Source organism: Bufo bufo, chromosome 1 (assembly GCF_905171765.1).
Source record: "Bufo bufo chromosome 1, aBufBuf1.1, whole genome shotgun sequence".
Lineage (NCBI taxonomy): Eukaryota > Metazoa > Chordata > Amphibia > Anura > Bufonidae > Bufo > Bufo bufo.
In genome coordinates, this window is record NC_053389.1 from 688501833 (window position 1) to 688573921 (window position 72089).

Consider the following 72089-nt stretch of genomic DNA (forward strand, 5'->3'; position numbering starts at 1 on the left):
TCCGCCAATGGACTAGAATTCTTAAAGAAAAGACTTATGCTCACCTTGAGGATTTGATGATCCATGACCAACTCCTTGCGATATGCTCTACAGATGTGAGACAGTTTGTGCTGGAGCGCAAGCCCCAGTCTGTGAAAGAAGCTGCTGAGCTGGCAGACATGTTTGTCGCAACCCGGGTACCGGACATTCGCAAACCTGTGATGACGGACATCCGCAGGCCGGTGGTATCAGACATCCGCAAACCCCTGGTACCTGACAGCCGCAAAACTCCAGTACCCAACCAGGACAGAGCCATGTCCCAGAACTGGAGAGAAGGCAGGCCCGCTGGCCCTGTGAACCGTGAGACAACCAGGCCCTGGTGTGAGCTGTGTCGCAGGCCCGGTCACACCAAGCAAACCTGTTACGCAGGGAAGCCGGCCCAACCTCCTAGCACCACGACGACGCCAAGCCCTAAGGGGGCCAACGCTTCCACACCTACCTCGTCTGCTGTATTGCTGGTCGGAGGACCCGAGGTGCACAGCAGATCCCAGAATCACCAGCCTGTCACTGTGAACGGCCAGACTGTCATCGGATTCCGTGATACCGATGCAGATGTCACCTTGGTCCGTTCACATCTTGTTACGGAGAAGGATATCCTTCCAGGAAAGTACCTCGCTCTGACCGGAGTTGGGGGCACTCGCACTCATGTGGCCCAAGCCCAAGTCACCATTGATTGGGGAATGGGACGGCAAAAGCGGGTTGTTGGGGTCCTGGATGATATTCCCGTTGCCACAGTGATTGGCACTGATTTGGGCACCCTTGTTTCCCATTACGAATACCCTGCAAGCGCGCAGGAGGCCCAAGCAGGACTCCCTGACCAAAACCAGGTACTGTACCGCCCTTTGGGGAAACAGGGAGACGGGGACACTTTGCCTGCTATTTTTACTGTCCCTAACGCACCTAGAGAGGTATCAGATTTAAATGTACAAGCAACCGAATGTCATTTGCCTACTTCTGCACCTGTCATTGTTGATCCGAATGCGTGTGTTAGTGGTAGCAATGGTGATATAAATGATGCTGTACCTGTTCTGGCCATTACACGTTCCATGGCCAGCCGCCTGAACTCAGAACCGACCGAAGGGACCCCCTCGGGCGATTCTGACCCTCAGGCGGATGACAATGCGAGAATGACCATTTCATATGATGATTGTGTCACTGCGCTGGTAGACGCTTCCAGTGTCGCCAGTAACCTGGGCTCAGATGGGGCTGCGGGGACAGAACCAGCCGTCCCTCCACCCACCTCTGACCCCAGCATTGAAGGTAACTCTCCACAGCTGACTTCATATGTCACTGGTCAGCTGGAGGAGACCGGTGGCGCTGCATTCGTGCAGGCCTTGAAGGGTGACCCTAGTCTGGAGGCCCTTAGGGCCCGAGCCGGCCAGCCTCCAGGTGAGGGCACTCCATATAAAATCTATTGGGAGAACAACCGACTGTACTGTGAAGCTGTGCAGCCTACAAAAGGTGGCGCAGGTGAGAACACGAGACAGCTGGTAGTCCCTAGGGCATTTCGGGCACAGGTGCTCAAAGCAGCCCACGACATTCCACTTGCAGGACATTTGGGAATCAGAAAGACCCACAAACGTGTTCAGAACCATTTTTACTGGCCCACTATGGGAACGGACATAACTAAGTACTGCCGATCGTGTACCACTTGCCAGAGGGTTAAGAAGGCTGGAGGACCCCGCAAAGCTCCTTTGCAGCCACTGCCCGTGATCACAGAGCCCTTCCAGAGAGTGGCAGTGGATATAATTGGTCCCCTTCCCATTCCTAGCAGTTCTGGCAAGCGCTACATCTTAACGGTCGTGGACTATGCCACCCGTTATCCAGAGGCGGTAGCACTGTCTTCCCTTAGGTCGGCCACGGTGGCGGACGCCTTGATCGGGATTTTCTCGCGTGTAGGTTTCCCCGCCGAGATGATCTCTGATCAGGGCTCTTGCTTCATGTCGGAGTTAATGGAAGCCCTCTGTGAGAGGATGCAAATCAAGCACACCACTTCCAGTGCGTATCACCCGCAAACCAACGGCCTTTGCGAACGTTTCAACGGAACGTTAAAGCAAATGCTGGCCACGTTCGTGGAATCGCAGGGGAAGGACTGGGAGCGGCACCTGCCTCATTTGCTGTTCGCTTACAGAGAAGTGCCACAGGAGTCCACTGGGTTCTCACCCTTTGAACTCCTATATGGACGAGACATCCGAGGGCCCTTAAAACTGATTCGGGAGACCTGGGAGGGAAAAGGTGACCCCTCAGAAGTCTCTGTGGTTGAATATGTCCTAAAATTTCGGGACAAGATGGAGTCCCTCATGACCATAATAACGGAAAACCTTGCAAAGGCACAGGCCAAACAGAAGGCTTGGTATGATCAGCATGCCAGAGAGCGGTCATACCAAGCAGGTCAGAAGGTATACGCCCTACTCCCTGTCAGGCAGAACAAATTGCAGGCTGCCTGGGACGGGCCATACGCTATTCTGAAACAGGTGAACCCAGTCACTTACCTAGTGAGTCTCGGGGGTAAGCGACAGAAACTGTTCCACGTGAACATGTTAAAAGCACACGAGGAAAGAGAGCAGTATGTATTAGCAGTGTGTAGCCAGCTAGAACCCGAAGAGCCAGATCCACTGATAGACTTGCTAGCCGAGCTACGAGACGTGGCAGATGATTGGAACATCAACCCCCACCTCTCGTACCCACAGAAGCTTCAGCTCACCACTCTCCTGAGTGCGCACAGCGCCACATTCTCAGGCATCCCTGGCCAAACCAACCTAGCAGCTCACCGAGTTGACACAGGGACCCACCAGCCCTTACGGCAGGGCCCCTATCGCACCTCACCCGAAGTGCAGGCTGAGATCAAACGAGAGATTGATGAGATGCTACAGTTAATGGTCATCCAGAAATCCTCTAGTCCATGGGCCGCCCCGGTTGTTTTAGTCCCCAAAAAGGACAAGACAACCCGGTTCTGTGTCGACTATCGGAGACTGAATGACATCACCATAACCGATGCGTATCCCATGCCTCGAATTGATGAATTGCTGGATCAGCTGGCGTCCGCCAGCTATCTAACAATCATGGACTTGAGCCGTGGATACTGGCAGATTCCGCTTGCGCCAGAGGCGAGAGCGAAATCCGCATTCATCACCCCTTTTGGCCTCTATGAGTTTACTCGTATGCCCTTTGGGATGAAGAATGCGCCCGCCACATTTCAGCGGGCCATGAATGAACTGTTGGAAGGAATGCAAGGTTATGCCCTAGCATATCTGGACGATATAGCCATATATAGTCCAACCTGGGAAGATTACCTTGACCATCTGTCACAGGTATTGGGAAGACTGTCCGCTGCCAATCTGACCGTTAAGCCCAACAAATGTCAGATTGCCATGACAGAGGTTCAGTACCTTGGACACAGAGTAGGCAGCCAGACCCTGAAACCTCAGATAGGGAAGGTCGATGCCATTGTAGCATGGCCACGACCTAACACCAAAAAACAAATACAGGCATTTTTGGGAACGGCAGGGTACTATAGGAAGTTTGTTCCATCCTATAGTACTCTGGCTAAACCACTGACCGATGCCACGGGCAAAAAACAACCCAACACGGTCACATGGAACTCGGAACTAGAACAGGCATTTCGGGCCCTGAAGGAAGCGCTAGCTAGCGCTCCTGTCCTTCAAGCTCCCGACTTCTCCCGTCAGTTCCTAGTACAAACTGACGCCTCAGACCACGGTCTGGGAGCCGTCCTTAGTCAGGTGGACGCAACCGGGAATGAGCACCCTGTATTCTACCTGAGCCGAAAACTACTTCCGCGTGAAACCGCATACTGCACCACTGAGAAAGAGTGCCTAGCGATCGTATGGGCCCTACAGAAACTACAATCGTACCTATATGGACGATCCTTCATGGTCATCACAGATCACAACCCTCTCAGCTGGCTGAAACGTACTTCTTGTACCAACGGAAAACTTCTCCGCTGGAGCTTAGCGCTCCAACAGTACGATTTCACGATTCAGCACAAACCGGGAAGTCGCCATCAGAATGCTGACGGACTTTCCCGCTGTAACGAGCTCAAATAGGGAGTTGGGATTGCTTCAGTCCCAGTCTTGCTGACCACTCCTTCCCCAATCTTCCAAAGGGGGGAGGTGTGACGCTTTGCGATCCACAGCGATACTAGGAAATCGCAAATGCGCCATATTTCGCAATCACAGAGACACCAGAGCCTTTACTAAAAATCTTCTCTTTTCACTAAAGGAGTAATTCACAGAGCAGAGGTGCCATTATCACCACCTTGTGACAAACCTTTCCTACCCAGGCCAAGTTGAGTAGCCATCAATCTAGTTCTCTTATGACAGAACCTCATAAACCTGGTCTTTCTGCAGCCATAGTGTCTCCAATACCAGCAGGGGTCTCACACCTTTAGCCTGGGCAGCGAGCTTCAGAAGAAAAGGACAGATCCTTATCACACAGCTGGTTGGTACAGGAAGGAAGATGACCTGAAAGTCCCCTTCAATCCATAAGCTTCATATTTTTCCCATATTTTCCTAATATTTCATGGGTTATGGAAATGTGAAAGGAACCATCTTTTCAGAGATGGTTTTGGTTCTTCTAACCCACCTTCTAGGAAACCCGCGGGCAAATCAGAGATTCCCGCTCTGAGATATAAAGGTTCTAAGGCACCCTGTATTATCTTCTAGTCGTATTTGTTATCAGATGATGCGTAAAATTGTACTGATTATCAATATCAACTATATTTCTTGATTGGACTTACGGGATATGGAGAAATGGGCAAAGCAAAGATTCTGCCAGATTTTCTCCCTATGGGGCAAAGGACTGCCCCTGTTCCAATTACACAAGGCTGGACCTGAACGTGTCATAACCACTCCCCGCTTCAGAGTGGGTAAAAACAGTGACACACTCAGGCCCTGCGTCCTTCTTCTACCATCTGACGTCGACTAACATCACGACCGCCCGCTGGACACGGGCACACCCCACCATCTTGGATTATTATACAAAGACTTTGCCTTTTACGGGACACTACCACGGTAATTCTGAACTTACAGACATTCTATTCCCTTCCACCTCTTACCTATTTCTATCCAAACCAATCTGTTCAACTGGCCGGTATATTTATCTGTCAGCTTTAATATATATATTTTTGTGTATAGTTTTAGAATAAAAAAACTAATGATTTCATCATTCCAGTTTTGCCCTTGTTACTTGATGAACTGATCTATGCTAAGAACTCTGTCCTCAGAAGACATACTACCAAATTGTTTTATTTTTATAAATTGTTAATTTACTAGCTAGGTTGCAAATAACCGTTTCGTCCCTTTAGGATTAGCTAGCCGGGGTCTATTCGCCCTGATTCAATACGAAGAGTGGTGGCAGCAAATTAATTTTATTTCCAGCGTGAAATCAGTCATTTAATTTTTACCGATTGTACATACAATCGTGATTGTATCATGTATGGGCCCACCAACCAATCTTAAACGTCTTCTGTGCTCACAGTGGATTCGCCTCCAGAAGTCTCTAGTGGAGACCTGTATGGCAACTGTGGCATAGGACGACGGGATTGGCGGGTGGTTGTCACAGGGGGTCTGCCCCCTCCTGCCTGGCAGCACGCGATCTCTTACAGGGGGCTATGATAGCACAATTAACCCCTCAGGTGCAGCACCTATGGGGTTAATTGTGCGGATCACAGCCCCCTGTAAGAGATCGGGTGCTGCCAGGCAGCAGGGGGCAGTCATGTACAAAGTTCTTAGTATATTCTAACTTGAAGCGTCCCCATCACTATGGGAACGCCTCTGTGTTAGAATATACTGTCGGATATGAGTTTTCACGATCTAACTCAAATCCGATGGTATATTCTAACATAGAGGCGTTCCCATGGTGATGGGGACGCTTCAAGTTAAAATATACCATTGGATTGGAGAAAACTCCGATCCTATGGTATATTAACTCCTGACTTTACATTGAAAGTCAATGGGGGACGGATCCGTTTGCAATTGCACCATATTTGTGTCAATGTCAAGCGGATCTTTCCCCATTGACTTGCATTGTAAGTCAGGACGGATCCGTTTGGCTCCGCACGGCCAGGCGGACACCAAAATGACATTTTTTTCATGTCCGTAGATCCTCCAAAAATCAAGGAAGACCCACGGAAGAAAAAACGGTCACGGATCACTGAACAACGGAAATCCGTTTTGCGGACCGCAAAAAAAAACGTCCGTGTGCATGAGGCCTTATGCAAGCCATTCTGAGATTGTTTTCTCGTCACATATTATACTTCATGACAGTGGTAAAAAAATTTCATTTTTATTTATAAAAAAAATACCAAATTTACCAACATTTTTTAAAAATTAGCAAATTTCCAAATGAAAATTTCTCTACTTTTATAATAGATAGTAATACCTCCAAAAATAGTTATTACTTTACATTCCCCATATGTCTACTTCATGTTTGGATCATTTTGTGAATGACATTTTATTTTTTGGGGATGTTAGAAGGCTTAGAAGTTTAGAAGCAAATCTTGAAATTTTTCCGAAAATTTCCAAAACCCACCTTTTAAAGGGAACCTGTCACCTCCGAAAACCATCCCAAGCCGCCAGCAGTACCTGCGTGTAGCCAGCAGTGTGTTTCTGATGATGCCGTTCTTCCTGAAGGCCGATGCAGCTAAAGTACTGAAAACTTTGTTTTATCCCCTGCCCGGCGCGCTTCTCCACACATGCTTGAAGTCAAGGAGGCAGCGGCCTCCTTGCTTCAAGTCAAGATAACCATGCCCTCTTCCCTGCCCCTTCGCTGTGACTGACAGCGTTTATGCAGAGAGATCGACAAAGGCAGCCGAACTGACGGCTGTCAGTCACAGCGAAGGGGCAGGGAATGGGGCGTGGTTATCTTGACTTGAAGCAAGGAGGCCGCTGCCTCCTTGACTTCAAGCATGTGTGGAGAAGCGCGCCGGGCAGGGGATAAAACAACGTTTTCAGTACTTTAGCCGCATCGGCCTTCAGGAAGAAAGACATCATCAGAAACACACTGCTGGCTACACGCAGGTACTGCTGGCGGCTTGGGATGGTTTTCGGAGTTGACAGGTTCCCTTTCAGGACCAGTTCAGGTCTGAAGTCACTTTGTGAGGCTTGCATAATAGAAACGACCCAAAAATTACCCCATTTTAGAAACTAAACCCCTCAAGGTATTCAAAACAGATTTTACAAACTTTGTTAACCCTTTAGGTGTTCCACAAGAATCAAAGGAAAATGGAGATGAAATTTCAGAATTTCACTTTTTTGGCAGATTTTCCATTTTTATCCAAGGGTTAACAGCCAAACAAAACTCTATATTTATTACCCTGATTGTACGGGCACACGGAAGGGCGCAGAAGGAAAGGAATGCCATATGGTTTTTGGAGGGTTTTTGACGACCCCTGATGCACCCCTAGAGTAGATGCTCTAAAAAATTACCCCATTTTGGAAACTACGGGATAAGGTGGCAGTTTTGTTGGTACTATTTTAGGGTACATATGATTTTTAGTTGCTCTATACACTTTTTTTGCTTACACTTTTTGTTAGGCAAGGTAACAAAAAATAGCTGTTTTTGGCACAGGTTTTATTTTTTGTTATTTACAGTATTCATCTGACAGGTTAGATCATGTGGTATTTTTATAGAGCAGGTTTTTACAGACGCGACAATACCAAATATGACTTCTTTTTTTGGTTGTTTGTTTCAGTTTTACATAATAAAGCATTTTTGAAAAAAAAAAAATCTTTTCAAAAATGCTTTATTATGTAAAACTGAAACAAACAACCAAAAAAAGAAGTCATATTTGGTATTGTCGCGTCTGTAAAAACCTGCTCTATAAAAATACCATGTCTTTTTTTACACCATTTTTTTTTTTACAGTGTTCACCTGAGGGGTTAAATCAAGTGATATTTTTATAGAGCAGGTCATTACAGAAGTGGAAATACCTAATATGACAACTTTTTTTTATTTATTAAAGTTTTATACACTAATATTTTTGAAACAAAAAAAAATCATGTTTTAGTGTCTCCATAGTATGAAAGCAATAGTTTTTTTGGACGATTATTTTAGGTAGGAGCTCATTTTTTGCGGGATGAGAATTTGGTTAGATTGGTACTATTTTGGGGGGCATACACCTTTTTTTATCGCTTGGTGTTGCACTTTTAGTGATGTAAGGTGACAAAAAAAGATTTTTTTTCAGCACAGTTTTTATTTAACTTTTTTGACAGTGTTTAGCTGAGGGGTTAGGTCATGTGATATTTTTATAGAGCTGGTCTATACGGATGCGGCAATATGTAATATGGCTACTTTTCATTTTTTTTCAATTTTTTACAAATTTTTATTTACTTTATTTTGGAAAAAGGACGCTTTTCTTAATACTTTTATTATAAATAAAAAACTATTTTTTTCACTTTATTACACTTTTCATATTTGTCCCACTGTGGGACTTCATCTTTTCAGGGTTTGATCCCTGTTTCAATTCAGTGCAATACATTCTGTATTGTACTGAATTGAACTGTCAGCGTCTCACACAGTGAGACGCTGACAGTTGCCTAGGAGACCCAGCGCTCAGGCTGGATCTCTTAGGCTTCCGTAGGCTGGCAGCTCCGATGCTTGTGTAAGGCATCGGGGCTGCCATGGCAACCATCGACTCCCTGCCAGCGCAGCGTGGGGGGCGATGGAGTCAGAGGGAGCCCCCTCCCTCTGTATACCCCGCACATGCCGCGGTCAGCAGGGGCCCCTGCACACACCGATATATACCCCCGATATATATACCCCCGATATATACCCCTGCACACACCGATGCCGTCGGATGCAGCAGGGGCCCGGCTATCAGTAACGGCTGGGCCCGTGCTGCAGATTGGGCGGGTGCAGATACTGCATCCGCCCGATCCCATCACGTACATGCACGTGAGGATGCGGCAAGGAGCCATATTTGCTCACGTACATGTACGTGATAATGCGGGAAGGGGTTAACAAGTGAAATGCATGCTCTATTGGGTTCAGATCAGGTGACTGACTTGGCCATTCAAGAATATTTCCCTTCTTTGCTTTAATAAACTCCTGGGTTGCTTTGGCTTTATGTTTTTCGTCATTGTCCATCTGTATTATGAAACACTGACCAATCAGTTTGGCTGCATTTGGCTGGATTTGATTATATCCTGGAGAGTGTTGTTCACTTGGTTGGCTGTTGTGAAGGGGTTTCTCTTCCCCATGGTAATTATTCTGCGATCATCCACTACTGTTGTCTTCTGTGGGCGTCCAGGTCTTTTTGCATTGCTGAGGTCACCAGTGCTTTTTTTTCTCAAGATGTACCAAACTGTAGATTTTGCCACTCCTAATAGTGTAGCAGTTTCTCGGATGTTTTTTTTTTTTGTTTTCGCAGAAGGATGGCTTGTTTCACCTGCATGGAGAGCTCCTTTAACCGCATGTTTACTTCTCAGCAAAATCTTTAAAATGCAAGCACCACACCTCAAATCAACTCCAGGCCTTTTATGTGCTTATCTGAGAATGAAATAATGAAGGAATTGCCCACACCTGCCCATGAAACAGCCTTTGAGTCAATTGTCCAATTACTTTTGGTCCCTTTAAAAAGAGGGTGCCACATGTAAAGGAGCTGAAATTCCTAAACCCTTCATCCAATTTTAATGTGGATACCCTCAAATGAAAGCTAAAAGTCTGGACTTTTCTCCTGCTGTTGTGCACACTGCAGTGTGTCAAAAGTTCCTGCATGATGAAGGCATTGATACTATGGACTGGCCTGCCCATTCCCCAGACCTGAATCCAATCAAGCAGATCTGGGACATCATGTTTCGTTCCACCAACGCCACGTTGCACCACAGACTGTCCAGGAGTTGACAGATTTTTTAATCCAGGTCTGGGAGAAGATCCCTCAGGAGAATATCCGCCGCCTCATCAGGAGCATCATTGATCATTTCTATGTTTTATTGCTCTCAAAACATTCCACTATATAATCAATAAAGATTTACAAGTGGAATATATATATACTAGACATATATATACTAGACATTAAGCCCGTTATAATAACGGGCGCTAGAACAGTAGTGTATAAACATTAGTAGAAACAGTCTATATTAAATAGTAAGATAATTTAACCACATTGTATTTCTTGTTTTATTTTCTTTTGTCAAAAATATTTTGGAAAGAAGTCAAAAGTAAATTAATAATAAAAATAAAATGGAAACGTATATATCACGATACAGTAAGTATAGTTTGCAACAATCTGCAATATACAATACCTGAATCAGATATTCAGGAAAAAGGTATTTTTTAACCTCTTGAAATTCTTCTATAAAATACACAACATTTCTTGTAAATATTCTATTCAGGACCATCTACAACCTTTACAACCACATCTGAAAAAGTTCTAACGCTAGATAATGCAACATATAACTGACCGTGGCAGAATACTGGTTCTGGCAAGTAAATGCCAACTTTTTCTAAGGTTTGCCCCTGAGCTGTATTAATTGTCATGGCAAAGGCTAATGCAACTGGAAATTGTCGTCTTCTTAAGGTAAATGGCAAATTAGTAGAGGATAGAGCTAAATCAATAATAAAGACCATGTCCCCTTCCGCTGAACCTGCTATTACTTGAGCAATAATGAGGTTTCTTTTCAAGTCTTTAACTTTTGAGCTAAGGAATGTCACAGTATCTCCTTCCAAAATGTTTAGCACCTCTTCATTTATGCTATCAACATCAGAGTTCTTTGGGCAAAGAATAATTTTTTTTGTTATCTTTGAGACATCAGCAACTAAAATTCTTTCTCCAAAAAAGTTGTTGACAATATTTCCTGTACATAAAATTTTTGAAGGGATTTCAATTATGTCTTCAGGCAAACCGTCAATGTGTGGTGTATCACCATTGCCAACTTGGATCAACCAATTGCTGAATTCAGTATCAACTGAATGGATATTGTTTGTAAGGTTAAGTATTTGGAAGTTTTGCCACAGTTTATTATACTTTATACATGCTTCAACAATTTTTGTCTGGTCAACATGAGGGACCACTGGAAGTGTTTGCCGAAAAATCTCCACCAAGTAATAAAAGTTTTCCTCCAAAGGGTTTCTGGTTATCCAGTATTTCTTTTAGCAGTTTGTCAACCACTGTAAGAGCAATAGACGGGGCCATTGTACACTCATCCCAAATGAGCACTGTAGATGATCTCAAATTTTCAGCATCAGCAGAATTGAGACGCATATTTGTTATTGAGTTCTCAACTATCGGAACAGGTAATTTGAACTGAGAGTGGTATGTTCTTCCATCCTCAAGAAGATTGGCTGCTATACCTGTTTGAGGCTACAGGGAGTGCAATGTTACCTTCTCCACGAACTGTGCTGAGAAGGGTTTTGTAAAGATACGTTTTACCACTACCTCCTGGACCATCCAAGAAAAAACAACGGTTGCAAAGGTTGTCATTTTTGCTTGCAGGCAATATTTTTTCTGAAGCTCTTTTTTGTTCTCTGTTTAATGTTTTCTCCATTTCTTCAGCTCTGTATTTTTGTAATTCCTTATCATACATATTCCAAAGTTGATCAGTATTTGGCATTGTGGAAGGCAATCCAAAATCTTCACCGTTTTTGCCATGTAGTACCAGAATGTTGGCTATTTCTTTAAGTGCGATCTTACGACAAATTGTACAATCATTGTGTTGTTTATGTTTGTGAACTAAATCTTCAAAGAGATATTGCTCATATTTTAGAAAAAGTGCATTCATATTTTGTAATGATGCAAAAACGCAGACATATGCAAATAATTCCCTAAGTTGTTTAGGCATTGTAAAGTGGACAGCATCTTGCAGAGTGTTCTCCCACACATCGTCATCATTAATAAGTCCTTTTGCTTTTGCAGCCTCTTGGAAAGTGGGATAGACATTACCATGTACTGTCCTCAGATCTTCAAAGGATACTGCACCAGCCACATGCAGCAATAGTAGACGCAGACAGTAACGCTCTGCATCTGATATTAAGTTGACAGAATACATTCGTCCAATAGTTTTTTCTGCACCACGTTGACGCAATTTCCAACAACAATTTTGAGAGTCAAACACATAATGCAAAGGAATGTCAGAATATAATATATTCTTTGCTTCCTCTTTTTGTTGATTCAATTTGAACCAAGCTGTCAATTGAGTATCACGGTTTAAAGCTCTCTGTACCGCTGTGGTAATGTCATTTGGGTTGAAAAAAACTGATTGTTCTTCAGGCAGATGCACTGCTAATCTATGGATGGTATGGGATTGATAATGCATTTCAAACCCATGCAAACGCCATGCTGCTTCTGGAGCACTGACATACCTAGAATTAATAAAGGTGTTTATTTCATCATGATTCAAAGTACCTTGTTCTTGAATGACAACATTTGCACAATCATGACCTTTGTACACATATTTAAAAAGGTATTTGACACTTTTCACTGATGCACAAACTTCCACATTAATGTGGCAATTGTACTTCAACGCTAAGTAAGGATTATATGGTACAACCCAAGAATTATCTATATTCTTTCCGTTAAGAATTATAGTTTGGCCTGTATTTCTTCTCTTGTACTTTGGATAGCCATTGCTATTAGCAATAGTTTTTTGTTGGAATTCCTTCGGAAAATCCTTACAGCATTTGTCATTTGTCATACATGGAGAATTAGGATTGAGTGCTCCACATGGTCCATGAATCATATGCTTTGTTACAATTGCATGTAAGCGAGGAGTGATTTCTATGTTAGGGATTTCAGCAGAGACAATTTTATCTATCAGTTCTTCATTTTTTGGTTTACAGCTTTCTTTAAGAATAAAAAAGTATGGGAGCATGTGGTAAACTTCTCTTTTGAAATTCTATCACGTAGACCATTGCTTTTGGGACTCCAAAAATATGTTTTTTACTGATGTCATCAATTAGAGCTTTGAGTTTTAGGTGAAATACTCTTGCAACTAAATGTGGTTGTCTACCAACAGTTTGTCCATGTTGTAAGTTATGTACAATCTCGTCCCATTTGGGATTGCATGTCATTGTAATAAAAATATCTGGTTTTCCATATTATCTGACAATTGCCATAGCATCTTGATAATTTTGTTGCATGTTTCTGGGGCTCCCTGCAAATGAAGAAGGCAAAATATAAATTTTTCCAGGACTCAGGCCTGCTTCATTGGCTTCATTAAACAAATGATCATTAATCCAGAGTATTTTTCAACACGCAATTTAGGCTGATTTTGACGTATATAAGTGAGTCTGTTGGCTTCTGTTTTTACATATGCATCAACCATATATTGCTGTGTAAGGCGGCCTGCATTTAAAAAGGGATTAAAATCCTCTCTAATGGAAAGACGGTAACCGTAGTATTGCATTTGAGTGACTCTAACTCTAGGATTGTGTGACTGGTTTGGTAAATTTAATAAAGCTTGTGGTCTGTTTTGCAATGGAATGTCAATTCCCCAGCTTTGATCCCCATAGGGGAATAACAATGGATAAACCATGGGTTCCAAATTAGGATCAAGGACACTAATTCTTTGTGTTTTTTTTTTATTTGTATAATCTTCACTTGGTTTGCAGTGTATAAGAAGATCTCTTTCAAGTGGTGGTTCTCCATCATCATTTTGAAAAATAAAAGCAACCTCATTATATTTTGGTGCGTTATAGCGCCGTTGGTCATTTTTGCGATCTTGTACTATTGTCATGGACACTTCCTTAATAACATTGTCATTTTTGGCGGCATTCTCTTCATATTCTTTTTCAACTTGGTACAACATTTTGCAGGCCTCGGCAAAAGGATTGAATTGTGCCATAAATGTACTTAATGTTTGCATAAGCTCTGCATTTATTCCTGAGTTGGCAGAAATTTGCATTCTTTGCTCTGCAGCTTCAGAGGGATCTAAAATGTATAATTGTGCAAACTGTCTGTTTTCACCCTGTTGAGGATGCAGTGTTCCTGCTCTGTGACAAATCGAACCATGGATTCAAAAACAGTATGGCCCATAGCCAGAAGGCGGACTAATGTTAGCTCCCATAGATGCAAATGCTAGAGCACTATTTATTGACCTTATATTTTGCATGAAATTTTTGCTGTAATGATGCTGACCCATCATGAGCTGCTGTATAAACGGATTTGTTCGAATTGGTTGAAGATTTATTTTTCCTTTTGAGCAACACTGTGTAAATTTTTGATCAGATGGTCTTTCTCCTTCAAAATGTTTTGCTTGACAAAAATTGCATATCTGATTTAAATCTCCACATGTGTGAGGTATAATGTTACCCTCATTAATATTAACTATATCATTTATCATTGCCATTCTTTCTATTGTTGCCCGGGATTCGTTATTTTACACTCGTTTACTTCGGGCCAGTCTCTGTAATTGTGCTTGCCGCAAACATTGTCATTGTCGTTCTTCTGATGCAAGACTTGCTCTCCTAGCTTTTTCTCTTTCAGCATGTCTCTTACGTTTTTGTCTTTCTCTTATATCATTTATCCTCTCCTGTGTGGCTGTTGATAAATGTGTTGTGTCTGTTTGTAGATCTGTTATCCTGCCTCTTTTTATTGCTTGCTGCTGACGTAGTGTTGCTCTCCTAGCTCTGTGTGCTTTCACATTTTTCTGACGCTCATTTTCCTTTTCTTCAATAGATCTATTTGCTCGTCTTTGTCTTTCTCTTAGAGATTGTTTTTTTACGCTGATTTTCCTGTTCTTCTATAGATCTATTTGCTATTCTGAATCTTTCTCTTTTAGCGTTTTTGTGACACTCATTTTCTTTTTCTTGAATTGATCTATTTGCTCGTTTTTTTCTTTGTTTTTCAGCCTTTCTTTTTTTTATTTTTACTTGCAGACTTGACTGTTTCTCCAGGAGAATTTGGTTATGTAGGGTTTCATTGTCTGTGTCTTTTGTCCTACTTGATGTGTCCTTTTTTTTGGGTGGTATGTTGTTAGTAAAAAGTCCAAGTAATATAGGCTTGTACTTTTATAATTTTATAATATTTTCTCTTACTGTAATACTGACTTATATGTAGCTGTAATATGCGTCACTGACTTTTGGCTGAGACTGCAGGCACTGTGACTGGTGGCTGATATGACTGCCACTGGCTGGTAGTGCTGAGACCACTTGCACTGTGACTGGTGACTGATACAGCTGTCACCGACTGGTGGTGCTGGGACCACTGGCACTGTGACTGATGGCTGATACTGCTGGCACTGACTGCTGGCACTGACTGGTGGTGGTGAGACCACTGGCACTGTGACTGGTGGCTGATACTGCTGGCACTGACTGCTGGCACTAACTGGTGGTGCTGAGACTGTGGGCACTGTGACTGGTGAATGAGATGGCTGGTGGTGCTGAGACTGCAGCTGATGGCTGAAACAGCTGGCACTTACTGGTGGCTGAGACGACTGGCAGTGCCACGTGGTGCTGAGACTGCTGTCACTGTGACTGGTGGCTGATACGTCTGGCACTGACTGGTGGTGCTGAGACCACTGGCACTGTGACTGGTGGCTGATACTGCTGGCACTGACTGCTGGCACTAACTGGTGGTGCTGAGACTGTGGGCACTGTGACTGGTGAATGAGATGGCTGGTGGTGCTGAGACTGCAGCTGATGGCTGAAACAGCTGGCACTTACTGGTGGCTGAGACGACTGGCAGTGCCACGTGGTGCTGAGACTGCTGTCACTGTGACTGGTGGCTGATACGGCTGGCACTGACTGGTGGTGCTGAGACCACTGGCACTGTGACTGGTGGCTGATACTGCTGGCACTAACTGGTGGTGCTGAGACTGTGGGCACTGTGACTGGTGAATGAGATGGCTGGTGGTGCTGAGACTGCAGCTGATGGCTGAAACAGCTGGCACTTACTGGTGGCTGAGACGACTGGCAGTGCCACGTGGTGCTGAGACTGCTGTCACTGTGACTGGTGGCTGATACGGCTGGCACTGACTGGTGGTGCTGAAACCACTGTCACTGTGACTGGTGGCTAATATGCTTGGCACTGACTGGTGGTGCTGAGACCACTGGCACTGTGACTGGTGGCTGATACAGCTGGCACTGACTGCTAGGACTGACTGGTGGTGCTGAGACTGTGGGCACTGTGACTGGTGCCTGAGATGGCTGGCACGAACTGCTGGCAGTGACTGGTGGTGCTGAGACTGCAGCTGATGGCTGAAACAGCTGGCGCTGACTGGTGGCTGAGACGACTGGCAGTGCCACGTGGTGCTGAGACTACTGGCACTGTGACTGGTGGCTTATACGGCTGGCACTGACTGGTGGTGCTGAGACCACTGGCACTGTGACTGGTGGCTGATAGAGCTGGCACTAACTGGTGGTGCAGAAACCACTGTCACTGTGACTGGTGGCTAATACGCTTGGCACTGACTGTTGATGCTGAGACTGCTGTCACTGTGACTGGTGGGTGATATGGCTGGCACTGACTGGTGGTGCTGAGACCACTGGCACTGTGACTGGTGGCTGATACAGCTCGCACTGACTGCTGGCACTGACTGGTGGTGCTGAGACGGCGGGCACTGTGACTGGTGGCTGATAGAGCTGGCACTAACTGGTGGTGCTGAGACCACTGGCACTGTGACTGGTGGCTGATAGGGCTGGCACTGACTGCTGTTACTGTGATTGGTGGCAATGATTGATGGCTGGCAATTATTGCTGGCACTGATTGGTGGTGCTGGCTAATAGTTCTGGCAGCAGCTGCAGTGTGTATCTGAGAGCAATTTCTGTCACTGTGCATGTAATGGCGGTGCTTCTTATGCACTCTGCTTCTTATGCACTCTGCTCCAACTGACACCACACACCATAAGAGGCGGTTATTGGCCAGCGGAGCAGTTGTGGGGATGGTGTGATTGGACGGCTCCATGCTGTGGGCGGTCCGTACAGCGTGTGGTGCGCCGTTTGTTTATTGGTTCGCGCAATTGTGGGCGGTCCGGGCGGCAACTTTGATTGGATGGCCGCACTGCTGTGGGCTGTCCGGGCTGCATGTGATGCGCCGTGTTTTTATTGGCCGGCGGCGTGGTGTTTTGGGCGGTCCCTGCTGTGTGTGTGTAGAGTGTGTGCTGATTGGTTTGTGCGCCACGCATGCGCAATTCACTAAGGCTACTTTCACACTGGCGTTTCAGGGTCCGCCTGTGAGATTCGTTTCAAGGCTCTCACAAGCAGCCCCAAACAGATCAGTTTAGCCCCAATGCATTCTGAATGGATGCGGATCCATTCAGAATGCATCAGTTTGGCTCCGTTCCGCCTCCATTCCGCTCTGGAGGCGGACACCAAAACGCTGCTTGCAGCTTTTGGTGTCCGCCTGGCGGTGCGGAGCCGAAAGGATCCGTCCTGACTTACACCTGAGGGGTTAATTGTGCGGATCACAGCCCCCTGTAAGAAATCGAGTGCTGCCAGGCAGCAGGGGGCAGTTATGTACACAGTTCTTAGTATATTCTAACTTGAAGCGTCCCCATCACCACGGGAACGCCTCTGTGTTAGAATATACTGTCGGATCTGAGTTTTCACGATCTAACTCAAATTCGATGGTATATTCTAACATAGAGGCGTTCCCATGGTGATGGGGACACTTCAAGTTAAAATATACCATCGGATTGGAGAAAACTCCAATCCGATGGAGTGTGTGCTGATTGGTTTGTGTGCCGCGTATGCGCACTTCACTAATCGGCACACATGCACGGACAACAGCCCTGAGCACGTACACAGGGCTTTTATTAGTATAGATAGTGGGGATTCGCTCTGGTAGGCAGGTTAGCGGACGCAGTATAGAGGCAATCACAAAGTCTTTAACTTAAATAGTTCAGTGTTTATTCACACAGAAGGCAAAACAAAATAACAGTTTGCAGTCTTCGTGTTCGTTCACAGCATGGAAAGTTCACAGAACATAAACATTCACTTTGTTAGCAGTGTTTAATCAGCGTTCCCCAGCAGGCTTTAGGGGCCTGTTTTCCAGCATGCGGCTCTTAGCACTTTTGCACAGCACACATCTTCAGATCCCAAACCACAGAGATTCCACAGCTTCACTGTGAGATGGAGGATGATCCACCACACCTGACAGTGCTGACTGCTATTTATAAGCCTCCCAAGACCCGGCCTGGAACGTGGGGAGTAGCCACCCACCCAGCACTTTGGCTACTCCCAGTAAGAGCTGTCCCAGATCAGCTTTACAGCCATACTAACCAGCTGAAGTGTCAGACTCCAATCTGCAATACTGACACTTCAGGAAAAAAAATGCTCTTACCTCACCGAGGCCAGGAACCTCGGTGACACGTACCGACCATCAATGATGGCCCCTACAATATATATACATACACTACTCACAAAAAGTTAGGTATATTTGACTTTTAGATGAAATTTATAGAAAAAGTTTATGCTACAGTGATATTATATCATGAAAGTAGGGCATTTAAGTAGAAGCATGCAATGGTGATTTCCTCATCTCAAACAATTTATTGAAACAAAAGCCAACAACAGTGGTGGGTACACCCCCACAAAATATGTCAGTGTCTCAATAACTTGTCATATGGCCTTGAGAATCAATTACAGCTTGACCACAACGTCTCATGCTGTTCACAAGTCCATTTATTGTCTGCTGAGGCATGGCATCCCACTCATCTTGAAGGGCGGCCCTCAGGTCATTGAGGTTCTGGGGTACAGAGTTACTAGCCTCTACATGGCGACTCAGCTGATGCAATAGGTTTTCAATGGGATTTAGGTCTGGAGAAAGTGCAGACCACTCCATTTGAGGTACCCCAGTCCCCAGCAGCCGTTCCCTAATGATGCAACCTCGATGAGCTGGTGCATGAAGATAAAATTAGGCCTGTGTTCATACAGAGGCACAATAACTGGATTAATGATGTTATTCAAGTAGTATGGGCTTATCACTGTACCATTCACAAAGTGTAGGGCAGTTCTGTATTGACCAAGACATACCTGCCCACACTGTAACACCACCACCGCCAAAGGCTCATCTGGTGACAACAGTGGCAGATGCATAGCACCCTCCTGGACATCTACAACATCGTTGGCGGCCATCATTTCTGTTTAGCCTGAATCAACTTTCATCAGTGAACAGCACTGAGGCCCACTGGTCCCTCATAGATGCTCCCTGGCCCATGCAAGAATATGACACCTGTGGTCAGGTACCTTTACAGGTCGTCTAGCACGCAGAAGACGATGATGTAAATGGTTTTGTATGGTCTGACGTGACACTTTGGTGAGCACGTCACAGCCATTGAGAAAAAAACAACTCACCTTCTCCCTGGCTGTGACGCGCTCCGCTGTGATTGGAGAGCGCCACAGCCAGATAGAAGAGACGGCCACGGAGAAAAGCTGATATCTCCTCCTCCCTGTTCCGATGCTATTAATTAGCATACAGGGTGCCTAACCAGACGCAACGGAGGAGCATATCATGAACAAAATTAGCGATATGACATCTAGGGAAAATGAGAGGAGATATTTATTACTGTACTGTCACGAGGGTAAACGCCAGCAGATTAATTAGTTCTTTCCACATTTCTCATCCGGAAAGACCTGGTCCTGAGTGTCCAGTGGCCCCTCATAGAAAGGGGGTACTGTCACGCAGGTCGCAGCGCGTGGCTACTCACTCGGTTTCAAGAGATCGCTCCATGACCTAGTGGTGGGAATAGATTCCGGTCCAGGTTTTCCTGCTTAGGTTTGCGATCCTTTTTGTCCCAATTAGGAATCTGTAGCTTTTTCTTTCAGCTGTTCTCTGTCAGCCACTCCCAGCTACTATATATTTTCCATTTCTGCTTCCCTTGTTGCCAGATATAGACCTTCTTTCCAGATCTTCTATTCTGACCTCTGGTGAAGTTGGAGTTGCTGTGGAGTTCTTGGAACTGGAGCTGTTGGATCTCCGGTTCACTCCTGTTGTTGTATCCCTTTGGGGATTGTTTGTGGTGTTTGTCCTTTTTCTGTTGTTACCCTAGGTGTCAGTGGTGAGGACTAGTGCTCCCACCATCCTATTCACTACCTAGGGCTTATTTCAGGGTAATTCAGGGATGAGGCACGTGATCGGCATATGGGTTAGCAGCCCGTCTACGGATGTCAGGGCAGCCAGGTGCCAGTGCTAGGTGAGTTAGGGGTCACCACTCCTCCCTATCCCTAGTGAAAGGGTACTCTCCTTGCCTTCCCTCTGCGCTGCACGTCTGTTACCTGCCATATCAGACGTGGTATTATATCTGGCCCTTATTTTGAAAAAAAAAAATATATATATATTTTTTTTTTAAGATCCACTTTGGATCCTATTGCTGCTTTGGCAAAGCAGTTGCAAGGTGTGTCTCTTGAAATGACAGAATTGAGGGCGTCGGTCCTTCAGCAGCAGACCTTGAGCTCAGTGTTTGCTATGGGTAACCAGGTCAATCCAGAACCTAAAGTTGCTCTCTGTCACGGAACCATGAACCAGACGTACAACAAGAGATAAGTGAAAATAAGAAGGCTTTATTGAAAATAAAGCTGTAAAGCAAAAGTCCAAACGAATGGTGAAACCGAAGCAGAGTCTTTGAGAGGCCAGAGATCAGGAACCAGAAGGGTAGTCAGACGAAGCCAGGATCAGGAACCAGCAGGGTAGTCAGACGAAGCCAGGATCAGGAACCAGCAGGGTAGTCAGACGAAGCCAGGATCAGGAACCAGAAGCAGCAGCAGTCTTAGAAGCATGTGAACACAGGAGGACCAAGCAAGGAACTGAAGCCACAGACCTCCTATATATATGAGCTAGGCATCCAGCTCCTCCCAGTGGGAAGGAGGAGCCGCAGGGTGGAAGGCTACAAGAAACCCAGAAACCAAGATGGCCGCCAGCACATGTCAAACGAAGGAGAACAGCAAGAAGGTAAGACCATGACACTCTCCCAGACAGATTTTCTGGAGGGAGAGACCAATTTTGGTGTTCTGAGAAGCCTGTAAATTATATTTCAGGCTGCGCCCAAATTCATCTGGCAATGAGAAACATTGGGTGGAGATTGTAATCTCCCTTCTCCAAGGGGATCCTCAATCCTAGGTTTTTTCGTTGCCACCTGGTACCCAGGCCCTCTGGTCGGTAGATGAGTTTTTTGAGGCCCTGGGTGTCATATACGATGACCCTGACCGAGTCTCCCTATCTGAGTCTAGATTATGGCAGCTTCAGCAGGGAGATTGGTCAGTGGAGATTTATTGTTCCGAGTTTCGAAGGTGGGCCACAGATACTCAGTGGAATGATCCGGCTCTCAGGAGCCAGTTTTGCCAGGGGTTGTCAGAGAAAGTAAAAGATGCACTTGCACTGTATGAGACTCCTATATCCCTTGAGGCAGTTATGTCACTATTTATAAGAATTGATAGACGCCTTAGGGATAGGCTGAGGAGTTCTTGTCCTCCAGAGGCTTTTCTCAGGCAGGAATCTGTTTGTTCTGACTCAGACGAACCTATGCAACTAGGGGGAGCCACTCATCGGGTTGGTCCTCCTGGGGTTCCATCCGTACCCAAAAAGAAACAACCGCCGGAACTACTAACCCCAGGTTGTGCGGAGGATGACAACCTGGGTGTATACATCTCCTCCATACGAACGTCTCAGTTTGTTTTGCCAGCTATGGTAGTTTCGGGTAATAAAACTGAGACAATTTTTGTTTTCTTAGACAGTGGGGGCGGGGGTCAATTTGGTGGATGCCCGTTTCGCTCGGACTCTGGGTTTTTTACCGAGATCTATCCCCATATTTGCTATTGACTCTGCTCCTCTTACTCAGGGGAACCTGACACACATTGTACACAACAAATATCTTTGGGTGGGGGCCCTCCATAATGAGTTTATTTCTTGCTATGTCCTTGAAGGTCTTCCTACTCCTATGGTATTGGGTATTTTCTGGTTGGTAGCGCACAATCCTGTTGTTGATTGGCAGGTCAGGGAGATATTGGAGTGGAGTGAGAATTGTAGGGACAATTGCTTAAGTAGCAGTTGTTCAGCCACCTCCATTACAACCTTACCAGCATTTGTGTCCAACTTTAAAGATGTTTTCTCTGAGAAGGGGTGTCAGAAGTTACCACCCCATCATCCGTATGATTGCCCAGTTAACCTGCTCCCTAGAGCAAAGTTACCTAAAACCAGGTTATATAATCTTTCTGGCCCCGAAAGACAAGCCATGAAGGCCTATATTTCTGACAGTCTGGCTAAAGGACATATCAGACCCTCTTCTTCACCCGTGGATGCAGGGTTCTTCTTTGTGAAGAAGAAAGATGGGGGCTTGCGTCCTTGCCCAGATTTTCGTGAACTAAATCGGTTAACTATCCGAGACCCCTATCCTCTTCCTCTCATTCCCGACCTCTTTAATCAAATTGCGGGTGCGAAATAGTTTTCCAAAATGGATTTAAGGGGAGCCTACAATCTGATTTGCATCAAAGAGGGGGATGAGTGGAAGACAGCGTTTAACACTCCTGAGGGGCATTATGAAAACCTGGTCATGCCTTTTGGCCTGACTAATGCTCCTGCTGTCTTTCAACACTTTGTCAACAATATCTTTTGTCATCTTGTCGGCAGATTTGTGGTAATATATCTTAATGATATTTTGATCTATTCACCCGATCTGGAGACACACAAGGTACATGTCAGGCAGGTGTTGCAGATTTTACAGACTAATAAGTTATATGCTAAACTGGAGAAATATGTATTCGCCATAAAGGAGGTAGCAGATACCCCAGGGGGTTCCGTATGGATCCAGAGAAGGTCCGTGCGATCCTAGAATGGGATCTTCCTGTGAACCTAAAAGCTCTGCAGCGTTTTTTGGGTTTTGCCAATTTCTATAGAAAATTCATTCAGAACTATTCTGCGATGGTCAAACCCCTTATGGACATGACAAAAAAGGAGACTGATTTTTTCGAAATGGTCTAACGCTGCTAAACCGCCTTTTTCCTCTCTGAAGGAGAGTTTCACCTTGGCACCCATACTGGTCCAGCCTGATGTTTCTCAACTTTTTATTGTGGAGGTTGATGCATCGGAGGTGGGGGCTGTACTGTCCCAGGGTCCGTCTCCAAGTAAATGGCGTCCTTGTGCTTTCTTTTCTAAGAAATTGTCGGCAGCCGAGAAGAATTATGATATATATATAGGCAACAGGGAACTTTTAGCTATTAAATTAGCGTTTGAGGAATGGCGTCTCTTTTTGGAGGGGGCAGCTCATCCCATCACAGTGATTACGGATCATAATAACCTGTTATACCTTGATTCTGCTAAACGTCTTACCACTAGACAAGCTAGGTGGTCTTTGTTTTCTACCAGGTTTAATTTTGTTATAACCTATCATCCGGGGGCAAAAAATACCAAAGCTGATGCATTATCCCAAAGTTTTCCTGGAGGGGGTGATGTTGACGATCCGGTGCCGATTTTACAAAAGGGGGTGGTTGTCTCTGCGTTACACTCAGACCTGGAGGGGAGGGTGTTGGAGGCGTAGGGGGACGCCCCGGTCTCCTGTTCCCCAGAAAAGTTGTTTGTGCCCTTGAATTTGCACCTTGAAATATTAAAAGAACATCATAATTCTGCACTCACTAGGGAACCAGGTAGTAGGGCAACCTCGGAGCTATTGTCTCGTCATTTTTGGTGGCCGAGGTTGCACCAGGATGTAGTTCATTTTGTGTCTACCTGTACAACCTGTGGAATCACTAAAGTCACTCATACTCGTCCGGCGGAGTCTCTGTCGCCACTGGTCATTCCCAACAGACCGTGGACACACCTGTCGATGGATTTTATTACTGACCCACCTGAATCTGCGGGTAAAACTGTTATCCTTGTAGTAGTAGACCGGTCCAGTAAAATGGTGCATTTCATTGCCTTACTCGCGTTGCCAAATGCTAGAATCCTGGCTCAGGTTTTTATCAATGAAATAGGAAGGCTTCACGGGGTACCTTCCAATGTTGTTTCGGATCATGGAATTCAGTTTATTTCTAAATTCTGGAGATCTTTTTGTTCTTGTCTTGGGGTACATTTGTCCTTTTCCTCAGCCTTCCATCCACAGTTGAACAGCCAGACCGAATGCACCAACCAAAACCTAGAGGCTTACCTTAGGTGTTTTGTGTCTGAAAATCAGGAGGAATGGTCATCTTACTTACCTTTAGCAGAGTTTGCTATAAACAATCCCCGTCAAGAATCAACTGGTAAGACACAATTTTTTGGTGCATATGGTTTTAATCCTCAATTTTTCACTTTCAGTGAAGGGGAGCCTTCTGGGATCCCTGAGGAAGAATGGTTTACGTCATCACTTTCTTCTGTATGGCGAAAGGTTCAAAGCAATTTGAAAAATATGGGAGACAGATATAAACGTGTGGCTGATACAGTAAAAAAAAACATTTGCCACGTCCGGACCTGGGGGTTAATGACTATGTGTAGTTGTCGACTAGAAATATTAAGCTAAAGTTTCCATCTTTTAAATTGGGTCCTAGGTTTATCGGTCCTTATAAAATAGTTGCCGTCATTAACCCCGTGGCATTTCGCCTGGAGCTACCTCAAACATTGAAAATTCATAATGTATTTCATAAATCGTTGCTCAAAAAGTATATTGCACCTCTAGAACCATCACCGTTACCCCCCTCTCCATTTATTGTCGATGGCAATTTGGCGTTTCAGGTGGCAAGATTTGTCCGTCACTCCCTTCAATATCTGGTGCATTGGAGGGGTTACGGTCCGGAAGAAAGAATGTGGGTGCCAGCGTCGGAAGTAAACACCAGCAGCCCGTCTAGGGAAGTCAGGTCAGCCAGGTGTCAGTGCTAGGTGAGTTAGGGGTCACCACTTCTCCCTCTCCCTAGTGAAAGGGTACTCTCTTCCCCTCTGTGCCGCACGTCTGTTATCTGCCATATCAGACGTGATATGTACCCATGCCCAGAACTAGTGGTAGTCGCATTTAAATTCTCAAAAAATGTGAATCTGAATAGATTCAGGCTCAAATCTTTAAAACCGTTGGGTCTGAATATTTATTATAAACTGTATAAAAGTGTATAATGATGGTGCTCTCCACATACTTCTCTGATTTTCTGTTACTGTCAGCTACGGTATATATTGTGTCATTGTATGTATTTTTTTCTTTCTTCTTTTAGAGTCATTGGCGGTGGATAACTGGGGGAGGCACACCTGAGAAACAACAAATTTGCATATATTTATCTTTTTTTCTGTTTAATATTTAATTTTGTTTTCTGTTATTTTTGTCTTATATTTTATTATTTATTAATGCTTATTTGATTGAATGGTGTTCTGCTGGTTCGCTAATGTCTTTATTGTGTTGTTATTTTTTATATTTTTTCCACTACATCTTTTTTACTAGTTGACTTGGTATTTTGTTTTGCTGGATTGAAAAAGTGCGCATGCGCTATTTCTTTACACCAACCACTCATCTCTACACCGACAGTGCTGCCCTAATTTTGGACTATATATACACATGTGGACAAAATTGTTTGTACTGTTCAGTTAAAGAAAGAAAAACTCACAATGGTCACTGAAACTAACATAAGTAATAATAAAAAATTATTTACTGAAAATCAGACATTGCTTTTGAATTGTGGTTCAACATAATAATTTTAGAAAACAAACTAATTAATCTGGCCTGAACAAAAAGATGGTACCCCTGGAAAAGATTTTAAATAAATTGACCATAGGGATATGTTAAACTAAGGCGTGTCCTGCAATTAGTATCACAGGTGTCTTCAAACTTGTAATCAGTCAGTCTACCTATTTCAAGGGTGAAAAGTAGACACTGTGGTGTTTGGTATAATAATGTGTACCACATTGAAGATGGACTAAAGAAAGCTAAGGAGAGAGTTGTCTCAGGAGATTAGAAAGACAATGATAGACAATAATGTGCAAAGGCTATAACACCATCTCTAAAGAGCGTGATGATATTATTTAGAAGTTTAAGGTCTATGGGACGTGGCCGCTAGAGGAAAATTGATTACAAATTGAAGAGACAGATAATACGAATGGTAACCAAAGAGCCCGAACAACTTCCAAAGAGATTAGAGGTGAACTCCAAGGTCAAGGTACATCAGTGTCAGATCACGCCATCCTTTGCTGTCTTAGCCAAAGTGGACTTAATAGAAGACTACCAAGAAGGAAACCATTGTTGAAAGCAAATCTTAAAAAAGTCAGATGGGAATTTTCCAAAATACACTGACAAACCACAAAGTTTCCAGTAGAATGTCCTTTGGACAGACGAGACAAAACTGGAGCTTTTTGAGAAGTCATATCAGCTTTATGTTCACAAACTCAAAAAACTAAGCATACAAAGAAAAGAACATTGCTTCTACAGTGAAACATGAAGGAGGCTTGGTTTTGGGGCCGCTGTGCTATATCTGGCATAGGGTGTCTTGAATCTGTGCAGGGTATAATAAAATCTCAAGACTATCAAGAGATTCTGGAGAGAAATGTGCTGTCCAGTGTCAGAAACTTTAGTCTCAGTCACAGGTCATGGGTCTTCCAACAGGATAATGACCCAAAACACACAGTTAATAACATCCAAGAATGGCTAAGAGCAAAGCATTTGCCTATTTTAAAGTGGCCTTCTTGTCCAGACCAGTTTCATTTAGTTTGTTTTATGAATCATTCTGTTAACTACAAAACTACAATTCAAAAGCAATGTCTGATTTACATTAGCTAATTTTCAGTAATTTTTTATTTAAGTTATTGACCATTGTGGGTTCTTCTTTCTTTAACGTAAGGGTACCAACAATTTTGTATTTTTTTTTAATAGAGTATGATTTCTTTTTTTTTTTTTATATTGACAATTTTAATGTTTTTCTTTTTCATACGTTTGTAAATTGCCAAAGACAGTATATAATAACATTACAGGTGAAATACCAAAATGTAACAGTCTCAAATACAAATAGTACTTGTTTGTACAAAGCATGGCCGGCAAGGCCCTGTAAGGACAGGTAACAGATAAGGGTGAACAATTATATATGATTAACACAACAGTATGACATAAGTACCCAAGCACAGTTAGTGTGTTATGAGGTAGGGATTTTCTAGTGCGAGAACATCTTAAGTTTGAATTATGGGCTATACAACTAGCAAGGGGTGAAAGCTAGGAGAATTTTCTATATGACCTCCAGGGAGACCAAATTTGGAGAAAGGTGGATCTGGAGCGTGACTCCCAGTGTGAAATTTCTTCTAGTCTGTATATCTGGTCTACTTTGTTAACCCAATCATCTACACTGGGGATCTCAGGGGTCAACCAATGAGTCGGTAGGAGTAATCTGGCCGCTGCTACCATGAGAGAGAAGAGTGAGGATCTATGGGGGCCTACTCCCCCAACTCCCAGGGATAATAAGGTTAGTTCGGGGGTGCAGGGGAAGGAGGTCTGGCAAATCTGATTGCTCAGCTTAATTATGTTGTGCCAACATGGTTTGATTAGCTCGCATGACCACCAGATATGGATAAAGGAACCTTTGTTTTTGTGACATCTCCAGCAAACATCAGAGGCATTTGGTTTATACAGACATGTCTTGTCTGGAGTCCTGTACCATCGAGAAAGGACTTTGTAGCTATTCTCTTGGATACGTATACATCTGGAGATCTTATGGGGGGAGATTAGTGCTTTAGCTATTTCAGATGGTGTCAGAGTCCGCTATAGGTCTTTCTCCTATAGACCAATTACAGCGGGTTTGGTTAGAGAGGGAGGTGATTTCAGATGTTTATATATTGTAGAAATGACTTTGAAAGGGGGGGGGGGGGGTATTTCTTATTACCTATCATTCCCTCAAACCAGCTAGATTCATTTGAAAGGGGAGTTTTCTTTGCAAGAAGGAGTGATTCTGATCTAAGGAAGTGCATAAGGGCAGGGTTACGGATCTGCGTTTTAAGCATTTCACAGATTTCAAGGTCCGGGAGTATACAACCATCCTGATCCAGAATTTGTGAGATGGCAACTTCCGAAGACCTCAAGGAGATTGGGTAGCTCTCCCTCAGTCCCTTGGGTGCCAAGTCAACAACATCTTTTATAAGCATAAGAGGGGAGGGGAGTGTTAAGGCCCCAGAGCTGGCCGAGAACCACCTCCAGACCTTTAGCGTATTACGGATTAGGGGATTAGGTATTGAGCCTGGTACAAGGGGTGGTTTGTCAGCCAGCACAAGGGTCCGAATGGGGGAGGGTAGTAAGACATTTTCCAGTATGAGCCAGGACTTATGAGTTGGGCATCTCACCCAATCTACGACTCTTGAGAGCTGGATAGCCTTCATGTACAGTACAGACCAAAAGTTTGGACACACCTTCTCATTCAAAGAGTTTTCTTTATTTTCATGACTATGAAGGCATCAAAACTATGAATTAACACATGTGGAATTATATACATAACAAACAAGTGTGAAACAACTGAAAATATGTCATATTCTAGGTTCTTCAAGGGGATGCCAAGAGTGTGCAAAGCAGTAATCAAAGCAAAAGGTGGCTACTTTGAAGAACCTAGAATATGACATATTTTCAGTTGTTTCACACTTGTTTGTTATGTATATAATTCCACATGTGTTAATTCATAGTTTTGATGCCTTCAGTATGAATCTACAATTTTCATAGTCATGAAAATAAAGAAAACTTTTTGAATGAGAAGGTGTGTCCAAACTTTTGGTCTGTACTGTACATCTCAGGGTCGGGTAGTCCAATTCCCCCTTTAGCCCTAGGTGTGGTTAGTGTGTCAAAGGAGATACGTGGGTTTTTTCCTTGCCATATGAACTTACGGATGTGTTTATTTAGGGAAGTAAAGTAGGATTTAGGAATCTCAATAGGGAGCACTTGCATCAGGTAAGTGAGTCTCAGTATAACCAAAGACATAAGGATGTTCTTTCTCCCAAACCAGGAGAGATAGGGAAAGTCCAATGAGTCCAGCTGGGCTTGCATAGATAATAGGAGGGGTTTATAGTTCAGTTGGAATAGATCTGGCAAGTGGGGGGAGATCTTTACCCCTAGGTATGTTAATTGTTGGGTCTGCCAATTAAATGGAGAATTCGTCTGGAGGGATGAAAGACTAGGGGGGGAGAGACCAACATGGAGAATTTGGGACTTGGAGGGGTTGACTTTAAAATTGGACAGGGAACCAAAGAGGCTAAGTTTAGATAATATTATAGGCATGGATTCGTGTGGATTTGTAGTAAGGATCAATAAGTCATCTGCAAAGGCCGCCAAGTTAAATTCACGGCCCCCGACTTTCAGGCCTCTGATCTCATTATCTTGTCTGCTTGTAGGAGTGATTCCATCACCAAGACAAATATAAGAGGTGAGAGTGGACAGCCCTGTCTCGTTCCGTTCCTAATTGGAAAATGGGAGGATAGGATCCCGTTGACTGACACGGACGCCGAAGAGCAGGAGTACAAAGAGAACACAGCATTGATGTACTGGTCTGGAATTTGAAATTTAGAGAGGGTCAACCTTATGTATGTCCAATCAACTCTGTCAAATGCTTTTTCGGCGTCCATGCCAATCAGGACCACAGGGGTGGATTTGTGGGAAGCATAATATAGAGCGTCTAATATCTTGGTGGTGTTATCCTTCCCCTCATGCCCCTTGACAAATCCCACCTGCTCAGGGTGGATTAGGTCAGGTAATACGTTTTGTAATCTTGTAGCTAATATTTTAGCTAATAATTGGAGGTCCACATTGAGTAAAGAGATAGGGCGGTAATTGGAACAGGCAGTGAGATCTTTGCCCTCCTTGGGGATAATTGTGATAGTGGCTTTTGTCATATCTGAGGAGAGTGGGTGGTTGGCCATAGCGAGGTTACAAATTGGGAGCAAAAAGGGCATTAATATATCACTGAAGGTCAAGTAGTAAGATATGGGGAGACCATCAGGTCCTGGGCATTTTCCTTTAGGAGTTGACTTAATGGCTGTTGTTAACTCCTCTCGAGGCGGCACCCCCAGCCCTGCAATGGTACCAGCTGGGGAGTAAGAGAGGTTGGGATAATGATCATGCTTGAAATGTGTTTCTTGGAGGAAAACTATTGAATGACCAACCATCAATAGGAGGAGAGAGAGGGTGCCACCTCGAGAAGAGCACACCGTCAGCCACCTCTTCAGACAGCAACAATTCTGCGCTTTCTTTCTCTGCACAACCCCAAAGTCATACACATAAGTGAGTAGTAAAACTGCTCGTGGGTACCTGTCAAAACAACTAAAATGTAAAACATAAAATGAAACAAGGAATAAGAACCAAAATTGGCTGCTCATTCGCCGATCAAGAGAGGACTTGACATCTGCGCCTCTCTGATTAGGCAACATTAGGGGGGGAAAGGTAAAATACCTAGAGTACTGGAGATTACTATTATTAGGGGACCTGTGGGGTTACACAATTCTAGGGAACAACCATTTTTGAAGCTGCACCAACTAAAAGTGGAGGGGGGTTAGCCTTTTCTGATCTAATTAGGGAAAAGTGCTTAGTGGGTTGTTAAAGGTAATAAGGGTATCGAGGTGGGAGCTCCACTTGTTATATCTTGTGCGATGTAGGATATTTTGGTACGGGAGTTATCATATACTGTATATCACATTGATTACTTTTTGGTTATAAAACTAAGGCTACTTTCACACCTGCGTTCAGGTGTCCGCTCGTGAGCTCCGTTTGAAGGGGCTCACGAGCGGTCCTGAACGCAGCCGTCCGGCCCCAATGCATTCTCAGTGGAGGCGGATCCACTGAGAATGCATCCGCCTGCCAGCGCTCAGCCTCCGCTCCGCTCAGTGAGCGGACACCTGAACGCTGCTTGCAGCGTTTGGGTGTCCGCCTGGCCGTGCGGAGGCGAGCGGATCCGTCCAGACTTATAATGGAAGTCAATGGGGACGGATCCGCTTGAAGATGACACCATATGGCTCAATCTTCAAGCGGATCCGTTCCCCATTGACTTTTAATGTAAAGTCTGAACGGACGGACCCGCTCCGAACGCTAGTGTGAAAGTAGCCTATCTTAGCTTGTGGACAGATGGGAAAAAAGAAATCCCTACTGTCTCGTCGTCCAATACTGGGTGGAGATAAGGTATAGCTAGGTGAAGTAGGATTCTGAGTACCTGTATCTCCACTCAGTAGAGAGAGCAAAGTTATGTAGAGAATACTTATATCTTATAGCACTCTTTTCAAAGTGAAGAAGGCTGGAAGCTGATTACTTATCCGCAAGAGCTAGGCATTTTGGGGTGGATGAAAAGTTTCCTCTTCTGAGCCTCTGGAGATTTGGGGTGCGGAGAGGCTCCCAGGGTGTCACAGTAGGTAAGTCCGGTAAGGTGGTCAGATTCTGGACCATTTCCCAGTTTTCTATGGGCAATGGGGAAAGTTGGAGGAGATCGTATGCTTTATCCAGGTCACTTTAAGAAGAGATGTGGATGCGACGACCATCATGGAGGAATGAAAGTCCAAATGGAAATGTCCATCTGTAGATGATTTTGCGGTGACGTAGCCAGTCCGTGAGTGGTTTCATGGTCTTGCGTTTTCTAAGCGTAGATTGGGCTAAGTCCTGAAAAATGGTGATGACATTATCTTCCCATTCCACTGAATTGGAGTTTCTGGCGCTTGCCGGAATGGCTTTTTTAACTGGGAAGTGCAAAAACTTGCAAATCACATCCCTGGGGGGGTTCATTAGCCTGCGGCTTTGGGTGAAGTGCCCTGTGAGCTCTCTCAATTAAGACCTCATGCAATTAAGACCTCATGTAGGTTGTTACGTCTACTCCTGTTCTCTTGATCTTCTATAGCAGTGTACAAGGAGTAATAGGATTTTGAGCTAAGGATAAGCTGGATGTCACCTCGTTCTGGTGATGCAAGATTGCGGCCTGGGTTTCTTCTAAAGTTTCCACCCTCCGGCCTATGTGGCGTACATCTTCCTTAATGGAGGAAAGATCCAGGCTAAGGGGTCCCGGGGCGTCTGCCAGAGCTTCTTTAAGGTAAGCTCTAGAGAAGGGAAGGCAGTCTATTTCATTGGGATCTTCCCCTACCTTATCACCATCTGCCACCGCTGCCTGCTTGTGGCTTGTGCGAGGCGTTCCGGGCGCCATCTTGGGCCCTTTGCTCACCGCTGCAGCGGCCGCCTTTTTTATGAATTTCTCCATTTCCCCGGATTGGCTCAGGGAGCGACTATGTCCCATCTGGTCAGCAGACTTCTGGCCACCGATCTTGACCATTTTGGGTCCAGTAGGCTGATAATAAGGAGCTAAGAGGGATATGCTGGCAGGAGTGCTGCACTTCACACAACCATCCGACTCCGGTGCAGGCTCCACCCCCCAGTATGATTGCTTTTTAATATTAACATCTCTTAACTATTTTCCAGTACTAGAAAGGAAAGTTCAGCAGCTCTCACCTGCCCCACCTTCACCTGTGAGCACGGAGGACCCGTGTCAGGCCCGGGTAACGTATTGCAATGTGGTTCAAGAAATCCAGCTCCACTTCGGTAAAGGAAACATTTATTTTGCTTGCGGTAAAATCACATCCAGTTACAGTTACAAAGTCGTTGTCTACGCGTTTCGGGCTACTGAAGACAATTCGCGCCCTTACTCATGACACAATACAACATTAAAAAGTGGCAGTGTTTATAGAGGGACTGCACCTGTTTTCACTAATTGTGGTCACATGACTGCAGACATCCTCTGAAGCATGCCACGCCTATGGACAAAACTTCTCATGAGAAAAAAAGAAAAAAGAAAACCACACACTAGACAATAAAAAAGCCTATGCAAAAGTGCATAACACATGTAATGGCTATAGGAAACAAAATTAAATTAAAGGGGAGAGTTTTTTTGGAGAGAAGATTAAGAAATGCAGGGACACTGACAATGTGGATTTATTGTTGCAAAATTCGGTCTAGACGTCTGTTCAGACCATCAGGTTGCCGCGTGTTCAGTGCGAAAATCCAAAAGGATTCTCTGTTTAATAATTTTCTTTTGCAATCCCCTCCTCTTTTGGGCAATAAGACCCTTTCTATACCCTGGACCAATAGATCCGATGTGTCACCACCATGGCAGACAGCAAAATGCAGACTAGCTGCAGATACATTGCGACTGCCATGGTGGGGCACATCGGAAATGTGCCTGCGTATTCTGGTTTTTATGGCATTGGTGGTGCAACCTACATATTGCAGTTTGCATTTTCTGCATGTAATTAAGTAAACTGCAAAGGTTGTGTTGCAATTAAGATATGTTTTCATTTGAAAAATCCTGCCAGTTGAAGCTCAGACAAAAGTGTTAGATATCGACATGTGGGTGCAACATATGCACCTATAATGTCCACACCTATAGCTTCCTTTGGTCGTAAGCCAGACAGGCTGCGATTTTTTCTTATCCTGATATAGGCTCGGACTGACATAGTTAGCGATGGTGGGCGCTCTTCTGGCTGCACATTTAACCCCATCCGCAACTATGTCTGTCCATTCTCTATCATATGCCAGGACAGGAAAGTGCCTTTTTACAATGTGGCAGATCTGTGTGAACTCCGTGCTGTACTGTGTAACAAACAGATTTCTTTTATTGTTTCCATTGCTTTTGAAATTTTTGTTTTCAGTTTGGTTTCTGTTGGCAACCACAGCACTGAGTTCACTACCCCTAGACACACTCTCCTGCTCTGGATGGACCAGAGACCCTCTTTCAATCTCAGTCACCTGCCGTATTACATCCTCAACCTGACTTCTGGCATAAGCTCTCTTGTGTAATCTGTGGGCAAAATTTTCAGCTTCAATCATGAAGCTATTATCATCCGTGCAGTTCCTCCTTGCACGTATTATCTCGCCCCTCGGTATGTTCGCTATGACATGTCTGGGATGACAAGATGTAGCATGCAGGGTTGTATTTCCTGCTAAGGGCTTTCTATAAGTATACGTATGGATTTTGCTGGTGGAAGGATCCCCCCTCAGGTGCAAATCCAAAAAAGAAATCTCCTGCATATCATGGTGGACACTAAATGAGATAGTGTCCACACAGGAATTGATATAGCAGCCAAAGGCCGGTATGGCCGTCACATCACTCGTCCAAACAAGGATCAGGTCATCAATGTAACGGCCATACCACCTGATGCAATGCCAAAATGGATGGGTGTCGATGAGGAGAAAGCTCCTCTCCCACCATGCCATAAAAATGGCGAGAGAACTTAGCCCCCATCGACACCCCCGATACCTGCAGAAAAAACTTATTGTTGAACATGAAGAAATTACACCTGAGGAGGAAATCCACCACCAGAAGTACATATTCCTGCAACCCTACGGTGATGTTCCCATAGGTTCTAAGGAACCAGGCTAATGATTTAATAACCAGTTCATGCGGGATGTTAGTGTATAAAGACACAACGTCCGCTGTGATCCATGTATAATTTGAGGACGATTCAATGTTCTTGTACAAGAAAACCTGGTATGAGCGGCATTAGTGGTTGAAGTATTTCAATTCTATTATTTAGGGCTCTTTACTGATTTGGGAGTAATTGCTATCACACATCCCTTCATCGGCACTGTTAGGCCTCTTGCACACGAACGTTGTGGGCCCGTGGCCGCATTTGCAATCACGGAGATGCGGAACGGAAGCACAGATTGGAACCCAACGGAAGCACTACTGAGTGCTTCCGTGGTGTTTCTGTCTGTGCCTCCACACCGCAAAAAAATAGAACTTGAATGGGCCTCGATCCCTCCTGGCCGCCGTACAGACGGCGGTCCCCAATGCACAGAACGGAAGCACAATGTTTGTGTGCAAGAGGCCTTATACTGTATTCAAAACCTTGACATTACTAAAGTAAAGAGTTTCAAAGGAGCCGACTATTCTACAGGACTCACAAAGGGAGCAAATATCTTTTTTTAAGTGGATGTAGATAATTTTATACCAAGCTCCTAAAATAGAGTTACCAGCTTAAAGGGGTATTTCAGTAATTTGAAGTTATCCCCTATTCACAGGATATAGGGTAACTATTAGATTGGTGGGGGTCCTATTGATGGGTCCCCCAGTCATCATGGGAAACAAGGACCCTGTACCCCACATGTGCACTGCTGCTCCAGTCATCTCTAAGGGACATACTGGAAACAGTCAAGCGCTGTACTGGGATGTCTCCAACAGTCTCATAGAGATGAATGAAGCGGCAGTGCACTAGCCTCTCTGTATTTCAGGGGGGTCCTGCAAGGTACAGGGCCCTCGTTCTCATGTTGTAGGGCCCCACAGATCTAATTGTGTAGATAGGGGATAACTTCAAATTATCTGAATATCCCTTTGATGACATGGGGTTCCTCCTTAAATAAGCATTAGAATTATTGCATAATAATGCAGTTCATATTAGGAGGTGTCTGATTTTTGTGCCCATCCATATGCTGTACACAAGGCAATTGGGCAAACACAGTGGTCGCCTCCATGCACAATATTTTACACTTTTGAACTCACGGTTATAATAGAACCTGGAAATCAACAATGACAGTATTATTTGGTGTCAAATAGTTCTCCTTTCTATACTTCCGTTGAATTGCACTTGTTACTTATTGCCTTTGTAACTTCGGATAAAGCTACCAGCAGTTCAGAAAGAGCAATCCTTAACAATATCAGATCACGTCTATTTCTAGTATTAAACCTGGACAGAAAGGCATATTGGTGACACCAGAACACACACACTGTCCATCCATATAACATCCATACCCCAGTGAGGCTCATCCCCAAGTGCAGCAGATGAGCAGGGCGAAAGAAACAAAGGACAACGCAAGAGCAAATAAAGAGAAAAAAAGCAACCCGGCTTTTACAAAACAATCACTTGCATGGTCTGAAAGGAACCTAAGAGCACTTTGCTGTATGGATAAATTGATGCTCAGTCCTATCTCGCTTCCTGTTTTTCAGCTGTATAGAGGAGCTGAAGTGGTGGTGGCCAGAGAAAGGAAAAATGAAAACGTGGGGAGGGGGGCGAAGACATAGCGAGCTTGGAGAAGTATTCTGCTAAGCAAGTCCTTGTTCCTCTGCAGCCAGCTATTAGCCAGTTCAATAGAAAAGACAGCAAGCGAGCCTTGCAGTCATCGAGTGCCAATTAATGTCTAAAACGAAGAAAGAAATGGAGAGTATTATGCAAGCAGAAGGGAAAATACAATGTGAGTGCCCTTTACCTTATTGCGACCTTTTAGGTCGTGCGTAAGTAATTTAGATATGTCCGTATCAAAAACAAAGAAACCAAGGTCATATAGTCAAGACTCAGATTTAACTACTTAACGCTATACAGAAACCCTTGTACCCCTCAGAAGCATAACATTTCATGTTTATATATCGAAATTCATGTATATTCGGGATGCGAGGTGCGACAATACAGTGGTCCCTCAAGTTAAAATATTAATCGGTTCTAGGGCAACCATTCTGTGTTCAAACCATTGTAACTTAAGACCATTATTCTATGGAAAACTAGCAGATGGTTCCAAAGCCCAAAAATGCCATCCCAAAATAATGGATAATGAAGATTAAAAAAAAAATAAGTAGATAATTAGAACAGATAAAACAAATCCTTACAAAAGTCAGGAATAGATGCTAGAAGCTGTAAATCACTTTCTATGATGAGAACAGGAGCTTCTTCAGGGTCCTATATAGTACACACTTCACCCGAAAAATAAAATGGGGCTGTCCTCACCTGAAGACTTAAAGGGCTTCTGTCAGCCCACTAAACCGTTTTTTTTTTTTTTTGTTTACTAATAATCCCTACACTGCGAGCTCTGCATACATAAGTTAAATAATAATTTTTGTTCAGTAGAATTTGATAAAAAGCGATTTTTAAAATATGCAAATTACCTTGCTACCAGCAAGTAGGGCGGCTACTTGCTGGTAGCAGCCGCATCCTCCGACCCTAATGACGCCCCCTCCGCATTGTGATTGACAGGGCCAGGGAACGGAATCGTTCTCTGCTGGCCCTGCCTGTTAGCATTAAAAATCAGGCGCATTGAGGAGAGAGCGGCAGCCTCTCAGTACGCCTGCGCAGATTGAAGATACGTACGGCCGCAGCGCAGGCGCCAGATTTTGAATGCTAACAGGCAGGGCCAGCAGAGAACGATTCCGTTCCCTGGCCCTGTCAATCACAATGCGGAGGGGGCGTCATTAGGGTCAGAGGATGCAGCTGCTACCAGCAAGTAGCCGCCCTACTTGCTGGTAGCAAGGTAATTTGCATATTTTAAAAATCGCTTTTTACGGTTTAGTGGGCTGACAGAAGCCCTTTAAGGAGCAGCTCAACTTGGCACAGACAGGGGGCAGTACAGGATGTGTAGTACTGCCCTGTACTATAAAGAGGAGTTACTAGACAGCCAATGCAGGTGTTGTCATGGTTCCCCCAGCTGCTGCTGTCTTTGTACGGCAGCAGCGTCCAGTTGCAGGAATAACCAGGAGTGTGGCCTGGACCTCACTGATATCAGAGTCTAGGGTGATTGTGTAAGTACTTAGGCAAGGATAGTGGATCCGGACAGTTTAGGGCTGCACTATCTATTGTTTGCAAGTGATGGCAGTCATTTCACATGGGTGAAAGACCTTCACCTATTTGCTAGGAAATTAAAGTGGCACAAGTTTTATAGACGCAATAATAGACAGTAATGTGAGAGATTGGGGCTAAGTGACAGTGATCTTCCAGATCGCCATATCTTTATGGACCTGTTGGATGAAGGGTCACGGAGGCCTGGTCAGGGTCCCTTCATGGAATTAAAACCCAAGGGCACCAAGATGCCACCTCCATTCAACTATGAACATATACACTCACCTAAAGAATTATTAGGAACACCATACTAATACGGTGTTGGACCCCCTTTTGCCTTCAGAACTGCCTTAATTCTACGTGGCATTGATTCAACAAGATGCTGATAGCATTCTTTAGAAATTTGGGCCCATATTGATAGGATAGCATCTTGCAGTTGATGGAGATTTGAGGGATGCACATCCAGGGCACGAAGCTCCCGTTCCACCACATCCCAAAGATGCTTTATTGGGTTGAGATCTGGTGACTGTGGGGGCCATTTTAGTACAGTGAACTCATTGTCATGTTCAAGAAACCAATTTGAAATGATTCAAGCTTTGTGACATGGTGCATTATCCTGCTGGAAGTAGCCATCAGAGGATGGATACATGTTCTCATTCTGTTTACGCCAAATTCGGACTCTACCATTTGAATATCTCAACAGAAATCGAGACTCATCAGACCAGGCAACATTTTTCCAGTCTTCAACAGTCCAATTTTGGTGAGCTCGTGCAAATTGTAGCCTCTTTTTCCTATTTGTAGTGGAGAAGAGTGGTACCCGGTGGGGTCTTCTGCTGATGTAGCCCATCCGCCTCAAGGTTGTGCGTGTTGTGGCTTCACAAATGCTTTGCTGCATACCTCGGTTGTAACGAGTGGTTATTTCACTCAACGTTGCTCTTCTATCAGCTTAAATCAGTCGGCCCATTCTCCTCTGACCTCTAGCATCCACAAGGCATTTTTGCCCACAGGACTGCCGCATACTGGATGTTTTTCCCTTTTCACACCATTCTTTGTAAACCCTAGAAATGGTTGTGCGTGAAAATCCCAGTAACTGAGCAGATTGTGAAATACTCAGACCGGCCCGTCTGCACCAACAACCATGCCACGCTCAAAATTGCTTAAATCACCTTTCTTTCCATTCTGACATTCAGTTTGGAGTTCAGGAGATTGTCTTGACCAGGACCACACCCCTAAATGCATTGAAGCAACTGCCATGTGATTGGTTGACTAGATAATTGCATTAATGAGAAATAGAACAGGTGTTCCTAATAATTCTTTAGGTGAGTGTAGACATCTTTCTTCAATTGGTCATTCCTGAGCTGGAGCGTCTTGAGAACGTACGTCCCAGGGGGTTCAATTTGTCAATTGAAGAAATAGAGGCGTTGCGAATAATGGAGAATGATAAATCTATTATTATCAAGCCGTCAGATAAAGGCAGAAACTTAGTTATACTTGATTATGCTAAGTATCAAAAAATGTGCCTGGATTTATTAAAGCATAAGGAGGGGTACAGCATTGTACCCTCTGATCCCACAGTAAGATTCCTTGATGACCTCAAAATCATCCTGAATACAGCCTGAGTAACAGGGTCATCAGCGAGTCTAAATATAAATTCCTACTTCCAACTACCCCCAATCTAGCTACCTTTTATGGACTACCCAAGGTCCATAAGGGCACTACTCCGTTAAAGGGTCGCCCCATTGTCTTACACCAGAGACACGATGGATTTTCTCAATAAAATTGAGACACTTAGTATCGATCCTGATTGTCTTTTAGCCAGCATACACGTGGAGTCATTATATAGTTCCATTCCACACGAAAAAGGATTAATTGCAGTAGCATATTATTTAAAAAATGAGAGGCACGCACTGTCAGGCACACAATGTCTTTGTTCTTGACCTGCTTAAATTCACCCTTACGCATAATTTCTTTTTATATGACACGCGTTTCTACCACCAGCTCAGAGGGACGGCTATGGGGAACCCCTGTGCATCCACGTATGCCAACCTCTTCCTGGGCTGGTGGGAGGATGATGTGGTGTTTCCTGATCGCCAGGTGTGGTGGAGCGAGAAAATATCATTCTGGACTCGCTTCATAGACGACATCTTCATGATCTGGAAAGGGAATGGGGATGAATTTGTGAACTTGCTAGGTGAACTGAATAATAATGAAATAGGTCTTAGGTTCACATATGAGGTACAATCAGAGTCAATAACATTCCTATATGTGAGGGAGCATAAGCAGAAAGACAGACTCGCCACTACAATTTTCAGAAAAGAGACAGCTACTAACTCCATTCTGCACTCAAGAGGGGTATCCAGAGTGGACAATACCTTTGGGTACGGATGAATTGTTCTGACTCAGAAATGTTTTACGGTGAGGCAAATAATTGTTTAAAAGGTTCTGTGAGAGGGGTTATCCACTGTCAACCCTTAATGAAGCATTTAAATATGCATGTCAACAAGAACGTTCTAGCCTCTTGACCCCCAAGAAGGGTGGATCGGAGGAATCCTCACAGATCCGGTTAATATCTACGTATGATGTGGCTAATGTACAAGTGAAAGAGATTCTGAATAAGTATTGGTCCATACTGACTATGGAACCTGATATGTCAGATGTGTTAACAACCTACCCGAGCGTTACATATCGTAGAGGGAGGAGTCTTGGGGACCGGCTTCTACATAGCAATATGTGCCCATAACAAGACCTGGCACTTGGCTTGACCGTAAACCAACTGGCATGTTCCGGTGTGGATCATTCAAGGCCTGTCAGTTTGTATCCATGTCTAAGACCATTACGTGTTCAGTTACACAGCAGACTTTTCAGGTTAGGGACTTTGTGAACTGTAGAAGTAGAGGAGTCATCTACATCTGCCAATTTCCATGCCCTAAAGAATATATCGGCAAAACTATTAGGGAGCTGAGGAGAAGGGTGTGTGAGCATGTCAATGACGTGTATAAGAAAAATGGCCTGTCATGTCCAGGAGACACATGACGGGGATCCCAGGGCTCTCAAATTTTCGGTCCTGGAACTTGTGCCACTTTCACCCAAGGAGGGGGGGGATTGGTCCCAGTCCCCCCGGGGTATGAACAAGAGACTCACCTTTGGTTGTTTTCTGTAGGGGAGTCTCGTGTCTGGGTTGTCCTTCTGGCTGTATCATTCAGCACGTTCGTGAATATCAATGTGGTTCCTAACTGCGCCTTGGATGCGGGAAGCATTCTAAAATGTAAAGGTCCAAATTATAAGCGGTCAGAGCGGAATATCTTTCCCTCTGTGGTATGAATTAAACCCACTGACACATCTGGGCAGTGGAGGTAGTAGTGATGAAGGCTGATTGGTACAGCTGTAATATTTTGAGTGTGTATCATCTTGGGAATAGGGTCCAATCTCATTTCTAGAGCATGGGCTGTTTAATAAACTGATTGGCCCCTAGCATGATATCTCCCTACCGCTTTAGCCAGAGGTTTGGAACGCATGTGTGTTCCACCTGTTATGTTATGCGCCGTCCATTCTGTAGTGGCGGTCGAGCGCATTTTGCGCTCCACCGATTAACTGTATTCCTTTGGCCGGAAATAAAGGGACTACAAGTGTCACGTGATACCTATGAAGTGACCGGAAGCACCTGGAATGGCGTCCACGCATCACCTGCGGTCGCAGGAAGGCGGGATGTTTGAATTGAGCCCTGTTGGGTATATATATGGGAATTGGGCATAACATGATGAGTGCCTATCGCCACTGGAGGAGCCTTGGGAGCTGAAAAGAGAGGAAGGGACAGTCTCATGTGAGTTATTGAGCCTCGGTACTAAATACATGGGGGTGTTGCAGGGCTGCTTGAGGACCTATATGTTTTTAATTCTACAGTATTTTATAGGCATGTGTATAACCATGGCAGCCCAATACATTTCCTGAATAGTTGTTGTTAGATTGACATCCATCCTGGTCAATAAGTATTGGGTTTATGTGAACCTCCACTGAACATTGCAGTATCGTCTTTGTCCAGATCGATTGCACACACCCATGTAAGTGACACATTTTTTCTCTGTATATTGAGGGGAACGGAATGTTGAATTTGGTTATGTTTAGTCCCGTTCTTTTTGTTCTAGGTACCTATCAAGGTCTATTGGGATGTACCATTAAAATATAAAAATATTTTTCCAATACGCCAAATGGCGTAATGGAAAAAAGTATTAAAATGGCCAATTTGTCATTTTTTCATCTATTCTGTTATCCCCAAAAAATTTATAAAATGTGATCAAAAAGTCACACACACTCTAAAATGGTAGCAATAAAAACAGCATATTATCCCGCAAAAAAATAAGCCACCAGTAGAAATAACTATAAAAAAGTTATGAGGGTCAGAATATGGTGGACCTATACATGACCCAGAGAATGAAGGGCACAGGTTAATTTTGCCGCTTCCCACTACATTGTATGCAATATTAAATGATGGCATTAGAAAATACAACATGTCCTGCAAGAAAACAAGCCCTTATATGGATATTTGAACGGAAAAATAAAAAAGTTATGCTCCAGATAGACAGGGAAGAAAAAAGAAACCTCAAAGACAAAAAACCTCCGGAATCCTAAGGGTTAAGGGATGACTGTATTTTGTGTGCTTTTATTCAATGTCAAGCATAGGAAATAACTGTAGTGGAATTTCACAATAAATCTTTATGTCTATTCATTCTTCATTGGTAGATTGACATGTAGCATCGATATGGAAAAATCACATTGAGGGTGTTTTCCAGGTCCAAATGAGTTATCCTTAGGATAGGTCCTCAATATCTAACTAACAGAAGTCCAACTACCGGCACCCCCTGTCCATCAGCTGTTTTGGTTTGGGAACTGCACAGCTCCATACACTGTTCTACTGGCCATGACTGGTTATGCAGAGCTGCTCCCATTCAAGTGACTGGAACAGCCACTAGACAGTGTACAGAGCTGTGTAGTTTGGGGCCTGGTTACAAGAAGTTGGTCATCATCTAAAGGTGCATCCATGTGGCCATTATTAATTTTGTGCCTTACATGTATGTTTCTTACTATAAACAAAAATGGGTTTTCATGATTTCCTCTAATGACATTCTAACTAAATTTTGCTTTGGTTTTTATTGTTAAAACATGGATCAAAACAGTTCCATTACTCAAGGAATTCCATTAGAACATGTGCTGAGGAGTTCCCATAGGAAGACAGCTGCGGTGGATACTAATAAAGCAATACTAATTAGATGACTTGTCCAATATTAGGGAAATCATGAGCTGCTTCCTTGTGGACTACAACTGAGAAACGCTAAGAATAGATGACTTCATGTGGGCATTGGATAATGAGTTATAATTTTCTTATCCCTATAAAATTGTTTCATACAAGCCATGAAATGGAGAGGAGGAAACGGCTATTTAATTGGCTTGCACTGAATTGCCGGTGTGCTATAGAATATTGTGTCGTGTACACGTATTGGTTCTGCTTGTTGTGGTGATGTGTACAGTAGAAATGCTGGGAGGTGTGTATATCCCACCCAGATACCTCAGCTGGGTGAGATAACTGAAATCCAGAAAGCTGCAGTGGTTTCAGCAAAGTGTAGTTTTCCTGAGACAGTTTTGTCTAGATGTTGTTCTGGGCTGGATTTCATGTGGACTGGGTGATAGGTTTGGTAGTGAGATCTGCAAGTCCACACCCTTCCACTACATGTATTGCCTTTTTCCGGAGGTGATCACAGTAGAGATGGCCTTGCGGTTCGCCCGGCGGTCGTTTCGCGGCGAACTTTGCGTGTTCGCGATTCGCCAAACATATGGAGAAATTTGCGACCCCCATATTCTTTTACATTGTGAAGAACTTTGACCCATGACACATCCCTCAGGTGGTACCGGACAGCCAATTTAGACATTTCAGCACATGGACATACCCCCTACCTTATAAATAATCCTGATCTGGGCGCCATTTTACATTCAGTGTTTGCTGTGTGGAGCAGGGACAGGCTGTTAGGGACACCAAACGCTAGCTAATAGGGCCACAAAATTCATTTTAAGGACTAGTATAGGTGTGCTATCGATACGTGTGATACACAGAGGGGTGCGATATACTTATACTTTTATAAGGAGTCAAAAACACATAGATCTATATAGTGATCACCTGGAAGTCAGGGGCCTAGGGGCTAGGGGCTTACTAGGGCCATTTTTATATAGGGTAAGGTTTCGGACGGGGTCGCTCTTATCAGGGCGGGTGGTCTGTGGTTAGGCTATCAGGGCCAGAATAGCACCCCCCTGTAGGGCAATATCAGGGACAGTTCTTTGTCCACCCTGTCCTTCAATACCACATCATCATCTAGCCCAGGGATGGATGTTTTTTTGCTTTCCCTGCTGGATTCATTGATGTGCACTGGAACCCCCCCGGATTGTGGTAGGACATATGGTTTCTGATTTGGTGCCGCCGAGCACCTGATTTAGTGCCGCCGAGCACTTGTTATTGCCTACCACATCTATACTTTTTGCTTAACTTTAATAATTTTATTTATTTTCATTTTGAAGAATATATTTTCCATTCACACCTCCGCAAAATGGGTCCGCATCCGTTCCGCAATTTTGCGGAACGGGTGCCGACCCATTCATTTTCAATGGGGCCGGAATGTGCTGTCTGCATCCGCATTTGCGGATCCGCACTTCCGGATCTGTGCTTCCGTTTCCGCAAAAAAATAGAACATGTCCTATTCTTGTCCGCAATAACAAACAAGATTAGGCATTTTCTATTATAGTGCCGGCGATGTGCGGTCCACAAATTGCGGAATGCACATTGCCGGTGTCCATGTTTTGCGGATCCGCAAAACACTTAAGGACGTGTGAATGGACCCTCATAGTAAAATTATTAAAGGTTGCGTTTTATCTTCATGTATATTCTAATGGATTGCCTTCCTTGTACAATGTTATAATATATTTTCTATGTTAGAAAGTATATTATAGTGCATTTATATTGTGTGGCAGTTGTGTGCGGTTCTGCTGCAATACTGCAGGTATATAGAGGGACAAGCGTTATTGGAACAAATAATTTCTACTGGTGTGATATACCAGTCGCCCCCCAAAAAACTGAAGCGGGGTGTTATATATCAATATACTTTCTTTATAGTGCATTTGGGTACTGTATAGTGCATTTGCGCAAGCACGTAGGCGAAAATTATATTGCCGACATTTCGCATTGGAAAAAAAAATGAATGGAGATCGCAAATTCGAATAATACATCTGGTATGTCGCTGTCCATGTTGTGGGACTATTTGTGCACTTCTAGTAATTATTTCTTGGCTGCAAATATGAGCTGAAGGTTTTTCAGGTTCGCTTGCCATTAAAATGAATAGAACCCGCCGCGAACTTGCGGTTGGCGAACATTTGATCGCGTTTGCGCGATCGCGTTTGCGAACAGTCCCGGCAGATGTTCGTCCATCACTAGATCACAGGTGAGGCCTGCTGCTGTAATTAAGGAGGGATAAAACAACCTTCTGTGTATGACTTGGGGGGAAGAAAGGCTGAGGAAGCCTGAAAGAGAGGGGAGCCTGAGAGGCTCTGTGTGGTCTCAGCCAGGAGGGCTGAGGGGCCACGAGGCTTTGTAAAGCCTGAAGTTTGGGGGGCCCAGCGACACCTATGGAAAGAGGGTCGCACGGTCAGAGTCGGGAGTACTTCTGGACCATCTCCCCCAAAGGGTGCTGGTCACAGTCTGGAGGCTGCTGGACCGTATATGGCTGAGGAAACCAGATCTAATCCCGTGTGTGAACAGTGCTCTATAGGTGAGGTAGAGACAACACGTGTATTAGGTAGAGCCCAGACGGGCAGGTGTTCATTTTCGATGTTTATGTGTGGGATGGTGCTGAAGTGCCGAAATAAAGCACCTTTTGGACTTGAACCCCGCTGTCAGAGGAGAAGTCTGGGATTGCGATTTCCTGAGAGAGAGCGATCCCTTACATTGTATTAAAAGTACATTTTTAAAATTATTGGAGTAGATGCATGAATAATTTGGTAAGATGCACAACTTTCCAAGAAGCCAAAAATTGACCAAATTGTGGTAAATAATAGAAATGGCACAGATGACGTTGCAGTGTGCTGGGCATGGCATGCCACTCTTTCCTTTATGCCACTGAGCATTTTACGACTCTTCTCTGTTACACAACTCTTTCTGGAAAGTTTTCAAAACTGCCCATGTACAATAGGTGTAAAAAGTGTATAAAACACATGATAAATTTGGCTGACTTCATGTACAAATTAATCTTAAATTAAATGAAGACAGAAATCTACTGCAGCTTCAAGCTGCTATAGACTTCTGATTATACACATGGACTGACAGAGGATGCCGCTAATATATTGTCACATATTAGGTGCATCCTCTGGCAGCACACAGGAGATATCAAGACCGGCACAGAAAGCACTATGTTCAAATCCTTTTGCTTGTAACTGTATATTTGCATACACTGGTCAGTCATAACATTATAGCCAGATACCTACTGTTGGGTAGGTCCCCCATGTGCCACCAATATAACTGTGTCTTGTTTATGTATAGACTCCTCAGGATATCTGAAAGTGTCCTGTAGAATCTGGCACCAACACATTAGTAGAAGATCCTTTAAGTCCATGGATCAGACTTGTTTTTCCAGCACATTATTGGACTGAGATCTGGAGTATCACACTGCTTCTGCTGGTGTGCCTTCTTTCGATAATGTATCCCTGTACCAACTTTTACCTACTGTAAGTATGTGATGCTCATACAGTTCTGATGCTTACATGCCCATTGTATACCCTCATGGTATTGGACTGGGGCATTGTTATCTATCTGTAGATGTTCAGACATTGTTCTACAGTAGATTTTATGTGGTATTGATCCAGACAGGCTAGTCTTCACTCTCCATGTGTATGGGTGTAGAGCACCCATAACCTTGTTGACGATTCTCCTAGCGTTCAAAATTTGGTCTTTGTCAAAGTCACTCAGATCCTTATATTTACCCATTTTTCTTCCATCCAACACTTCAAGACGTGATAGTTCACCTGCTACCAATATATCCCACCATTTGACATATGCCATTGTTTTCAAGATAATCAATTGCATTATGGCTAATCAGCGTATAATGAAGTTCTCTAATATTTTAGGTAAAGTACCCTAAAAAATGATTGAAATTTTTCAAAAGGGAAGATAATAATGTAATATAACAGGCAGGCTTCTCCCGGTGCTATCACTGTATGCATAATCATACACTTGGAAACAAATGATACATAAAAGAACATGATGGCATGATTATACCACCCTTGAACATGAACATATGGCATGTACTTAGTGCATTGTAAGAAAGCAGTGCAGGTGTTACAGATATCTGGTAAAGCTGTGAAGAGAAGGAACATGGAGAATATATTGACTGTTCAACATCTATAAAAACAGGTGTTTTAGAAAGTTTTCTTACATGCATACTGTACATTCACCAATGTATCAGAAGACCTAAAGCCAAAGGAGCTTTCTGGGATTTTCATATTGATGGCCTATCCTCAGGATAGGTCATCAATATGAGATCGACAAGGGTCCGACTCCTGGGACCCCAGCTGATCAACTGTATGAAGAGACTGTGATGGTTCATGAGCACCTAGGCCTCGTGACATCACATTCATTGGTCACATGGCCTAGGCCAAGTGAATGGGTCTGAGCTGCAATACCAAGCACAGCCACTATCAAATGGATGGCGCTGTGCTTGGTAAGCTATGAGGATTTCTCAAAAAGCTGATCAGCCTGGGTGCCAGGAGTCGCACCCTTGCCAATATCATATTGATAAAGGGATGATGAGATCTGCACACCCTGTATAGGGTTGGGTGCTCACGGAGGACGGTTTGTCATCTCTTATCAAAGTAGAAAATTCGTGGCACACTGGAATCAGTTAATGCTTTTTAATTGGTAGATGTATTACATCATATCATATATATATAGTGTATAGTACATCCGGATTAGAACATATGAGTTAAAGTCGTATAGTTAGGGGACTAACTATACGACTTTAACTCATATGTTCTAATCCGGATGTACTATACACTATATATATGATATGATGTAATACGTCTACCAATTAAAAAGCATTAACTGATTCCGGTGGGCCATGAATTTTCTAGTTTAATATCATATTGATGACCTATCCCGAGGATAAGTCATCAATATGAAAATCCCAGAAAACCCCTTTAAGATTTTCTATTGTGTGATGAAGCCCAATTATACCAGTGATAAACCATTAATGCATATACATATGTTGGGCACTAGACATGTCTTCTATAATCTGCCACATTTGCATTATTGGGAATAAATAGATAACACGGACTGGCACTCTATATGTGTGGAAACAAACTAAAAATACAATATATACGTGATCACACTAATTTAATGTCAATAAAAATGACAATTGATAAAATACAATAAAATCACATTAGGATAAAACCACAAATTACAATGCATGTATTATTTGAATAAAAGTCAGATATTTGGATAAGAGGATATCTATAAAGCAAAAGTATATAGTTCCTTGGAACACTGAAATAAAGTTCCTTTCAATCAAACAATGACAAGTTTGTATATTGTCCTTATATACTATATAAAGTGCAATTGCTTCCAATCAATAAATGTTGCTTTGATTTGTGCTGGCAAATAACGTCTTATAAAGACAAAAATAGTCCTTATTATGTTGATGCTGAGTATCTGAACCCAATTACCGCAGGTAGTTGTATGCTGAGTATCTGAACCCAATTACCGCAGGTAGTTGTAAATAAGGTACTGTTATTGCACTGTATAACGGATAAGGTAGGTCTTACCTTCTCCTAGTATTTTTACGATTTAGTATATTCAATATTTCGGCTTTGTGTGCCCGGTATTTGAATCGCTGTAATGTGTCTTATCCCACGTGCTGCAGCAGACGCCGGCGTGTCACGAGGTCAGCAGCGGGATTCCAGCTTGAATCTCACAGCGTAGTATCGCGGGAACTGATGCCGTGAGTTGAATGGAAAACTTGTTTCTTCTATTTGGAGCGCTCCAAGAAAACGAAATTCTTTATCAGACTTGTTTAACCATTTGTATAGAGGCCTCTTTCAGTCTGTTGGTCCGATGGGAGTCCTCAGCTATCATGCCAGACGCGTTTCGGGGACCTCTTACCCCTTCCTCAGTGGCTGCCACAGGCATTTGGACTAGAGCACCTACTTCCTGATCACATAGGAGTGAGCTATTCCTAATACCTTTGCTCCACATTTGCATTATGTCCAAGATATGACTATGTCTGAGCAATATGGAATGACCACTTTTGACCTAATGTAACTAATCACTGGTTCATATCTCCCAGTGCTTTACATACAAGATACTATACATACCCAATATGAAATATTCAGATAAAGCTGGTCAGCATACTGTATAAAACAAAACAAATGTGCAGGTGCAACATGTATACTGTGGCTGTGATAAAAAAGGAAATACAAGATACAACAGCAAAAAGTAAGTGGAATATAAATTGTATTAATTCTTTATAACAAATATATTGATCACAATAAATGAGCCCCGGCGAGGCATGTCTGGGAACCTACATTAAAATGACCCACCTCTTTGGTCTAGGCCTCCAAATGAACTCAGGGAAAGCAGGATCCAGCTATAATCTGCTCTAATTAAAAACTAGCTTAGGCAGTTAGGTAGTTATGGTGCAAGACTAAAATGGAGGTAGCCACAACGCTATATTTACAATGCAAAAGCAAAGTTGGTTAGCACATCCTATAGAAAAAGACACATACTCCATGGCGGTAATACAAAAAACAACACAAGATGCAACAGCAAACTGACCTTTTTAGTCTAGCTACTGTTGAAGGCTGTTTTGATTAGTTCAAGAAAACAGCCTTGGGGAATGCACAGAACACTTACATGGTGCCCTCCTTTTCATATTTTTAGCTGAAGATCCGCCAATTCCAAGATGGCCGCACCGCTTCTCAGACTGAACAATGCACACTGTGCATTTGGTAGTCCAAGAGACTTCCTGATGTCCTTGGAGTGGCCAGCACTGCTCACGTTAACAATGCTGGCCCATCTAAGGACAGGCCTGGAGGAGTAGGAATTGGTTGGGCTACCGATGCACAGTAAGAACCAGATTATCTGAGAAGCAGTGTAGCCATTTTGGATGGCAGAAGAGGGACCTGGGAATTGCAAAAAAAAAAAGGTTGAAAAGGAGGGCAACATGTAAATGTTCTGTCTGTTCCCCAGTCAGATTTTTTTTTCTTGAACCGGAGGGTCATTTTAATGAACTTCATGTCATAGGCAAAAAGTGCTCAGGGTATTAGTACAACAGAGTTGACCTAATAAGTGGCCAACTATGACAAGTATTAATTTGTCAGTAACTGGTTAATATTAGGCTACTTTCACACTCGCGTTTGGTGCGGATCCGTCATGGATCTGCACAAACGCATTTGTTCAGATAATACAACTGCATACATCCGTTCAGAATGGATCCATTTGTATAATCTTTAACATAGCCAAAACAGATCCGTCTTGAACAACATTGAAAGTCAATGGGGGACGGATCAGTTTTCTATTGTGCCAGATTGTGTCAGTGAAAACAAATCCGTCCCCATTGACTTACATTGTGTGTCAGGACAGATCTGTTTGGCTCAGTTTTGTTAGACAGACACCAAAAAACTGCAAGCAGCGTTTTGGGGTCCGCCTCCAAAGTGGAATGGAGGCGGAACGGAGGCAAACTGATGCATTCTAAGCAGATCCTTATCATTCAGAATGCATTAAGGGCAAAACTGATCCGTTTTGAACCGCTTGTGGGAGCCCTGAATAGATCTCACAAATGGAAACCAAAACGCTAGTGTGAAAGTAGCCTTGGACCTACAAGGGATCCATCAAGCCTCTATTTATGAGCATAATATAATTTCTAGGTTTAGATTGCATCAGAAAAAGAAGCTCTCAATCCTACCAAGACATTATGAAATTAGTCAGCATAAAATTTTGTACCTAAACAATAATTGTCAAAAAGGTTCCTTTCTTTAAAGGTACCCAAGCTCCATTATTATGATGCACAGTACCAAATTCCTTGCTTCTCTTCACAGCCGCCATAGGGTTAAATGATAGAACTATGGACCTGAAAACACAATGGATCTTAATCGAAGATAAAATATAAATAAATAGAAAAAAAATGTTTTAACATTACAATGTATGGTTTCCAGGTTCTCTTCCATATTGTCAGACCATGAAATATCAAGAAAGGGAACATTACAGATGGATGTCAAGATGTCATGTCAGAAGGCTAGGGAAGCTTATCTTTATCTCAGTTTAATATTTTGGAATAATTAAAAATGTTTAATTAAAATGAGGCATTTCTTTGGTTTTCATAGTCATAGAATGACCTTAACTAAAAATAATCCTATTCTTCAAAAAGAGTTAATCACATTGCGCTATCATTACAAGGATTTCTTAATATGAGTCCTTACATTCTGCTACCATGATGAAAAATATGCCTTATGTTATCGGTGATAATCTCTGAATAGGGGCAATTTCACATATATTCATTTTGGTCAGTATTTTTGCATTATTTATAAGCCAGGCGTAGAACATAAAAAGAGAAAAATTATAATGAAAAGACTTATTCTTCTGTGTTGTGGACCTACTTCTGGTTATGGTCCAAAAGAGTAACCCAAATATGATGGCATTAAAGAGATTCATTTTTGTCATTAAAAGAAGAACAAGACAAACAAGAACAACATCAGGAAATGTTTTTCAGTGTTTTCCTTTGTGGTCTCTTTTGGAATTAATCTCTGGGAGGATGGATCTCTCTAGCGTTGAGCTGGGTATTATCCAAGAAGCCTTAGCGTTGAGCTGGGTTTTATCCAAGAAGCCTTAGCGTTGAGCTGGGTTTTATCCAAGAAACCTTGTATTGATAAAGCCCAATGGATACAATTCGAAATGCAACTTTATGCCTCAACTTTCCAATACCTGGTAAGTGACTCGTATGCCACAATACTGGATTTCATTTGCACGGTGGTCTTATTTCTTTTTATGATATGTAAGGGTTTCCACTCCTGGCCAAATAGCAACTCTTGAAATCCCTACAAGCTTAACAACAGTGTACGCCTCATGCATAAACAACAAAAAAAAAATCCTACTGCATTGATGCTTATAATGAGGCCTTGAGTGAGTTAAATCCAAAGTGGTTACCATGGCAGCCCATCTCTTTCTCTCTTAAAGAGGAAAAGAACCATTAGGTAATTATTAATAACAGTGCATTGGGCTAAGCCAAAGCTCACGATGGCTTATAGTTGCAGCTAAGAACACATCTACCAATGGTTGCTTGTGTAAGGCTGCATTTATCTGCACAAAATATAATTCAGGGTCACAACAGGTAAACAAAAAATGTATTAATTTTACATATGTGATAAAAAATTATACCTGGAGTTAAACATATTATTAATGCTTCATTTATGCAGATAAAGCTTTATGGTATTAATTTTTTTAAATTTTTATTCACAACTAACAATGACTTGGTCTTTACAGGAAAAAAAAAACCTTATCCGCCCTGGGTTTTTCTTTTTTCTTTCAGTTTGCACGCTAACTCACCTGCTTTTGCTTTTATATGTAATTCTGTACGACCTTTATAAAGGACCTTAATGTACAATCACAATGTACAGTAATAGTACTTAGTGGTAAAATATCAAGGCAAAAAAAAAGAAGCAAGTCCCATAAAACGGTTAGCAATCTCAGAGTTCTTTATTCTGTCCTTTTTCAGAAGAAAACAAAGTATATGCCATACAGTCTTGATGGTCTGGATTTAGGGACACGTGCTTAACAACACCTCTTGACTGAAGAAAAACCCCAAGCCATTACCTAGGTATTTTTCTGTATTTTTCCCCCACTTAGGTGAGATCGCTTAACGAATCTTTCTTTTATTTTCTGCGTGTGCCATATATTTTTGCAGATTGTGTGGGGGGAAGAAGAGGGTAGGGGGCTAGGGATCAAAGGTCATCCTGCTGAATGGTAAAAGGGTAAAATCAAAAATGGTGAACCACATAATTGGCCAAAGTACTATTTTCAGAAATCACGCCATGGGTTAAGGTATGTACTTATACTCTAGTTCTTAGTAGAACAAAATGTGCAACAGGTATATATATATATATATATATATATATACACACACAGTGCCTTGCAAAAGTATTCACCCCCCCCCCCCCCCCCCCTTGACTTTGACTTTTTTCATGTTTTGGTGCCTCACAACCTGAATTAACATGGTGGTGGTATGTTTGAGGATTTGCATCATTTAACTTACAGAACATGCCCACAACTTTGAAGATGTTTTATTTTATTTATTGTGAAGCAAACAAATAGGACAAATAACAGAAAAAGTAAATGAGCATAACTATTCACCCCCCTAAAGTCAATACTTTGTAGAGCCACATTTTGTGGCAATCACAGCTTCAAATCGCTTTGGATAAGTCTCTATGAGCTTGCCACATCTTACCACTAGATTTTTGCCCATTCCTCCTTGCAAAACTGCTCCAGGTCCTTCAATTTGGATGGTTTGCGCTTGTGAAGAGCAATCTTTAAGTCTGACCACAGATTTTGTATTGGATTGAGATCTGGGCATTGACTTGGCTATTCCAAAACATTTACATGTTTCCCCTTAAACCACTCAAGTGTTGCTTTAGCAGTGTGTTTGTGGTCATTGTCCTGCTGGAAGGTGAACCTCCGTCCTAGCCTCAAATCACGCACAGAGTGGTACAGGTTTTTCTCAAGAATATCCCTGTATTTAGCATTATCTATCTTTCCCTCAACTCTGACCAGTTTCCCAGTCCCGGCTGCTGAAAAACATCCCCACAGCATGATGCTGCCACCACCATGTTTCACTATGGGGATGGTGTTCTTTGGGTGATGTGATGGGTTTGCGCCAGACATAGCGTTTTCTATTGATGGCCGAAAAGTTCAATTTTAGTCTCATCAGACCAGAGCACCTTCCTCCATACATTTTGGGAGTCTCCAACATGCCTTTTCACAAACACACAACGTGCCTTTTTGTTTTTAGCTGTAAGTAATGGCTTTCTTCTGTCATAAAGCCCAACTCTATGGAGCATACAGCTTATTCTCGTCCTATGTACAGATACTCCAGTCTCTGCTGTTGAACTCTGCAGATCCTCCAGGTCTCTGTGATGCCTCTCTGATTAATGCCCTCCTTGTCTGTGAGTTTTGGTGGGCGCCCGTCTCTTGGCAGGTTTGCTGTTGTGCCATGTTCTTTTCATTTGGTTATGATAGATTTGATGGTGCTCCTGGGGATCATCAAAGATTTGGATATTTTTTATAACCTAACCCTGACTTGTACTTCTTAACAACATTGTCCCTTAATTGTTTGTAGAGTTCCTTGGTCTTCATGGCAGTGTTTGGTTACTGATGCCTCTTGCTTAGGTGTTGCAGCCTCTGGTCCTTTCAAAAAAGGTGTGTATATGTAATGACAGATTATGTGACACTTAGATTGCACACAGGTGGACATCATTTCACTAATTATGTGACTTCTGAAGGTAATTGGTTGCACCAGAGCTTTTTATGGGCTATCTAACAAAGGGTGTGAATACATATGCACATGCCAAATTTCTGTTTTCTATTTCTAAACAATAGTTTTATTTATATATTTTTCTCATTTCACTTCACCAACTTAGACTATTGTGTTCTGATCCATCACATAAAATTCAGATTAACAAAACATTGAACTTAAGGCTGTAATGTAACAAAACATGAAAAAAGTCAAGGGGGTAAATACATTTGTCCTTAGAAGTATCTATTGCACCAACAAAGAAAATTAAAAAATCATATACATTTTTGCTGAGATAATCGTGGAAATCTTTGAATTAATGTTGCATGATAGATTTTCGTTATTACCTTTTTATCTTTGCACTAAACAGATGTAAAAAAAAATGCATGTATACTGCTAACGGGACTTGTAGGGCAAAAAGTTTTTTTTTTCTGTAAGGATTTGTGACTGTGAGATTTTATTATGGAATTGCTGGTAATTAGAGATGAGCAAATCGAAGCTGATGAAATGGAATTCGATTCGAATTTCAGGAAAAATTCGATTCGCACCAAATCCGAATTTCCTCACTCTTCGTGGTAACGAATCACATTTTTTCCTAAAATGGCTGCTACACGTGTGAGGACATTGAGCAAGGAACTCTGGGAACGAGGGATCAACCACAATGCCATGCATGCAGCCAATCAGCAGCCAGCCAGCCCTGTGATGTCACAGCCCTATAAATAGCATCAGCCTTCTTGGATTCTGCCATTTACCAGTGTACTTAGTGCAGGGAGAGACATCTGCAGGCGCTAGGGACAGTGATAGGAAAGACTTGATTGTGTTGAAAAAACGATTTATAAGTGCAGGGAAAGGATAGGGAGGAATTATTCCAAAGCATTTATGTAGAACAGGGTGCAGTAGGGGAGGTTACAGCCTGGGTAATAGGAACAATCCTATTACACCTTGCTGCACTGACTGGGGATCCAAATTGCCATTATACAGCTCTGTAATTCCAGCAAACTTTTCTTGTTATTGGGGTGCAAGTGCTGTTTGATATAGTCATTAACAGGGTTTATTACAAGGAAATATTTCTACAGTATGTCTTATTTGCCCTTGTGCGGTGCAGTTATATGTTGTAAAGCCGTTTTTGCTGTGTATTAGTGGCAAAAGAAAAATATATTTGCCCTTGTGCGGTGCAGTTATATATTCTAAATCCCTGATTGCTGTGTATTAGTGGCAAAATAAAAATATATTCGCCGTTCAGCGTTGCACTTACCGTATTTTTCAGCCTATAAGACGTTCCGGCCCATAAGACGCACCTAGGTTTTAGAGAAGGACAATAAGAAAACATTTTTTTTCATTACACCTCAGGTCAGTCCACCAATCAGACCCCCATTGTTAAAAAGACCCCAATAAGATCTCAGATCAGACCCCCAATCAGACCTCAGCTCAGACCCCAATGCGAATGACCCCCAATAAGACCTCAGATAAGAGCCCCATGCCACTCATCAGCCCCCATAGGCCTCTCTTCAACCCCCATATGCCTCTCTTTTGCCCCATATGCCTCTCTTTAGCCCCACATATGCCTCTCTTCAGCCCCCATATGCCTCCATCAACCCCGAAATAAAATAAAAAAACACTTACCGGTACCTTTCCTGCTCTGGACACCGCCGTTCCTCACCGCCCGCGCTCGGTAATCCTCCTCTTCAGTCTGCTGTGTGTGGCACGCACAGTGTGAGGTCACAACGCGCCCTTACATGTGCGCAGCCTTCACAGCAGAGCGCCGAGGACCAGGAAGAGGTGAGTGTAGCGCTTTCACCGCTTCTCAGTCCACCAGTACTAATCAGCGCTTTCATAATGGCTTGCTGCATGCTCACTTGCTTGCTTAGTGACAGCGAATTGTCACCATTCGGCAGAGGGATGACTTCTGGCTCTCCACATTGTTGGACCCTCGCTACAGGTCCACAATGGGGGCCTTTCTTACACCCGCTGAGAGGGGGGACAAACTGAACTACTATAGAGACATCCTATGTAGTCAGTTGGCCGCTGTCTATCTGCGCCATCGTCCATCCTCTCGTAGTTCCGACCAGGGGGCCCCTTTGCGCTCACGTTCCACTGCCATGGCTGCTGGGGAGGGGTGGGGTGGCAGGAGCAGTACCAGCTCCGTCAGCAGCAGCCTGAGTCTAGAGTCGCTGATGAGCAGCTTTCTTCACCCGCCTAGTGAAGAAACTACTCACCAGCAGCAGCAGCTAGACCTGTAGCAGGACCTGAACCAGCAGGTGGTGGCATACTTGGACAGTACCCTGCCACCCCACATCAAAGATCCGCTGGACTACTGGGCAGACAAACTGGATTTGTGGCCGCAACTGGCAGAGTTTGCCCTGGAAAAGCTGTCCTGCCCGGCCAGTAGTGTGGCATCAGAGCGGGTGTGTGCGGTGGGGGCCAAAGTTACCCCAAGAAGAACTCGCCTGTCCACCCAAAATGTGGAGAGACTGACCATTGTCAAGGTGAATCAGGTGTCGATTAGCCAGGATTTCTACCCATCAATGCCTGATGAATCAGACTAGATCATCCATGGTGCCACACCAACACTTTGACAAAAGAGACCGGTTTCTTCTGGCTACCTGCCTCAGCTACTTATCTGATGCTGCCACCCACCTGAAGCCACACATCTGATGCCAAGTGCTCCTTTTTTCACCCACCATCTTCAGCTGGTACTGTTATTGCCACTCACCTCCCCAATGGGTCAATCTGTGGTCTCCTGATGCTGCTGCCACCTCACCACTCAGGTCTCCTGATGCTTCCACCTCCACACTGTCATTGTGCCACCCTGTGACCTCCTCCAGCGCTCTATTGGTCACGTGTTTGCGTTCCAGCAACTACCTCACTTCCGGTCTGTATGGCCGATACCGGAAGTTCCATGCGTTCCACCATTACCTCACTTCCAGTTTACTCGGCCGATACCGGAAGTGTTGCTCACATGGCAGAGACACGGGCTGCCTTTAAATACTAGGCTTCTTTTCTTCTACCCAGCGCTATCTTCACTAGCGGTATTTCCGCAATAGACTTCTACAGTGCGCCTGATCTCTCTCCATCACCAGCGGCATTAGGTAAGTGAGTTCCGGACGCCGGTAGGTCTTTTGACCTCAGGATAGTACACTATATTGATTGATATACTTTTTTCTGCACCTACTAGAATCTACTATTATTTTTCTTAAATAACACATTATATCAGATGATTAACGTACCAGGAATACCATGATCATGATGGAAATATGATGGGTTGATAACCAGATGAATTATTTGCGGTACCATGGCAACCAATTCTGAAGGGACTTACTAATGATAATAATCAATTCCAGAATAATATTACAGGATGACTACTCTGGAACAGGATACTGGGTCTATTGCTTTTGAGATCTCCCTTTTATTGTGACGAATTGATTTGTTGAGATGAATTGAATCTTGAACTACATATGGAATGTATCTAGATGGAATTCTATGAAATGCACATATTCTTGTATGCTAAGTTATGATTTACATGTTCTTTTTATGATATGAAATATATACTAAAATGATATATCTGTCACTACCAGAGCTTGGAGGAGTTCCCACTGCTCTGTTTCTCCGCCCCTGTGATGAGCTCTTTACTTTCTGTTTCCTTCCTCCCAGCTGTTCCTCCTGCGTTTGATTTCCCTGCCTTTAAATCACCTCTCCTCCTTTTGTAGTGTGTGGATTATATTTCTCATTTGAGTTGTAGCTCTTGCTTGAGTATCTTCCCTTGTATGCTATCCTTTCACTGGACCTGTGTTCTGCTGCAGCAAGTACTCCGGATATTGCCAGCCTGTCTTTGGATCCGTCTTCACTGCGGCTGCAGCTCCTTCAGCTAAGTGTGCAGACATTGTTGTGTATCTGTGTGTTTTCTGACTGGATCCGAGGCGACCACGGTTCCCTCCATATACTGAGCAGGGCACCGGTGGCCGTGCCCATTCCACTATTGTAGGGGTTACAGTGGTCATCAGTCTTAGGTACGCGGGCATGCCTCGTTCCACCATTTGGATCCGGGCATGGGCTTAGCAGCATAGGGAGAGCTTTGAGGGTCTGACAGGGGTCACCCTTTATCCTCCCTAGTTTGGGTCCGGTCAGTAGCTCTATTTTCTGTGCATGCTCTTGTTGCTCACATACAGCCGTGACATTATAATCCACCAAAACCGTCTTTTTTTGACATGGATCCGCTTTCTGGCCTTGTTGACCGCATGCAGGGTCTTTCTTTGGAGGTAGCGGATCTCCGTCAATCTATGACTCAGCTTCAAGCATTGGGCTCTGCTCCGGCCCATGAAGTCTGTTGCGAGCCAAAGGTCTCACTTCCGGAAACGTTCTCCGGGGGCAGTGAGAGTTTTGTTCGCTTCAGAGAGGCATGCAAACTCCATTTTTGCTTGTGTCCCCATTCCTCTGGTAATCAGGAGCAGAGGGTGAGGATTGTCATCTCCCTGCTCAGGGGTAATGCTCAGACTTGGGCTTTTTCGCTGCCATCAGGGGATCCCTCCCTTCGATTCGTGGAAGGATTTTTTGTGGCCCTGGGGCAGATATATGATGACCCGGATCGTGTTGCTCTGGCCGAATCTAACTTACGTTTTTTATGCCAGAGCAAACTGTCTGCGGAGCTTTATTGTTCTGAATTTCGGAGATGGGCAGCTGATTCAGGTTGGAATAATGCTGCACTCCGGAGTCAGTTCTGTCATGGTCTCTCAGAGAGATTGAAAGATGCGTTTGCTTTCCATGAGAGACCAACGTCCTTAGAGTCTGCCATGTCATTGGCGGTACGCCTTGACAGGCGTCTAAGAGAAAGAAACGAGACCTCTCTGTCCAGCCATTGTCAGTCTAGGGGCAGTGGTGCGGACTCATTCAGTGTGCAGGGGCCTCATCCTGTCTCGCTCCCCTCTGAGGAGGAGCCCATGCAGCTAGGTCGACTTGCCCCTGATAAAAGAGGATTTAGTCCTCAGAGTATGGTGTGTTTTTGTTGTGAGGGGCATAGGTCATTTGGCAAATGTTTGTCCGTCTAGGAGATTCTTGAACTGTACTAAGAGCGATAATAAGAGAAAAACCTCAAAAGGTAAATCATCAAACTCTGCTTCATCTGCTACTTTGGGCAAAGTTGATGTAGGAATTGATGCTTTTCCTCTGACCTGCAGTTCCCGTTTTCTCCTGTCTGCCAGGGTGGCGCTAGAGAGCAAAGTCATTTCTTGTGAGATTTTTGTTGATAGTGGAGCGGCCGTCAATCTTATTGACACTCAATTTGTAGCCATGCATGGTTTTCAGGTTTGCACATTAGAAAAGGATATACCTGTTTTTGCTATTGACTCTGCTCCACTCTCACAGAGATCTCTGAAGGGCATTGTTCACAATATCCGGTTAGCTGTAGGTGACACTCATATGGAGGATATATCTTGTTTTGTCCTTAACGGATTGCCTTCTCCTCTAGTTTTGGGGTTACCCTGGCTCACTAGACATAACCCCACTATTGATTGGCAAGGAAGGCAAATAAATGAGTGGAGTAACTTTTGTAGAGAGAATTGTCTTACAGCGACTTTTGCAGAGGTGTCTACTAAAACTGTGCCATCATTTCTCTCTGATTTCTCGGACGTGTTTTCCGACAGGGGTGTTCAGGAGCTACCTCCTCACTGGGAGTTTGACTGTCCCATTAACCTCATTCCCGGCGCCATGCTGCCAAAAGCTCGCCTCTACAATCTCTCACAACCGGAAAGAATCGCAATGCAAACCTATATCTCCGAGAGTCTCGATAAGGGGCATATTCGTCCCTCAAAATCACCTGTTGCCGCTGGGTTTTTTTTTCGTTAAAAAAAAAGATGGCTCTCTGAGACCTTGCCTAGATTTTAGGGAGCTGAACCGTATCACGATTCGCGATCCCTATCCCCTTACTCTGATCCCGGACATCTTCAACCAAATTGTTGGGGCCAAGGTTTTTTCCAAATTGGATTTGAGAGGCGCGTACAACCTGGTCAGGGTCAGAGAGGGGGATGAATGGAAAACGGCCTTTAATACCCCTAACGGGCATTTCGAGAATCTCGTTATGCCTTTCGGCCTGATGAATGCTCCGGCCGTCTTTCAGCATTTTGTTAACAGTATTTTCTACCATTTAATGGGGAAATTTGTATTGGTGTATCTTGATGATATTTTGATTTTTTCCCCTGATGTTCAGACCCATCAGGATCATCTTTTTCAGGTTCTGCAGATTCTGCGGGAAAATAAATTGTACGCCAAGCTGGAGAAATGTCTTTTTATGGTATCGGAGATTCAATTTCTGGGTTTTTTCCTCTCTGCTTCTGGTTTTCGCATGGATCCGGAGAAGGTCCGTGCTGTACTTGAGTGGGAGCTTCCTGAGAATCAGAAGGCATTGATGCGCTTTCTGGGTTTTGCGAACTATTACAGAAAGTTCATTTTGAATTATTCCTCTGTTGTCAAACCCCTCACTGACATGACAAAAAAGGGGGCAGATTTTTAATCTTGGTCGGAGGAGGCGCTTGCAGCTTTTTCTAAGATTAAAGAGAGTTTTGCATCTGCTCCTGTCTTGGTGCATCCCGATGTTTCCTTACCTTTTATTGTTGAGGTGGATGCTTCTGAGGTGGGTGTGGGTGCGGTTTTGTCCCAGGGCCCTTCTCCTGCCAAATGGCGACCCTGTGCCTTTTTCTCTAAAAAACTCTCCCCGGCAGAGAAAAACTATGATGTGGGAGATAGGGAGTTGTTGGCCATCAAGTTGGCTTTCGAGGAATGGCGCCATTGGTTGGAGGGGGCCAGGCACCCTATCACCGTTTTTACCGACCATAAGAATCTGGCATACTTGGAGTCGGCCAGGCGTATGAATCCGAGACAGGCCTGATGGTCTCTGTTCTTCTCCAGATTCAATTTTGTCGTTACATTCCGCCCTGGGATCAAAAATGTGAAGGCTGATGCTCTCTCTCGCTGTTTTCCGGGAGGAGGAAACTCCGGGTCCCATTTTAGCGGAGGGGGTAGTTGTTTCTGCTCTATATTCTGATTTGGAGGCCGAGGTCCAGGCTGCCCAGACTGAGGCACCTGCCCGTTGTCCTTCTGGGAAGTTGTTTGTGCCTCCTGAGCTACGTCACAAACTCTTCAAGGAGCATCATGATACTGTTCTTGCTGGTCACCCCGGGAGTAGAGCCACGGTAGATCTCATTGCTCGGAGATTTTGGTGGCTGACTCTTCGTAAGTCGGTGGAGGGTTTTGTGGCTGCTTGTGAGACGTGCGCTCGCGCTAAGGTCCCTCGTTCACGGCCTTCAGGTTCCCTTCTCCCGTTACCCATACCTTCCCGTCCTTGGACACACCTGTCCATGGACTTTATCACGGATCTTCCTCGTTCCTCAGGGAAGTCGGTGATCCTGGTGGTGGTGGACCGTTTTAGCAAGATGGCTCATTTCGTACCTTTCCCTGGTTTACCCAATGCTAAAACGTTGGCGCAAGCTTTTGTCGACCATATTGTTAAATTGCATGGCATTCCCTCTGATATTGTTTCCGATAGAGGCACGCAGTTTGTGTCCAGATTCTGGAAGGCTTTCTGTTCTCGCCTGGGGGTTCGGCTGTCCTTCTCTTCTGCTTTTCACCCGCAGTCGAATGGTCAGACTGAGCGCCTCAATCAGAATCTGGAGACATATTTGCGCTGTTTTGTGGCAGAGAACCAGGAGGATTGGTGTTCATTTCTCCCTCTTGCTGAGTTTGCTCTGAACAACCGTCGTCAGGAATCTTCTGATAAGTCACCATTCTTTGGTGCATATGGGTTCCATCCGCAGTTTGGGACATTCTCGGGAGGGGCTCTTTCTGGTTTACCTGAGGAGGAGAGATTTTCCTCGTCTTTGTCTACCATTTGGCAAAAGATTCAGAGTAATCTTAGAAAGATGAGTGAGAAGTATAAGCGTGTGGCTGATAAGAGACGTGTGCCTGGTCCGGACCTGAATGTGGGTGATCTGGTGTGGTTGTCTACAAGAAATATTAAACTGAAGGTTCCCTCCTGGAAATTGGGTCCCAAGTTTATTGGGCCTTATAAAATCTTGTCAGTCATCAATCCTGTTGCCTTCCGTCTTGATCTTCCACGGGTTTGGAAGATACATAATGTATTTCACAGATCTCTCTTAAAACCATATGTCCAGCCCACGGTACCCTCCTCTTTGCCTCCTCCTCCGATTTTGGTTGATGGCAATCTGGAGTTTGAGGTTTCCAGAATTGTGGACTCTCGCGTTGTCCGCGGTTCTCTTCAGTACCTCGTTCATTGGAAGGGTTATGGTCCTGAGGAGAGGATGTGGGTTCCGGTGTCGGACATTAAAGCCACTCGCCTCATCAGGGCATTTCATAGGGCTCATCCTGAGAAGGTGGGTCCTGGGTGTCCGGAGTCCACCCGTAGAGGGGGGGTACTGTCACTACCAGAGCTTGGAGGAGTTCTCACTGCTCTGTTTCTCCGCCCCTGTGATGAGCTCTTTACTTTCTGTTTCCTTACTCCCAGCTGTTCCTCCTGCATTTGATTTCCCTGCCTTTAAATCACCCCTCCTCCTTTTGTAGTGTGTGGATTATATTTCTCATTTGAGTTGTAGCTCTTGCTTGAGTATCTTCCCTTGTATGCTATCCTTTTACTGGACCTGTGTTCTGCTGCAGCAAGTACTCCGGATATTGCCAGCCTGTCTTTGGATCCGTCTTCACTGCGGCTGCAGCTCCTTCAGCTAAGTGTGCAGACATTGTTGTGTATCTGTGTGTTTTCTGACTGGATCCGAGGCGACCACGGTTCCCTCCATATACTGAGCAGGGCACCGGTGGCCGTGCCCCTTCCACTATTGTAGGGGTTACAGTGGTCATCAGTCTTAGGTACGCGGGCATGCCTCGTTCCACCATTTGGATCTGGGCATGGGCTTAGCAGCATAGGGAGAGCTTTGACGGTCTGACAGGGGTCACCCTTTATCCTCCCTAGTTTGGGTCCGGTCAGTAGCTCTATTTTCTGTGCATGCTCTTGTTGCTCACATACAGCCGTGACAATATCTTATATTTATGGCAGTCTGAAGAAGGCCACATGGCCGAAACGTAACATTTAAGCCGCAATAACCAAACAATAAAAAGAAATCAAGATTATTCAAATTACGCTGGAGTCTTTGTTTTCATGTATAATTGGGGCGGGAACCCTACTCCAAGCAAAGTAGAACAGAGTGCGACAAGGTTACAACAAGATTGATTCCTCCTGATGCTGCCACCCTCACACTCTGTCATTGTGCCACCCTGTAGCCTCCTCCTGATGTTGCCGCCACCTCAACACTCTGTCATTGTGCCACTCTGTGGCCTCCTGATGCTGCTGCCACCTCCACACTGTCAATGTGCCACCCTGTGGACTCCTCATAATGCTGCTGCTGCTGCCACCACCACCTCCACACTCTGTCATTGTGCTACTCTGTGGCCTTTTAATGCTGCCACCTCCACACTGTCATTGTGCCACTCTGTGGCCTCCTGATGCTGCTGCCACCTCCACACTGTCAATGTGCCACCCTGTAGCCTCCTCATGATGCTGCTGCCACACTGTCATTGTGCCACTCTGTGGCCTCCTGATGCTGCCACCTCCACAGTTATTGTGCCACCCTGTGGTCTCCTCCTCATGCTGCCTCCACCTCACCATTATGTCATAGGGACACTTTGTGGACTTCCCACCCTCCCCACTTCATGACTGGGCCACTATTTTGCCTTTCGGCCTGGCTGACATCATCATATATTTGACCCTTCTTCTGATCTGTCAGAAGGAAGGAAAAATGAGACGCACAACGGATCCTGTCTATGTAACAGCTGTAAGGCCTGCATGACATGGTCGCTATTTTGCATCAGAATTGGCTTATGATCTGGTAGCCAAAAGCAGCAGTGGGTACAAAACACAGAAGACATGCAAATATTCCATTCACGTGTCGTCTCTCTTTTGGATCCACTCCTGTTTTTTTGGGCTTTAGCAATACTGATAGATTACTGACCAAATGCTGACCGGGAGAAGGTGGATGCTCCACAGAAAGGATCCATTTTTTGGGGGTTATTGTTCTGATGGATCAGAGGAAGGGCAAAATAATCAGTGACATAAAAAAAAAAAAAAAACTTACTGCTGACACCCACTCCACTCTGTCGGGGGGCTCTACTTGTATAAGCGTTTAATAGAACAGGTTCTGTAGAAATCTATGTGGAATCAGTGAATTGGTGGAAAAGGAGTGCGCTCTTTCATGCTATAGTAGGATCTGAGGCCTCTGCACGGTTCTTTATACCTGGCGCTAACATTGACTTTTAAGGCTGAGTTAACACTTGAGTTATTCGGTCAGTTTTGGCCCCGTAACTGCCCAAATAAGTGAAGTATGCAGTGATTCTAAGAGCGACACCTGTCATCTGCATGTCATACTGACTCACAGTATTGTTTCACTACCACAGCAGACTCCATATGCGTGTTACTGCAAGGCACACTGTTCTACACCACTATAAAGGCTTTCTGTAGCCAGGAAATAGTTTTTTAACGCAATTCGCCAAAAACCAAATTTTTCGGAAAATTCGGCGAATCGGCCAAATCGAATTTTTGAGAAATTCCCTCATCTCTAGTTATTATTGTGTAAGTTATTTCATTTGTTTAAAGAAATCAATCAGCATACACGGCAGAACCTCCATCTTCAACCTGTTTTTCAGCGTATACCACACATTCTAGTTCAGGGGTCAGCAACCTTCGATACTCCAGCTGTTGTGAAACTACAATTCCCTGCATGCTCCATTCATTTCTATGAGAGTTCTGAGAAGGGTAGAGGATGTATGCATGCTGGGAGTCGTAGTTTCACAACAGCTGGAGTGCCGGAGGTTGCTGACCCCTGTTCTAGGTGATTTACCACTATAAAAAAGTGGTCAATACTGGTTCCCTGACCGATGCTGGACTTTTTGTCCTGATTCCTTTCTATTATAGACAGAATTCATTTTTTCAGCAATTTTGGCTACACTAACTCTTCTATGGGATCATACCAAGAGAGCTAGCCTTATCTCTCCCCAGGCACTAGTGAACCTTGGTGCATGTGACCCTGTCACTGATGCATCACTTGTCCTTCCTTGGACCGCTTTTGGTAGATATTAACCACAGCATACTGGGAACACCCCCAAGACCTGCAGTTTTGGAGATGCTCTGTCATTTAGATAGTAAAAAGTCACTCAGATCCATACACTTTCCCATTTCTCCTGCTTCCAACATATTCATTTCAAGAACTGACAATTCAATTCCTGCCTAATATATTCCACCTGACAGGTGCCATTGTCTCAACTCACCAGTGAGTGGTTTTAATGTTAAGGTTGATTGTCTAAATATATATATATATATATATATATATATACAGTACAGACCAAAAGTTTGGACACACCTTCTCATTCAAAGAGTTTTCTTTATTTTCATGACTATGAAAATTGTAGATTCACACTGAAGACATCAAAACTATGAATTAACACATGTGGAATTATATTCATAACAAACAAGTGTGCAACAACTGAAAATATGTCATATTCTAGGTTCTTCAAAGTAGCCACCTTTTGCTTTGATTACTGCTTTGCACACTCTTGGCATTCTCTTGATGAGCTTCAAGAGGTAGTCCCCTGAAATGGTTTTCACTTCACAGGTGTGCCCTGTCAGGTTTAATAAGTGGGATTTCTTGCCTTATAAATGGGGTTGGGACCATCAGTTGCGTTGAGGAGAAGTCAGGTGGATACACAGCTGATAGTCCTACTGAATAGACTGTTAGAATTTGTATTATGGCAAGAAAAAAGCAGCTAAGTAAAGAAAAACGAGTGGCCATCATTACTTTAAGAAATGAAGGTCAGTCAGTCAGCCAGCCGAAAAATTGGGAAAACTTTGAAAGTAAGGGCTATTTGACCATGAAGGAGAGTGATGGGGTGCTGCGCCAGATGACCTGGCCTCCACAGTCACCGGACCTGAACCCAATAGAGATGGTTTGGGGTGAGCTGGACCGCAGAGTGAAGGCAAAAGGGCCAACAAGTGCTAAGCATCTCTGGGAACTCCTTCAAGACTGTTGGAAGACCATTCACTACCTCTTGAAGCTTATCAAGAGAATGCCAAGAGTGTGCAAAGCAGTAATCAAAGCAAAAGGTGGCTACTTTGAAGAACCTAGAATATAACATATTTTCAGTTGTTTCACACTTGTTTGTTGTGTATATAATTCCACATGTGTTAATTCATAGTTTTGATGCCTTCATAGTCATGAAAATAAAGAAAACTCTTTGAATGAGAAGGTGTGTCCAAACTTTTGGTCTGTACTGTATATATATACAGTGGGGCAAAAAAGTATTTAGTCAGCCACCAATTGTGCAAGTTCTCCCACTTAAAAAGATGAGAGAGGCCTGGTTTTTTCATCATAGGTATACAACTATGAGGAAAAAAAAAATCCAGAAAATCATATTGTCCGATTTCGAAAGATTTTATTTGCAAATTATGGTGGAAAATAAGTATTTGGTCAATAACAAAAGTTAATCTCAATACTTTGTTATATACCCTTTGTTGGCAATGACAGAGGTCAAACGTTTTCTGTAAGTCTTCACAAGGTTTTCACACACTGTTGCTGGTATTTTGGCCCATTCCTCCATGCAGATCTCCTCTAGAGCAGTGATGTTTTGGGGCTGTCGTCAGGCAACACAGACTTTCAACTCCCTCCAAAGGTTTTCTATGGGGTTGAGATCTGGAGACTGGCTAGGCCACTCCCAGACCTTAAAATGCTTCTTACGAAGCCACTCCTTCGTTGCCCGGGCGGTGTGTTTGGGATCATTGTCATGCTGAAAGACCCAGCCACGTTTCATCTTCAATGCCCTTGCTGATGGAAGGAGGTTTTCACTCAAAATCTCACGATACATGGCCCCATTCATTCTTTCCTTTACACGGATCAGTCGTCCTGGTCCCTTTGCAGATAAACAGCCCCAAAGCATGATGTTTCCACTCCTATGCTTCACAGTAGGTATGGTGTTCTTTGGATGCAACTAAGCATTCTTTCCCCTCCACACACGACGAGTTGAGTTTTTACTAAAAAGTTCTACTTTGGTTTCATCTGACCATATGACATTCTCCCAATCCTCTTCTGGATCATCCAAATGCTCTCTAGCAAACTTCAGACGGGCCCGGACATGTACTGGCTTAAGCAGGGGGACACAACGGGCACTGCAGGATTTGAGTCCCTGGCGGCGTAGTGTGTTACTGATGGTAGCCTTTGTTACTTTGGTCCCAGCTCTCTGCAGGTCATTCACTAAGTCCCCCCGTGTGGTTCTGGGATCTTTGCTCACCGTTCTTGTGATCATTTTGACCCCACGGGGTGAGATCTTGCGTGGAGCCCCAGATTGAGGGAGATTATCAGTGGTCTTGTATGTCTTCCATTTTAAAAAAATTGCTCCCACAGTTGATTTCTTCACACCAAGCTGCTTGCCTATTGCAGATTCAGTCTTCCCAGCCTGGTGAAGGTCTACAATTTTGTTTCTGGTGTCCTTCGACAGCAATTTGGTCTTGGCCATGGTGGAGTTTGGAGTGTGACTGTTTGAGGCTGTGCACAGGTGTCTTTTATACTAATAACAAGTTCAAACAGGTGCCATTAATACAGGTAACGAGTGGAGGACAGAGGAGCCTCTTAACCCCTTAAGGATCGGGCTCATTTTCACCTTAAGGACCAGGCCATTTTTTGCAAATCTGACCAGTGTCACTTTATGTGTGAATAACTTAAAAACGCTTTTACTTATCCAGGCCATTCTGAGATTGTTTTTTTCGTGACATATTGTACTTCATGACACTGGTAAAATGGAGTAAAAAAAATAATATCATTTGTATTTATAAAAAAAATACCAAATTTACCATTTTGAAAAATTTGCAAATTTCCAAGTTTCAATTTCTCTACTTCTATAATACATAGTAATACCGCCAAAAATTGTTATTACTTTACATTCCCCATATGTCTACTTTATTTTTGGATCATTTTGGGAATGACATTTTATTTTTTGAGGACGTTACAAGGCTTAGAAGTTTAGAAGCAAATCTTGAAATTTTTCAGAAATTTAAAAAAAAAAACACTTTTGAAGGACCAGTTCAGGTCTGAAGTCACTTTGTGAGGCTTACATAATAGAAACCACCCAAAAATGACCCCATTCTAGAAACTACACCCCTTAAGGTATTCAAAACTGGTTTTACACTTTGTTAACCCTTTAGGTGTTCCACAAGAGCTAATGGCAAATGGAGATGAAATTTGAGAATTTCAATTTTTTGGCAAATTTTCCATTTTAATCCATTTTTTCCAGTAACAAAGCAAGGGTTAACAGCCAAACAAAACTCTATATTTATTGCCCTGATTCTGTAGTTTGCAGAAACACCCCATATGTGGCTGTAAACTACTGTACGGGCACACGGTAGGGCGTAGAGGGAAAGGTGCGCCGTGTGGTTTTTGGAAGGCAGATTTTGCTGGACTGGCTTATTTACACCATGTCCCATTTGAAGCCCCCCTGATGCACCCCTAGAGTAGAAACTCCATAAAAGTGACCCCATCTAAGAAACTACACCCCTCAAGGTATTCAAAACTGGTTTTACAAACTTTGTTAACCCTTTAGGTGTTCCACAAGAATTAATGGAAAATAGAGATACAATTTCAAAATTTAACTTTTTTGGCAGATTTTCCATTTTAATATTTTTTTTTCCAGTTACAAAGCAAGGGTTAACAGCCAAACAAAACTCAATATTTATGGCTCTGATTCTGTCGTTTACAGAAACACCCCATATGTGGTTGTAAACTGCTGTACGGGCACACGGCAGTGCGCAGAAGGAAAGGAATGCCATACGGTTTTTGGAAGGCAGATTTTGCTGGATGGTTTTTTGACACCATGTACCATTTGCAGCCCCCCTGATGCACCCCTAGAGTAGAAACTCCAAAACAGTGACCCCATTTTAGAAACTACGGGATAGGGTGGCAGTTTTGTTGGTACTATTTTAGGGTACATATGATTTTTGGTTGCTCTATATTACACTTTTTGTGAGGCAAGGTAACAAGAAATAGCTGTTTTGGCACCGTTTTTATTTTTTGGTATTTACAACATTCATCTGGTTAGATCATGTGGTATTTATATAGAGCAGGTTGTCACAGACGCGACAATACCAAATATGACTACATTTTTTGGTAGTTTGTTTCAGTTTTACATAACAAAGCATTTATTTAAAAAAATATATTCTTTAGTGTCTCCACATTCTGAAAGCCATAGTTTTATTTATTTTTTTGGGCGACTGTCTTGTGTAGGGGCTAATTTTTTTCGGGATGAAATGACGGTTCTATTGGCACTATTTTGGGGTGCGTATGACTTTTTGATCGCTTGTTATTACACTTTTTGTGATGTAAGGTGACAAAAAATAGCTTTTTTTCACCATTTTTTTTTTTTTACGGTATTCACTGAGGGGTTAGCTCATGTGATATTTTTATAGAGCAGGTTAATATGGACGCGGTCATACATAAATTTAAAAAAAGTATAAATATTAGGTAAGTTTTACACAATGATTTCATTTTTGAAACAAAAAAAAATCATGTTTTAGTGTCTCCATAGTCTGAGAGCCATAGTTTTTTCAGTTTTTGGGCGATTATCTTAGGTAGGGTATGATTTTTCCAGGATGAGATGACTGTTTGATTGGCACTATTTTGGGGTGTGTATGACTTTTTGATCGCTTGCTATTACACTTTTTGTGATGTAAGGTGACAAAAAAATTGCTTTTTGTACACCGTTTTTTAATTTTTTAACGGTATTCACCAGAGGGGTTAGGTCATGTGATAATTTTATAGAGCAGGTTATTACAGACACGGCGATACCTAATATGTATACTTTTTTTTTTATTTATGTAAGTTTTACACAATAAAATAATTTTTGAAACAAAAAAAAAATCATGTTTTAGTGTCTCCATTGTCTGAGAGCCATAGTTTTTTCAGTTTTTGGGCGATTGTCCTATGTAGGGGCTCATTTTTTGCGGGATGAGGTGACGATTAGATTTGTACTATTTTGGGGGGCATATGCCTTTTTGATCGCTTGGTGTTGCACTTTTAGTGATGTAAGTTGACAAAAATGGCTTTTTTTTTTACACAGTTTTTATTTTTTATGGTGTCTATCGGATGGGGTGGATTATGTAATATATTTATAGAGCCGTTCGTTACGGACGCGGCGATACCTAATATGTGCATTTTTTCTTTTTCTTATTTATTAGAAAATCAGGGGAATGGGGTGTGTTTTTTTTTTAACTTGAAACTATTTATTTATTTATTTTTGTTTTAAATTTTTTATTAAGGAAAATCGATAATGTACAGACTTTTCAAAATGAGTACATAAGTAAATAATAAAAAGAATACAATCAGGTACAAAATAGTGTTACAAAAATGTCAAAATTGATCCTAATAAGGAGAGACAAAGGTAAGTTTTTTAATGTATATAGCTAATAATAATAATAATCTATTCCTATGATAGAATTTTATTACCCAACGTGAAGTTTCGATGTGTAAGCTAGACTATGCCTACATGTATGTTTATGAGCCAATAATTCTATTATGAAAAGAGAAAATCTATAAGATAGTTATAAAAGATAGAGAAAATAATTATTCGTACTTTCTAAAAGATGACCATTGTGACCAACATTTTTTATAAGCAATTGTACTATTGTTTTCCCATGAAGCTAGTTCTTCGAATCTACATATCTGGTCAATCTTAGCTATCCATCTAGGGATTGGTGGTGTTTCTGTTGAAAGCCAGTAACATGGTAATAAAAGGCAGGCCGCATCTAAAAGGTGACTGAATAAGGGAGGGATGGTCTCTTTGTGAGTAGATATGTGTATTCCCAAGAGAGCCAAAACAGGTGAAGTAGGAATGGACGAATGGCAGATCTTATTGCACTGGTCAAATATCTCACACCACCATAATTTAATTTTTGGGCAAATCCACCATATGTGGAAAAAGGAACCTTTGTCCAGACCACACCTCCAACATCTGTCAGTGAGTGAAGGACTAAACCTACAAGTAACATCCGGGGTCTTATACCATCTTGTCAAGATCTTGTATGCTTTTTCCTGTATACGCACACATCTTGATGCTCTGTGAGGTCTAAGAAGTAATCTGGATATCGTAGTCTGGGTGAACGAGGTGTCAAGGTCCTTTTCCCATAAACCAATGAACGCAGGCTTTACCGTAGTTTTCGGAGTATTAAGGTTTTTGTAGATCAGGGAAATTAGTTTGGGTTGTGGAGGACTGTAAAAAAAGAAATAAGGGGTAAGGGGAATTTGCACTCTGGAAAGAGTTGTTTAAAAGATGTCAAATCTATTAATTTTCCTTTATCGTCCAGGAGAGAGAGCACCGTCTGGGTAGAGTCCTTTATGGACCGTGGAAGACTATCCAGCAAAGTTTTAGATGCCATTCCCACTAAATCTCCTAGCTGAACCAAGGGAGAGGGTAGTGGTATAGCATGGTGGGTTGATTGGAACCAATCCCAAGCCCTAAGGGTGGATTTAATTATGGGAGTGTCCCCAATAGACCTGTGTTTAGGTATTTCATTTCTGAGTAGAAGTCCTCTAAATGGGGAGTTGTGTTTTGTTTGTTCAAGATCTATCCATGGTTCCATCAAAGTTCCTTTAATCCATCCTACAAACCTAGCTAGTAGGACTGCATTATTGTAAGTTTCCGGGTCAGGCATTCCTATCCCACCTAAAGATTTGGGCTTCTTTAAGGTGGAAAATGCTATTCGAGATTTCTTATCAGCCCAAATAAAAGATCTAATCATCCGATTAAAAGTCTTATAGTACGATTTGGGCACAAGAATTGGGAGAACTTGTTGAAGATATGTCATTTTTGGAATAATTAGTGAAGTCACTAAATTTTTCCTGCCGAACCAGGACAACAATAGATTGTCAAGGGAAGAAAGCTGTTTTTTTTATTGAGTTTAGAAGTGGAATATAATTAAGGCTAAAAAGGTTTTCAGGGTTAGGCCCTATTTTAATTCCCAGATAGGTGATGTGTGGATTATCCCAATTAAACGGCGAGTTCGTTCTGAGTTCCTTCAC